Genomic DNA, 54,355 nt, shown 5'->3' with positions numbered 1-54,355 from the left:
CTCATCTGGAGTACCGCTGGAGTAAGGGTAGGTGCTTAGAAGAAGCAAGTAACACCAAAAGAGTTTCAGAGCATGGACATTCCAAGTCTCTCTCCAGCAGCCGGGCTGAGCTAGGTCAGCAGGGAGAGTCTGCTCCAGGGACCGCTCAGGGACGAACCTCCCTCCTATTTGCTGCTCTAAATTCCCTGGGGTGTCGCTGCCCTAGTCACCTGTGGAAGACGGGGTGCAGCCATTTCCAGGCTGCAGGGAGTCACACATCTCCCCTGAGTACACGCTGGTGGTTCCTAGGGCACGCCTGGCTGCGTGCAGCCTCTGGTTTGGGAAGGACAGGGACAGACCAGCTGGAGCCCCGAGAGCTGAGCCAAATCATTTCTGTTGTGACGGCCCAGATATGTCATGAGTGAATTTCTCTCTGACATGTGAACGTGAGGTGAGAGGAACTTTCTATCAGTAAATCAGTTCTCAACCTGCCAGACTACTTCCCGGTCAAGGGCAAAGAAGAGCTGAAATGAGGGCAAAAGGATATGCAAAGACTGGATTTCCGAGGCTTATATTTTTAGAACGCATTTTGAATAAGGAACATTTCAAACGCACACGGAAGTACAGATATCACACATCTCCGGGTGTTCACTGCTAGGCTCAGCCACTTTCAACTCACCCCGAGCACCTCACGCTCCCCTCACACCTGAGGGAGTCGAGTTTCTGCATCTCCCAAGCGTCCAGCCTACTGGGCGGACTTCATCACAGCAAGCAGGGGCCGGTGCTGCCAGCAGACACCATTGCGCGTCTCAGCCAAACCATTTAAGCTTCCCACACTACCATTCTGCGGGCGAGGGAAGCGGAGCATGGCGGTCAGGTGACAGTCCTGTCGCCCAGTGGGCTTGGCACCAGAGCTGGGGTTCAGACCCGGGCAGTGGGGCTGCAGAGGCCGTGCCCCCCACCATTGCACTGAGGTCTCCGGGCAGGGGTTGGCGCTTCCAGACTGAAACTGAACTGCTCACCCAGGCCTCCTCATTAAAACTGGTCCCGCCCTGTCCCTCCCCACCATCCATGAATACTTTTACACAGAGTTGGGGGTCCTCTCTGCCCCCAGAAAGATTTACTCCAAGACGTGCTCCACGTGTGTAATTGGGGAAGGTGAGGCTTTTCCCCCTTCACTCTCCTCGTGCTTTATAACAAAACGACTATCAGTCGTCATGGTTTCTGCGTCTTCCCTGCAGCTCACGGTTACAATGACTTACTTGAAAGTGCAGTAAACAAGGTTATAACGTCTGAAGGGGTAGTATTACTTCTCCAATTTTGTCTAATTAAACAAAGTATCTGAAATGTCCAATATGGTGCCTAGCAGAAGTTGCTGTAAATGTTAATTTCTACATTTACTCTGATAACCACACAGAGCAGGCTGGACGGGCCCCGTAATCAGATCTGGCAAGCGGACAAACCGAAATGCAGAAAGATCATGTTCCCTCAGCTGTTTGGTGACATAAATGGCAATAAAACCTGAACCTCCTGCCTCTAGAACTTGGCTTGTTTTTATCTGAAAAATAGGATCTACTAATCATCTGGCTGGAAGAATAAAGCCACAGTCGATGAGGAAAAATAAAGGCATCGGAGTGGTATGCTGGGTGGAAGAGAGATGTCATCCAACTTAAGAAATGGCATTTCATGGGCCTGGAGAGAAAAACTGTTGGCAGGGAATAGTGTCCTGTTCGGCCATCCCTAGGGGAGGACCACCGGCAACGAGGGGCGTTCCGCAGGCAGGCCACTGCGCCGGCACAACCTCGTGATTTCTGCTCCCCACTTGCAAGTGTGCGTGGACATCTCTGCAGGAAGAAGCAGGGATGTTTTGCATTTTGCTTTTGCTCTGTGTGATTATATCTGCTATTATATTTAATAGCCCCCAACTACTAACATCTAACCCCTTAGAGTTTACTGATGAAAGCTTTCAACTTGCCTTTGATCTTCCAAATTACATTGTAAGATACTGAAAGACAATGAACCCATTTAAAAAAGGGGATTGAGGTTCAAACAGAGTCAATAATCTGCCTAAGCCCTAATAATTTTGGAGAAATTATATATAAATTAAATATGCACGTATGTATATATATTTATGTTATACAATATGTATACATATCTAATACGTACACATATATTCCAATGTGATATGTACATCTATATATACACACAATATATATATTCAAGTCAGTGAACTGGAAACTCAATAAGGTTTGAAATCAAAGTCTTTTTTAAAGATTGATTGATTTATTTATACAAGCACTGGGTACAGTCAGAAGCGCGGGAGGGTGAGAAAATCCACCAGAGCCAGAGTGGGGAGCAGAGCAGGCAGACTGACGAAGTACACTGCTGAGGAGAGCAGCGGGTGGCAGGAGAGGTCTGCGCGCCATGTGGGACCCTCCTCCGGTGGCCGGGGATTGAACCGGCACTGCAGAGGCTGCGGGCAGCTTTGCAGCCCGGCATTCAACCGCTGCACCACGGGGGAGGCCCCAGGATAAGCATTTCTTAAGATTAGATGACAGAGCTTTTGGAGAGTAAATCTTCACTCGTGTTCTCACTGGAGGATGTAGTGGAAAGGGTAGCTGGGGTCAGGAATTCAGGATTTCATTCAAATCCCCTGCTATGAATTCACTGTGTGACTATGGAAAGTCAAAAGTCTATTTTCCTGTTCCCTGCTGTAAACCGAAGATGAAAGGAGATGTTGCAAAGTCTTTGTCAGCACCTAAATTAGTATTCAAATGTAAATTGTCTTTAATCTAATCTGGGCACTGATTAGATTACAGAGGGGGGACGGACGGGGCTGCTCATTTTTCCCACAGAGAGAAGGAAAAGCTAGGAAATGAACACCTCAGGGCACTTTGCTTCCTGTGAGACATTTATCTCTGAGCACAAGTCCCTTACTGCATGGTCCTCGCTGGAACACAGTACAACTGTGGGAAAGATGGACTTTGTGTTCTGTGACAATTATCTGGGAGAAGTAAGGTGCCCGCGAGGCGACAAGGAAGCAGTAGCTTCAATATTACCTAAGTTACTTGGAAACCCGTGTTTACAATAAAACAACACATGCGAGGGGACAAGGCCTCTGGGCCTTCCACCCCACGTGCAGCTCAGCCATCTCCAAGCACCTCAAGGTGAAACACTCTTCCTCTGAGCATGCTCTGCTATAAAAATGAAAAGCAGACAAAACAAAGTATCGCCAGCCTTCTTCCTACCAGCTTTCAAATTACCCCCAGTTAACCTCCCAGGAACACGGCAAAGAGAAGCATCCTTCAGCTGAAATTTCAGCTTCCACGTCTTGCAGGTTCCCAGCAGAGTTGTCATCCATAAGGCTTTTAAAGATTAATTATTAAAACCGTTTCCATTAGTGCTTTGCTTGGCCTCATGCAAACATTTTTCTTCTGCTGTTTAACAAGTGAAAAACCACCAGCAGCAGCATTAGCTATAAATACATGGCCCAGATCTGGGGAGAAGGCCTGACTCACGCCGCAGGGCCAGGGCTAACTCAGCAGGACTGTGTTCTGGGAAGTGACCTCGGTGGGTCCAGCCCCACTTCAGGCACATTGCACCCGTCAGGATGGTGTGTTTCTTTCTCCGTTCCTTCTGCTCTCCTTGGTTTGACGTATCGGAGCAGTATGTTCATGACGACTCTTGGTGAACACCTTCTGTCCACCCTTTTTCCATCCAGCCATTGATCTATCCAGCCAGTCATCACTGACAACCAGCCATGCGCCTCTCTCTGGACGCACAGTGTCAGCTAAAAAGGCTCTCGGCCCTTAAAACCACCCCGTTCGGTGCGGGAGACTGGGCAGTTAGAGCAGTGACTACTGAATGGTCTGGAAGCCCAGCACAGCAATCAGAGATGTTTAGGCAGAGACCCTCTTGGGAACAATTAAATGCTGGCTAAGTAAGGGGTCAGGAGCTCGGCGAGCTCCCTAAAGAGCCACGAGGGCACAGCAGCCCAAGCGCGAGACCCCTGAGCACTGAGATGCAGAGTTCCCTTAGGCCGGGTCACAGAGGAGTATGAAAAGATGGGGTACTCCAGCACCCCCAAACTACACCCCTCATATGCTCAGGGGTCCAGGAGCTGCTTAGCCCTTGGCTGACACAGGCCTTATGTCCTGGGATTTGGTCAAAGCTTCCTTTTTAAACAATAGTTTCACTATAAAAAGTAATGCGAACCGCTGAGCATTATTAGAATAATTGAGTCTGTCTTCACTGGAGGATGAGCATGACCCCCACCAGTGAGCCACAGGAAGACTGAGAGCCCTGGTCTCCTGGGGAAGCAGGGGAGGTGAGAGTTTAGATCCAGTAAAACCAGAATTCTGATTTAAAAACACAAAGTACAGGAAATGAAATCAGACGAGTCAGGCCGCTGGGATGTGGGTGAAAATGCTGCATAAGCACAGCAGCGGGTCAGCCTGGCGCGGGACCCCAGGGGGTAGGGCCACACACATTTGGTGGGTCTTGTGCCCTCCACTGTGCCCAGTAGCAAATACACAAGGATTGGGGGGGGCAGGGTGGGTTGGGGTGAGGAACCAGCTCTGCCTTTAAAATTCTTGTTATTAAAAACACAGAGACGCCCCTATGTCTGCAGGAGGCTGTTCTTGGCTCTGGTGCCTCTTCTGTTTGGAGATTCTGGCTACAAAGACGTGATTTAGTTCCTTTAGAAATCGTTGCCAACAGAAAATGAGAAATAGATAAGCACGTATCTTACAGGCCTTTTAAAGTGGGGAGAGCCTTTAAAGCCACACTGCAGCGTGCGCTGAGATCAAGCCTCTGATCCTCTCTGCAGTGCGATGGGGTCCGCGCTGCTGGCAAGTAAGATGTGTCATTGACACCGGTCTTTAATGTTTTTCCAAGCATTTTCATATTTATGTGATCATTTTATACCCACAGCCCAAGAGGTAGACAAATGTGATGGAGGCTCAACATTTTCCCACAAACACCTGTGACCAGTGATGGTGCAAAGGGAACAGGCGCAGATGTGGGCCCCTGGATCTCACCCCCATGTTTCCAAACCCTAACTCCACCCAGTCCACCCCCTCAACATCTACTTTAAAAAGGATTTTCACAAAATCAGTTGCTATCCACAAAATATTTAAAAAGTCCTCTGGTGTGGTATGTTGGCAAAAACAGTTTCCGTTATAGGTTTTATGCTGACCTTGGGGCTGGGAGTTGGGTCCGGGACATTAGAATCTTCCAGCATTTCCAGGTTTCTTCTTTTATTCTCCACTCATCTGCTTCCCTTTCTTGCCTTGGAACCAAAGGCAGCGAAGCCTGTGAACATCACCTGCAGTCTGGCCTGGCTGCCGGGACCTGGCAAATGGTACCTAGTGACCATGGTCCATCTCACTCACCTACCGGACGACTTGATGATCTCAGGGGTGCGTAGATTGTGCTGCTCTTAAAATCTCCATGGGGGGAGTGGCTGCTAAACTTGGGATGGCTTCTATGACTGCCACAAAGAGCGGAAATTCCTAATAAGAAATGCAAAGTAGGTCTACCGCCCCACTGTCAACCCCGAATGGATTTAGGGGCTTGTCTCCAGCACTGAGGAAGTAGATCCGTAAGATGACGCTTCAGTATTTGTAAAAGAGCTGGCTGTATGAGTTCCTGGAAAGTAACTTTCCCCTTTTCCTTACTCACCTATCCATTCTCAGCTCCATCGATAAACTGGAGCGCTGAGAGAGGGCTTGCTGCCACCACAATGCGTACATCTTATCTTTATGGCCCAAGAATCAATTTTCAGGTTTCCAGAATTCAAAATGACTAAACTTGCTAACACCAACTCCCTTCCCACAGGATGGCTCTCTCAAATACACAGGATCGGCATGGCCTTGGGCAAGGTGCCCTCCCAGGCTGGTCTCCTAAGACACGCGGAACCGCCTGAAGCAGCCGAGGCCAGGGCACTGCCACCTCATGGTTCTAAGCTAATGGGATAATGAAAAAATGTGAGCAAAATAAAACCACCTTCTCATTTGTCTACAAGTTCTGATTTTCCCCTGAATGGCTCTTCATTTTTTTCCTTAAATTGAGGTCATGCTGGCTTACCTTATTGCTGGCATTCTGGACGTGCAGGGCCCCTCCCATCAGGTACCACCACAGTAGTGCACCCACCATGAAGTCACCCATCACCCACCCCCATGGGCCACTGGACTCCCTTCCTCGTCTTTCCAAGAAAGGAAAAAGCCTGCCATTCCACTTTCCAAAGCACACCGCTACCCTAAGTTCACCCACCGGGTGCCCAAGACCACTCTTGAGTTCACTCGCAGAACTTAGGAAGTAGTTATGCTGAGTTACAATTTATTGCAGCAAGAAGATAATTTAAAATCAGCGAAAGTAAGAGGCACTAGGGAAGCATCCAGAAGACCAGGTGCGCGGTCCCAGCTGTCCTCTCTGAGGAGGTGCATGGACTGCATTTTAATTCTTCCAAAATGTGAGTAAAGCCATGTGTAGATTATCGCCGAGCAGGGAAACTGGCCTGTGATTTCACGTCCAGGGTTTTGATTGGGGGTGTTTCGTGGGTAGGTGTACTACACCCACATGGCCGACCTGGCTGTGTGAGGTGCAAGCCCCGTACCCTAACTGCTGTGTGCACCTGGTGTGGCTCAAGGACCACGTAAAACATGGCTCTCACATGATGCAGGATATCCCAAGAGTTTCAAGGTTACCTTCTAGGAGCTCGTCAGGGCCAGACTTCTTTGGAATGTGCAGAGCTTGAAGGAGCCAGACAGCTGAATTGGTCCTTCATGGCACCCACATTCTGGATGGGAGCTGACTGGACACTCCTGTGCTGGGATCACATGGGTTCTGTTCCCTGTTACTTATTCTCAGCTGTAAGAAACATCCATGTATATGAATTATACACGCACACTCTCCTGTGGGAACACAGGCACCGCATGGTATCATAAATATGTAAAATATGTCTCTTTAAAAGAAAACTCAAACTACAATGTCAATCACTAGAACTTAAAAACTGATTATTGAGATGCAGGACTATGCAATCCCAGGCTTTCTTAACAAGGAAACAATGTACAATCCAGCGAACTAAATATAAAATCTGCCTTAGAGTCTAACAGATTAAAGTAAAGGTCAGTAAATAGTCGAGTAGCAGATATATTTGAAATAAGCAATGAATTGCTGTTTTGTTTTTCTATTACATACAAAGAGAGAGGAACTATTTTGTCAAATTGTTTTATTACACATTTTCTCCCAGTCTGAACTGTAACCTTTGTTTGAATGAATGTCAAGGTTATGAAGTAAGTCTTAGTAAACGATTATGGAAAGTCAAAATCTGTCCAAAATAAGCCAGTGGTAGCTCATAAACTGTATTTATTGCTAATATCCTCAAATGAATTTAAAACAAAATCACAGTGTGATTTTCCAGATTTTAGAAAAAGCAATTCAGTTTTCTATCCCCCTGCTACAAATGTCTATAAAAAATTTCAAGCATTCAACAACTTCTAAACCCAAGTATGACCTTTGTAAAAAGATTGAAATTTTGCCCCACGACTGTGGTCACACACAATGTGTAATTTCAGCTTTAGTGATGAGAAAATCCCAAGTTGTTTACTCAACATCTTTGCCGATTGCTGGGGCTGGGTATAAAATGGTATCAACTGTGCTGACTTGCACTGAACTACTTCGTGGCCTGAAATAGGTTTTTGTGTTAACTGACTCCTTAGTCCTCTTTCATAGGTATTGTCCCCCTTAATTAATCCTTTATGTAATCTGGACACTCCTTGGTCAGTTACTGGTAGACACATTGCATGTCTGTGGCAACCCATCTCATGTCTTTCATCATACAAGTTTTTAAATTTTCTATAGTCAGATGCATCCTTTCCTTTATGGTGCACTTTTTTGGTGTCACATTCAACTTCTTCCTTACACTGTCGTGATACTTTCCTATATGACCTTCTAAAATACTGTAAGTTGGTGTCTTTTATTCACACCTACTCAATACAAAACTTTTTGTATATGGTGAGAAAGGTCTGTAATTTTATTTTTTGCCACAAGGATATGCAATTATCCTAATGTTGCTTGTTGGAAAGTTCTTGTTCCCCCACTTTTTGTCTATCAACTTCTCATGTACCTGTTCCTGGACCTTTACCCTTGACCACAGACCAGGCCACCCCTCCCTGCCCTTCTAGCACTGTTCTATCACTGCAGCTGTGAGCGGGTTCTGCTGGGCGATTCTTTCATACTTTCCATCTCGTTTCTAACTTATTCCTTCTGTAGCTTCAGAAATTGCCTCCAAGTGTGCTTGATATACATGCAAGTCAATATCCTCCTGCAATGAGGAGGAGGCCTCCCCTCATTAGGAGAGGCCTTGAGGGTGCAGAAGCTTCTGTCTCATGCACACCTTTGCTACCAGCACCTGACATGCCTGGCCCATGAAGGTGGTCACAGTGAAGGTTAAGCTGAGAGTGAGGCTGTGCTGCAGCTTTTAACATGTTCTCATGGAATCCTTCCCTCCCCCAGTCGGGTCTGAGCCCCATGGCAGCTGTCACTCCTCTGGGCTGTGGCACAGTGCTCTGCTCTCCCCTTCCTGAGACTGCAGTACCCACCAAGGTCCCGGATTCTCACCCATGTAGTTTCAGGCCATTGGTTTTGCTGTTAAAGTTCCAAGCCCACTGGGAAGGCTCAGAGCCAAGATCATCACCCCACATCCCAGGAGCTTCCAGCTCCTGAGTTTACTGCTTTGGCTGTCTTCTCTTCACTCCTGGCAATTGGGACCCTTTCCTTTGCAACTGCAGCCGGTTAGTTGTGTGCACAACGTTTTATCTGGCATCTCCCTGAGTTTAGCGCTTTGGGATGGTGGTGGTGATAAGATTTGTTGGTCCAGTCGGCCGTGCCATCAGGCCCCTGGAAAACAATGCTACAGTGAGGGAAAAAAAGTGAACCACCATCTTGTTTAAGCTACTGTTTTGGAGTTTTGTTATGTGTAGTCGAATTCAATCACCAATAAATGGTGGCAAACAGATCAAGTGAATAAAATGCATAACTGTGAGCTGGGAGAATCTATCTAGTAAAAAGGCCACTAAGAAAATCAGTATTAACAGGGAGATGAGAAACCACAAGTGGGGGCTTCTGAAGGGCTGCTCGCAGACAGGTAACCAGGAGGAGGGGACCCTATTTAAAAATTAGATACTCTCTCAATAAAAATTTATCATTCCAGATACCAACCTTACGAAGATGAATAGCCTGCCTCTGTCCTCAAGGGGCTCATAATCTATGGGGAAAATTAGACACAGAGATCAATCAGTGATAAATTTAGCACTAGGGACAGAGCTAAATTAGAAGTGAGTACAGGACACATTTATGGCACAAAGAGAAGAATTATTTCACCAAGGAGGTCAAGATCCAAATACTCTCAAGACTTGACATCGGAACTTGGCCTTGGAGAAGGGGGCGCTTCCTGAGTCCTCAGCACGTGCTGCATGCGCTGCGTGAGTGATCTACCTAATTAGATCTGCAGGGCAACGTGGGGGCTGAGAAACCCCACTTTACAGATGAGGGAGTCCTAGTGGCTTCACCAAGAACTTGCTCTGCTAATACTGTGCTCCACTGACATCTCCCCAACTCCAGCGCAATAGAACAGATCACTAGAAGAAGCGGAGGGGCAGAGGGGCTTGGAAAGACTACGAAGTTCTTGTCTACATGCAAAGAACACGAGGTCAGAAGGCTGCAGAACTGGACAAAGCTCGTCTCACATGGCGATACCTTCCCTATCAAGGGACTGTTGCACACTTTTCCCTGAAAATGTTTCTCCCTGCTGTTCCCTTTCACTCCTTTAAAAGCTCTCAAATCCCAGGTCCACGTCCACGTCCCAGAGGGTGAAATGACTCCGGAACACAAGGACACAGGGGTGAATATGGCCAACCTCTATTTAAAATCTGAGGTTTACTATAAATATCGGTGTTTTATAAACATAGTTCTGAAGAGTGAAAATCAAGTAACACAGGTTTGCCACCTTTCATCAATACTGCTTTCTCAGCTACTCAATCTAGTGAATATATTACAGAAATAAACCCAAGCCAGGAATTCCAATCCCAGGGCAATCACGGCAACTTTAAAGACAATGCGCGCCCTGGCCCAGCCAGCACCATCTCCAGTCCTGCGCTGAGGCCCTTCTCTCCCGGAGCCACGGCACTGGGGCGAGGCCTGGCCACACTTAAGTTTTCCAAGTGCTCTGACTCGTTTTTCTAACGTCAGTCCTTAGGAATCTTCTACCTGCCTTGTCTGAGCTGCAGTTAAATTTTAATACATAACCAAACAGGATAAACAATTTTTTTTTAAAGATTTATTTATTTATAAATACAAGCACTGGGTACAGTCAGAAGCGCAGGAGGGTGAGAGAATTCACCAGAGCCAGAGCGGGGAGCAGAGCAGGCAGAAGGACCGAAGGACACTGCTGAGGGGAGCAGCGGGCGGCAGGAGAGGTCTGCGCGCCATGTGGGACCCTCTTCCGGTGGCCGGGGAGCAGCCGGGGATCGAACCGGCGCTGCAGAGGCCGCGGGCAGCTTCGCAACCCGGCGCTCAACCGCTGCGCCACCGGGGAGGCCCAGGATAAACAATTTATCCTTTGTTCAGCTTGAAGCTGTAAGTTTGAGTGCTTATATGGAAATTAAAACATCTGAATGTTTTAATTAAACATTAAATAATAAAATTAAAACATCCTTCAGGTCAGAATAAAAACACTATTGCATATGCCTTTAAAAAATTTGAACTAACGGTTTACAGCACTATATGATTTAGAGGGGTAGGATCACACCCTTTAGGGTGCCATCACCATGCACACCTACCACCAAGGCACCCAGAGTTCTGCACCACAGCCCACTGTACCCCCTTCCCACTTTGCTCTTCCCTTCCCCTCCCCCTCTAGTAGTCTCAATTGTACAATTTTGGAGGTTTATTATTGAGTTTTATCTGACCCTTTGTTTTGCTCCATCACACAGGTGACACCATCTGGCATTTGTCTTTCTCCTCTGACTCATCTCCAGTTCCATCCACGTTGTCGTAAACTGCAAGCGTTGCTCTCCTCAGAGCCGAGCTGTCCTCCCTCGCATATACAGACCACATCTTCCCGGTCTGCTCATCTTTGGCCACTTGGGTCGTTTCCATGGCTTTCCTACTGTCATGTCCACGTCCTTTTAAAAACATACACTGAAGGCTCAAGGCGGACAATCTGGGACACTCATGTAGGCAACTTTACTCACGGCAAGTGCGCAACTACAATCTCTACTTCTGGTTTACGTTTAACATACAAGTACAGAGAATGGTGATGCAATTTGGGGGGGACTACTGCATTTATTTCCCACCCAGTAGTGAAATCCCAATTAGAACTCCTACTGACTCTAGAACTGTAACAACAGAAACATTTACAGGAGTCAAAAAGAATCAGCAAACTGATGAGGACAAAGCAAACTTCTGTTAGCGCAGTGAACTTTTCACAGTAGACAGAACAGACAAATCAGAATCACCCAGCAGAGGTCTAAGAAAGCCCAGATGGACTGAGTGGAGGGCAGACCTCTTCCATGTATGTGTCCATACAATCTCCACAAATGACTGGATCTACTGCCTGAAGATGAACTTCTGAAGGTGTCGGGGCACCCCTGAAGGTGACCCTCCGAAGTCAGTGTCCTCCACCACTTTAAAAGCGCTGATTACAAGCAACTTTACTCTTATGAGTTCCTGCTTCCTCACCTGTAGAGCACACTCACAGCAGTAACTCTCAAGGGCCAGCAAGGGCCAGATGAGAACGCAGGTCAGAGTAGCTAGATATTTCTAGACCATGACGGGCACTCCACGCGCACTGTGGCAAGTATGATCACTCAGGGGCATGACAATGAAAGACGGACTTAAACAAGTGACAAATCAGGGCAAGGGGTTAAGATGCAACCTATGAAGCTATCCGCAGCCATTGCAGTGCGAGTTCGATTCCCAGCCAGGAAGCTACCCACGACACAGCAGACCTCTAGTGACTTGCCTGCTGCTCCCCTCAGCAGTGTATTTCAGTAGATCTGCCTGTTCTCCCCACTCTGTCCCTGGTGAATCCTCTCACCCCCCGACACCTCTGGCCTACACCCGTTCTTGTATGCATAAATAAATCTTTAAAAAAATAAAAATAAGTGACAGATCAGAGGCACACCTGAGGGCTAAGGATCACTGTTGCAAAGATGAAGAACTACTCCTAACAGAATAGTTTCCTTTAAATGTAAGTTTCAGAATTTTAAAAGTTGTTCTGAAAAAAATGTCTGCAAGAGTTTAAATAGAAAAGAAAATTCGAGGGCCTCCCCGGTGGCGCAGCGGGTTGAGTGCCGCGCTTCGAAGCTGTCTACAGCCTCTTCAGTACTGGTTCAATTCCGGGCCAGCCAGGGAGATTCCCACATGGCGCAGCAGACCTCTCCTGTCTCACCCGCTGCTCCCCTCAGCAGTATCTTTGGTCCGTCTGCATGTTCTGCTCCCTGCTCTGTCTCTGGTGAATTCTCTCACCCTCCCACGCCTCTGACCTGTACCCCAGTTCTTCTATAAACAAACAAAAAAAAAAATTGAAAAGAAAAAAAATTGAAAAAAAAAATTCAAAATGACAAGAAAGCACTCTTTCGCAAAGTTTCAAGTTTAAAGATTTTTTTGTCTTTAATAAATATCGGCGTCTTTTAATCAGTGACAGTTTTTGGACACTGTGATGGAACACAGATTTAAGAGATTAAAAGAATGTATTTAGGATAATGTATTCACAATACCAAAGGTGGGAAGGGCTTTTCTAAGATGACAAACCCAGCAGCCACAAAAGGTTATGTAAGTTTCTAGTTAAAAAACATGTGACTGATTAGAAGCACATGCAACATATAATACAGAACTAAACACCCCAAATCTAGAAAGTCCCCATGAAGCTGTTAAGAATGAACAGACCCAAAGAAATATGGGCTAAAAATATGAACACAAATCAAAAAAATGGTCAATAAAGATAGGAAACGATGTTAAGCTCATGTGATCATGTGCAGAGAATAACGGCGCCCATACACTTCACCCTTTGCTGCCAGAAAGCTGTCTTGAGAGCATCTATCAGGCTTCAGTAACTATGCTCCGTGCTTATCCACTTGTTTGGACCCTATGTCCTGTAGTTGGTCCCATGGAACCGTGTGACGCGAGGTCAGGGTGCAAGCAGTGTTTCGGGCAGTGTCTTGCAGGCCCAGGCTGTCAGGGCCCGCAGCCAAGTGCTGCTCTCTCAATTCCCCTCATTCACACATTCTGCCCTCCACTCCCACAGCTGCCCTTTGCCTGCTTCCATAGAAAGCAACAGGGAAGGCTCTGAAGCTTTCCCATTGAGCATCACTCACAGCAGGCGGTTACTGGGTGGGGAGGCCTGGGTCCTGAAGACACCACACCTGAGGCCTCCCCCACTGGCTGCCTCAGTGCCAAAGGCTGAACACACGGTGCGGGACAGGTATGTGGCACCTGCCTCCTGCAGGCCAGCTATCAATTTAGGGCCCCAAATTATGTTCGGAGATGCAGGTTGTATTTTTCCTTAATTATGGACGGCAGCAGACAGTGCATCACACTGCAAGGACCCACCACATGATTTGGGTTTGACGTGAGGGTGCTTGCAGGAGCTCGGGAGCCAAAGAAAGCCAAGCAGCCCCCCACAGAATGCATCTATACTGCAGCGCTGCGCGGGAGCTTCCACAGTTCTCCCATCACTGCAAAGGGATGTGGCTGTTATTTTTCCTTTTTTTTTTTTTTTTTTTTAACAGAGAATGTTCAGAGAAGATGAGCAACTTGTTCAGACACAAAGTGAGTGAGCGCAAGCCCAGGGATAGCTGACGCTTAATGCCTCCCACTGCTGGAAGGGCCTACTCAGGAGGCCTGGGGAGGGAGATAGGACTGCTCTAATATGAGCTGCTTGTGACCACTATAAAAAAAACATTTGAAATTTAGTTGGGACATTTAGATGAACAGTAGCTAATCATTCTTGATAGCTGCTTCTACATTTCGTTTAATTACGATGACGCACAGGTTCCAAATATATCACTAACACACATCTCTGTGAGAACACGTATCAGCTTTAACGTCTCACCTTACGTGGACAGCACTCCATGCCTGAGTGTTGTTCACTTATTATCCGTGTAACATGTTCCTCTGGGCATCTACTCACAAATTATTATTGGGTTTGCAGATAGTTTGATCACTGTATTTAAACAAAAGATGTTGACTTGGAGATTTTGCAAGTGGGAAAATTTAATATTTCAGAATAAACAATCAAAACATTTAGACAGTTAGCTGAAATTTTTTACCAGTGTCTGGTTCACAACCTCTGTCTCTCACTCATTAATACCTTTACTTGGAAGTAACTCAATACTCTGGTTAATACAGAACCTTCGTGCTACTGGCTACACCCACGAGATAACTTAAGCAAGTCACTGTTAAATATAAACAGGATACCCCAACAGACATTTTCACAGAAAACCTATAAAATAAGGGCAAGTTATAATGTCAAAATGGTTGGGTTGTTTAAAGACAACTGGATACCTATTAGGGTTCTTTTATACCCTTTTAAGCAGAGACTCCTTACAAATATCCTATCCCCCCACCCCCTGGAGAATTTAAGCTCTTGTAAAATTTACATGGAGACTAAGTAACAAAGAAACTTTCTCAAATTACTTTAAAAAATAGCCTATACCCTGTTTTTAAATATTTCTAGGCAGTAGGACAAATACCAAACATAGCTTAATAGTCTTTAAAGAATCACCTTGAAATAAGCAAGGAAAAGGTCACAACTTTTAAACCAGTTATAATTGCATCTGGTTAGTCCCCAGACAGACAGTTAAGTAGCTGAACAGGTTCCATTGCAAAGATTTTGATTCATGGAACAGTTTTACTTAGCCTCTCAGGAATAAGGTATATTAAATTATAAAAATACTCTCAGGACAAGTTCTTTCCATAAAATTAAAGGTAGGTTTAGGCTAATATAAAAAAGGAATCCATTACACACACACATGAGTATACACACACACACACACACACACACACGTAATTCAATCCTACATGTGAAACTGCTGTTGGGTCTCATAATGCACTTGGAGCTTTGTGAAGAATTAAAAGTTAAAAAGAAACACCTTTCATTTTGAAGGTGTTTTTGAGGCTAGTATATTTCTAATTACAAAAAATAAACTCAAGATGACACCACTTACAATGAAAGAGGTTACAGAGTTGCCTATTTTAATTTGGCATATTTTGCACTGAATAACATTATAACCTTTATCAAAAAGCAGACTCACTTTAAAAAAAAACTAAATATAACTAAAAGGTAAACTCTCACCTATCACAGAATCCCTGTTTTACATGACATTTTTAGATTACTTAAGTTGATAGCAGATAAATATCTGGAAACAGAATTCTATTGGGAACTAATGAGATGAAAAAGATAAGGGAACTGAGAGAAGTTAAATAATTTACACAAAATGGAATAAATCATGAAAAATCAAGTCTTCAAACTTGAAAGAAAATAATGAATTTAATTTCAGAACATATTTCTAAGTACACAGTTTTTGAAGAAATCGAAGCACGTATTTTCCTTTCAGGGTGGGGACAACAAGAATGTTTCACAGTATTAATTTAAGCAGCATATTCAAATGTTCACTTAACTATAACTCAACTTTCATGTAGAGCTTTTTTTCTAAGTGACAAATGAGGCAAAGCTGGCAGCCCACATGAGCACGGTTTCTTACATAATCAGCAGAGCAAAGAAGATAGACATAAACAAAGACCATTAAACCAAAGAAAAACGAACAATGAATTAAAAACACTAGAATTAGGACTTAATCTATAGGTTATTTGATAGCCTATTCCATAGGATATCCTAAATTTTTCATATCTGAGCATATGAAAAAAATTCTTTTATTCCTTGAGGTTCAAAAGTGAGTTGATGGGAAGCTCCCAAATATGCTTAATTTGAAAGATGCACTTCATATTAAAACTATGTTTAAAGTATATGATGCCTCCATAAAACACTGCAATATTTATCTTGAAGTCCTATAACTTATAAAGTAATTTACGCATTTGACAAGTTTCCAATGAACACAGGCAACTCACAGAGAAGCATTCTGCATCCAAGTACATAATAGCTCCTCTTAATATCAAAGAATAAAAAAAGTTTATTGAACAAAATACAATTAGATAAACAGCACTCACCTTTTCCAGAACAAGTCTCCACTATGCCTTTATTTCACATTTTTATTTTACTGCGAATTTTTTTAAAATTATCTTCCAGAGAAGCACAAATGTGAATTCTAATTGATTGTAGGGATAGAAAAGTTTATAGACACTTGCCAATCTGCTAGAGTAATGTGTATTCTTAAGTGAGTTTGGCTTTACGGGTTGTTTGGTTACAAAATAAGGTGGATGTGTTACCCAAAAATGAGAAGTAAAGCTCATTTCATGGAACTGGAAAGCTGAACTACAGGAAGTCTTAAATATTTTTTCTTAAACTAACTTTGAAATACTGACGTACCATGTGAACCAAACGATATATCTGAAACTATCAGGTGTTAGCTTACCTTTATTTAGAAATGTATGGTACAACTAAACCCTAGGAAAACGTAACAGATGGTAAACATGTTTGAAAAATATTAAGAGCTACCATTGATCAAGAGCTTAGTATATACCAAGAATTATTCTAATATTTATTGGCATTAAATCATAATATATCTAGTCTCATAATATTGCCTTATTACCCCAATTTAGCTTATCAAAGAAACTGAAGCACAGGGAGAATCATAATTTCCCCAAAGTAACAGCTACTGGCTGGCAGAAGCAGGACAGGGGCTTAAGAACATGGGCTTCAAAACTCTTTACTACTGAATTACAGTAATAGCAAAAATTGAAATTATTTCCATTAAACCAGAAAGTTGGCATCTTTATTGCTAAAGTAAAAATCACCCCAAAAGTTTACAGCATTAAAAAAAACCTTTCATGTTCCTAAGCTCCCCGTTTACACATGCATTAACGTAGTAAACGTCCACGGTGCAGGCCTGCAATGCTGCCTCGGGCGCGCAGCACTGGGGCTCTGCAGCCCCACCCACGCTGTGGCGGAGCAGGATCTGTGCTCACAGCAGGCCAAGCCCCAGCACCAGCGCTGTCCTAATGGTCTCCCGGCAAGCACTGCCTAGGCCGATCCTGACAATCCGCTGCAAAGTAGGTTCCACACCTATTTCAGTTCCACAACTGAAAAGATGGGCTAGTAATCTGGACTCACAGTAATGACCTTAGAGAGGCCGGCTCCTGGGTGTTATTCTCGCCGACTTCGCCATCAGTATTAAAGGCTGCTCTTCCAAGTCAGCTGAAGCAAACACCCACCTCCCAGCCATGCAGGTATTACAGCTGAGTGTAGGATGTTTACATGAACTGAAGCTTGGTTCGAAGTAGGATGTGCAAAACCATCAAATGTACATTAAGGTACAAGAGATGAATTACTATTTTTAAGCAAGGCAGAATCTGCTGAGGGAAGAACAGGTACAGTGACGTACACCAATGAGGCGAGGGTCAGCCTGAAAGGCGCGGTGACACAGCTTAGAATCTAAGGAAAAAGGCAGAAGTGACCTCCTTTTTTACTGAAATAACTGGTGGCAATTTATGCAGAAATCCTGTACCTAAAACTCCAAGCTGACTTATCCATATGGGGCTGGTTTTACAGCCTCTCACTGCCCCATGTCCTTCTCTTCAGAACAACTGAAATTCCACCAAGCCGCTCCATGGCCAGTGCGCCGCCTCATCACCCACTCAGGAAGATGCTGGCATGGGCAGTCACTAGGACACCTCTGAGGCGCTCAGGGCCTAGCCCAGACTTTTCTTTCCCTGGCTTCTCACCCCTCACCCCCAAAATTCATAATTCAAATAACTTCACCTCAGGAACATCTTTCCCACAGGCTGGCATCTTCTTCCACCTCTACTGTCCCAGAGCTGCTGTCTCTCAGATTTCCCTGCTTCTCGCCCCGCCCGCCTGTAATTAAGAACACATTACCACGAACACCTCCGCTAGGCATGAGTGGTGGCCCCAGAAATACTCCTGCCTCAAAGAAGAGGAAACCTTCAAATGTGGAAGTGAAGTTAGCTGTAAGAACTGCTGCCATCAAAGTCACCACCTCTGGCATTTCAGAGGTGCCAGGAACGTGGATGTCGGGGCTCTTGTTGGCTCTGGGCCCCTTTCCCTGAGCCCTTCCATGCCCTGCTTCTCCCTTTCCACTCCTACTGCTGTGATAGTTTTCTTCTGCTCTTTGCAAATGTACTCCAGGGCATTTTTGTGTGGGTTAAATAATTTTCACAGTACTTTCTCTGGTAGAAAATTGGGTCCAGGTTTCCAAAAAACCTTTTAAAAATCAAACTTTTGGATCACATGATTTTAAATTAGGGATTTTACATATTTTTCTTCAGTTACTAATTGGCCATGATACCAAACAGCGCAAAGAGTGTAAGAGGAGCTCTGTGGTCCTGGAATCATGGGCCCGAAATGGCAGCATCATAAGCACTTAGTAACTCAGGAAAAAAGTGCCCAGTTCTCAGGCCCCACCCTGGCCACTGGGTCAGAAACCTACCGGGTCCAGCACTCTGTGTTTCAATTAGTAAATCCTCTGAGGAATTCTGAAATGAATTGTTTCACCAAAGCAGAAGACAGTGGTGAATGCCAAATTATCAGGATGTTTGTAATAAGACACAGATTTTTTAAAAAGGCAACATTAAAACAGGAATCCACCCATAATCAAGCAGGCTGGGCTGAGGGCTTCTGAAACTGCATCACTCTGAAACATAATTCAGTTCAGACTGATATTTGAACTTACATTTTTTTTTCCCTCCCAAACATGCACAGCAAATAAAAACATGTTCATTCAACAAATGAAGTGATGTTTTGGCCAGAGGAGTGACAGTGACACGTCCTAAAGCAACGAAGGAGGCGCGTGGAGTGGGAAGCTCGCTGACCACTCACCTCTGCCCCCCACGCCCCCCAGCCTGATTGTAGAAGGGTCTCAGGTGTTGAGCTACGAGGACCCGTCTAAGAATTAAATTTAACCGAGGACATCTGCACATAAGCATATTTAATTGCAAATGAACTTGAGGACACTTTTGTAATTGCTTAAAAAAGTAACCTCTAAGTAATTTCAAAGCAAATACTAAAGAAAAACCTTATTTTCAGAATGGTAGTGCCTAAAAATGTTTTTACTTTTAATATTAATCATATCAAAAAATCTTTAGTGAAAAATGTCTAAGCTTTCTAAGACCTATTAATAAAGACACACACTTCTCCCTAAATATTACTGGCAAACTTGATAATTTAACACTCAAAGGCATTTGTTTGAATTAACCCTAAATTTTTAGGTCACTGGGAAGTTTTTGGTTCTTCAAAACTACAGCATGAAGTCCTCGCAAACAACTGAAAGACTCTAATCAAGTGCCTGACTGAAGCAAGGGTGTCAAAATCAGAGCTGGTGTGGTCTCTGGTCTACCTTACTAGGCCAGAGCAAACGTCACACAGCACCGGCGGCACAGTATCCTGCGGCCCCGGGGTGGGGGTGGGGGAAGGGGGTGAGCCAGGTAGAGTATGACATAGTAGAATTGGTCTGTATTCTGTATTTCGAAAAACCTTTCACATTCAGCGATGTATTAAATGAGGCAGCTTTTATGCATCTTAACAAATTTTACAGTATATAGCAAATTTTTTCATAGGAAATAAACAATGTCACTACTTAATAACCCCACTACCAGGGAATTCCCTCTACCTTTGCCAAGGGAACAATTCTTGGCTTCACAGAAATGGCTCCACCCACTTGCTGTGGTCTGGAATCTACACCCCCATGTGCTAAAACAGAGGAGCCAGAGCAGCCCGGGATATCCAGTGAATCTGCTCTACTAAGGGGTCAGCGGGGAGGATGCTTGACACATGCTAACCATCAACTTGAAGATTATACTTACAAGTTGCAAAGTTACCTGTGTCTGAAGCAATTAGGTATTCCCCCTCCCTCTACTCCTGGTCAGATAAATCCTATAAACTACCACTCGAACAAAGGCATGTTTGAAAACCAATGCTGGTGTACAGAGGCGTCTGGGGAGTCTGTGACCCACACTGTCACCTGCTCCTCTGGATAAGAGACACTGCCGAGTGGAAGTGAGCCTGCCTAGAGGCCTGCACATGAAGGTGCTTTACTTGATGTTGACGGTTTACTCAAAGCTGATTTATAAAGATTTCATGCTCTGCCCTCAGAAAGCCTGCAATTCATCCAAGGTACAGTCATAGATTAGATTAGCGTGAACGCTATCTCCTGGTTTAATTAGGCTCTGAACCTAAACACAGTATGAAATTTACCAGTTCAGTAATAAAAAGTGATAAACACTCTAATGTATTCTTAAAGAGAAAATTTCAATTAAATAGAAGTTTTCCAGAGTCTAAAAGACAAATAAAAGTAGGAAAACACATTTTTAAAACTCAGGAAAAATGCTCATACCGTATAAAGTCATATATCCCCTGTGAATCCACACCGAATGCCTCCTGTAACAAAAACCCTGTGCTCTCAAGGTTCATAGGCAAACACAAGAAATGGAACAGCACACCTGCTCCCAGGGTGCCCTGACCCCAGCATGGAAGAGGAAAGGCGAGCGGTGACTGGGCAATCCACTGCCATGGAGACGAGTCACTCAATGTGAATGTTGTAAAAGGCTCACTGGTTTGAGGTTGAGCAAGTTTTTAGACAGGAGAGTTCTGAATAGGAGCCCCAATGTCACTTGGGGAAGGTGAACAGGAAGTGAGGCACTGAGAGGAGGAAGCCCAAGTTTATACACAGATCTCCTCGCTGCAGGGAACACCGGAACTTCCAGGTTGCACAGTGCTGGGCGGTGGTGGTGAACTTATCCTTTAGAACGGCTGTCATTTCTAAAGTTGAAAATCAGTCCACTGAGCTACAGGGAGTTAAAACTATAGCCGACTCAGAAGGGCAAGAAAGAAGTTCACTGACAGGGCAAAAACAGAAATAAGAACCCACTGTGGAAAAAATGTGAGTAGATCCTCCCAGGCCCAGCAGCAGGGCAACAGCTCAGAGTGGGAGGCAGTCACCGGGGGCCGCCTGGGACAGGGTGCATCGGAATGCCCCCATCAGTGTGCGTGCACACTCACACCCAGCAGCCCAGGCAGGAATCCAAAGGCTGCTGGGGTGTCCCGCAATTACGCAGCCCCCCCACTTTCACCTCTTAGATATAATTATACCAAAATGATGTATGTGAATAGCCGGTAGCAGCAAACATCTGACTGAAAGCTTAGCTATGTCTTACAGCTTCCAGTCGGGGATGTTTACAACAACAGACCTTCTACACGAGTAATTAACAGAAGGGGCAGTCACAAGCCCTGCCATCACCACAAGCCCTGCCATCACCACCTTTGTCTCATGACTTACAGACTCTAGTGCTGAATGATGTGTGTGACATCTTGGAACAAAAATGGTAAGGTTAATGCTATTAGTGAGCAAGAGGCTAAGTGGTTCATCAGATGCAATTCTTCCCTAAGAAACTAATTTACTAATTTAAAAAGAAGATATGAATGGCAGACTTACCTTGGAAAACAGGCCCCATTAAAGATATTACCCAGTTATCCTACATGAAGACATGTATTTCTATGTAATACACACAAAACTGAATGTTTCTCTCCCCAAATCTAGTGTCAAAACTAATAATAACCCAAATAATGAGACTGGCCCTGCATCTGCCAAAAAAGGCCCAATTTATGCTCTTTCCCTCATATTATTAAAATTGACTTCTCTCATTAACAAAAGCACCTGGGTGTACACTACTGACGCAGTGGATTTTACTGGCCATGGACCTATACTGAGTTAAGAGTCGAGTATTTTTTTCTCACATCCCCAGTTGATTTAGGTTTGGGACATACAGAACATGGAAATGAACAAAGCAGATAACCAGAGGAACAAATCCATGACCTTGGCTGTGTTTCACAAAGCAATAGCACTGAAACCATTTTGTTTCCCACACCGCTTTCCTGAAAGAGAAAAAAAAAACATCAAGCAAAAGATAGAAAATCTGCACTTGACTGAAACCAAGATTTGCTTTAATCTGAAACATGTAAAATAACTAGCTTAAAAATCTAAAACAATAAGAGCTTACAATTAAGTTACAGCGATTTCCAAGAAAGAAACACAGATGAATACGTGATCATGCCAATGCACACACCTTCTACATAACAACTACTAAAGCACTAATTTTGAAAGACTACTAATTTTCTAATATCTGCTTTTTGGAGAAACTATGGACTAAGGGATTTTAGTCACTGGTATTTACCCTGTGATAATATTTAAAGGTTGCTTTCTGAAATACATATTTTTAAATGTTGTAAATAAAGTCTCCCATTATTCAGGTCACGCTGGCACTAATGAAGACAGGGATGCGGTCCCTATGGATGCAAGGCGGCCTTCGCTGTTTCTGAAGACACATACTGGGGGAAAAAAAATCCAGTGGCTATTTACGAGGATTCATCAAGCTATTCTACAATTGAAGAATTCCAGATTTAAATTAGGAAAAAAACAGCCATTTCATGCCCAGGTAGGCACACAATACTCAACTAATTAGGACGCTGCGCATTAAGTGCAGTGAACCAGTTACTCCAACTCTCTCCTCCAATTTCCGTCTGTTCTAAATGCTTTTAAAAGGTGATCAAAAGAAAAGTTGTATCAAAGCTACTATATCCAGCACATACGTAACACATGGAATCTTTTCTTCAGGGTTATCAGGGAATTTTGTCAAATGCCATATGTGATTTATTTTTGAAGACCACTGAAAATTTATGTGCAGAAGTTGAATAATTGTAAGAAAATCAATTACAAAATACTTCTATAATCACAAAATACCCGGTAGACACAATCTTTCATTATAATATACAGGTTATAATTTATAAACACTGAACTCTGTTTTTACCCATAAGCAGCACTCAGGACTCAGGTCTAGGCTTGTGAGCATGCCGCTGAGGCTGAAGGCTCACCCCATCACCCCTGGGCGCGCTGACCCCATCTTCTTCAAGAAGGTCTTACAGGTCTGAGAGTCACTGTTCTTAGTAGGGGGTCAGCACCTTTACACTTTCCACTTACAAAATTTTTATGATAATGGACAAAACGTACATCACATACATAAGATCTGCTGGCCAGACAGGCGGCTCCTGGACCTGCTGGCTGGCACCGGGCTGCTGTGCGGAGACTGGAGCTGGCTGCCACACCGACCTGTCCACGGAGGTGGCGAGTGCCTGAGTCTGACCTGCGCCAGAGCACGTTTTGCCACGGATTCTGTGGTAGCACCAACCTCAAGTACAGTGTTGAAAACAAGTCAGAAACCTAAATACATCTATCACTGTGACAACCCCCACAGGTGTTACTAGATGGGAGTTTCACTGGGCTTAGAAGTTTTATTGGAACACATAACAAAAATCAAGTTTAAGTTATCTTGTAACTTAAAAGATAAACATACTGAAAACAACAACAAATGAAGTAAAATTCTCAATTGGCTCAGATTTTGCATCCTCCAAAATAAAGCAAGTTTTTCATTTGTTGAAATCCGGGGGTGCGGAGGAAACCCCCCCAGAAGTGGTATGCCGCAATGCTGACGCTGCACTTTCAAATGAGTAGGGCGGGGTGGGGGGGTGGCCAGGAGCACAGGCAAGAGAGGCCAGTCTTCGGGGAGACATGGCGGGGACAGGAAGAAAACTTGGTGGGAGGCATGAGTTTGCCAGTAAGTGGAACACAAGTAATGGAGCAGAAAATACTGAGGGGAAAATAAACCAACCCATAGATATCCCCCCAAAATATCCCATCCTTGTTTTCAATCCATTCGATATTTACCATGCTCTAGATACTCACGTTTAAAAAAACAAAACAAAAAACCAGCAGAGGCCAGAAAGGGGAAAGAAATAGGAAGAGGAACTGATACCTAAATCAATACGGTCAATTCACTTGCAAATCTGATTAAGTAGCAAGGTGCTTAGGAAGGAAAGATCAGAGAACAAGTTTCCTGTGGTCCAGGCTGACCAGTCAGGCCCCTGACTGCTACCTGCTCTGTGAGGAAGGTTCCTGACAGTTCTCCTTGTCCTCCAGGCCTCACCACAAGCTTTGGCTGGGTGGGAGGGCAGGTGACGGATGCATAGGCATGGCTGCTGTGCCCTGGCTTCCCTCAGTCACTGCGAGCTGGGAGGGTCTCCAGGAGCCACTAGCTAGTGACCTCATCTGATGGCAACTAAGCCTGGCAACTGCAGTGAGACTGGACAAAAGTCACAGGGAATAATTATGACATGACCCTAATAACAAAGGAAAAATAATGTAGCCCCACCTGCTTTCCTAGATTCTGAAAACAACCAAGGAGAAAATGATGAAAGATGTCAAAATGGATCAAACCTCAAATGGAAGTCATGTTTCTTGCTACTTACCTAATTTCAGAATGGCTTTTATCTTTATAAACTCATTTATACCTGTTTAGTTTGAAATATTGTTTTCAAGCTTTCTAATAAGGAAACTACTTAGGGGTATACTTGAGAAGGAGAATCTTCTTCTCCAGCCAAGAGGTATAAATGACTCTCCTACTAATTTATCGTTCATAAAGCCTATTAACCTTGGTTCCTTAAGAGATCACATCTGTTCAATCAAATCCTTGCATTTCCACTGACACACAAGCTGTGACCTTGAGTATATAAATCAATTGCACAGAATCAGTTTCCCAATCTATAAAATAAGAAAACCCTATAACATGGAATTAAAAACACTCTCTCTGAGTGGCTGTGAAGATTAAATAGATAAAATTATAAAATATAGCAGCACTGTTGAAACAACAGAGCGCTCCACAGCTGGGATGGTGCTTCTAGGTCTGTACTTTCCTGAAAAACCTCACCCCAGGAGTCGGAAGACCTGACAACCACGTGGGTAGGTCTGTGTGGAGACAGCGCAAGCACACAGATCTCCACTCCACCACCACGACGCTGGCGTCACCTGACCAGAGGCTGACCGGGCCACCTCCAAATGATGCTGCAATATCGATGTTAGAAACGCTGCTGTTTTCACTAAACGCTGCTTACTTCTCAGTTAAGATCTTTAAAACACACAGTTATAAAAGATAAACTTGGTTTCAATTATTTTTATTTATAACATACAGCTGAGTTCCTGTAAATACGTTCCTCCAATGAATTTTAAAAATGTTGGCATTAAAATGTTAACTTAAATAGCATTTTAAGAATAAACTATTGTACAAATTAAGCTGTATCCAGTCTTATAATTTATTTGCCCAAGTGAAAAAAAGTCATTTCTTTTAGTCATTCAAACAGCTACAGTAGTTTAAATTAACTTAAAATCCCAGAACATTTTCTTTTTCATTGATAAACACTGTCCAAATCCTGAGGATAATATGAAGAGGTCCTGAAGTAATGTGAGCATCTTCATGAATGTGTATCAACATGCAAATTCAGAAGCAAAGTGCAGATGGACACCATGTCCCATGGGGCCGCTGGAGCCTGAAGCCACTCCAGGGCACTAGCAGCCACCACGTGCCACCGGATCAACCTGTGGAGGCAGGTCGGAGGGCGACTGCTCCCCAGCCACACTCCTGACTGGTAGCTCCTCTGGCTGTGCTAGGGCCCTGGCCCCACCACACAAAGCAGCCCCAGAGGCGCCGGGTCGCAGTGGGCCACGGGGGCCTTGGGAAGATTCTACGGCACTCCACCACACCACTTTCCCAGAGTCCCAGCTAGAGGATTTTTAGATTTGGGTCCAAATCTCTAGTACTTGTTTCCATGTCACTTTCTAGTTTCTTAAAAGCAGAGGGAAGGGAGCTAAGGAAAGATCCTAGTTAAGAAGACTGGTTCATTTAAGTCTGACTTTAGTTTTATGAAGGCTTGCCTGAGTTGTTGGCTGTATCTTCTGGAAAGGGGAGTTTCAGATGTAAACAAAAGGGATTAAAAATACAGAGGGGAAAGCCCACCACCAGTTAGTTAATGGAAGGAAGTAATACGTGGTGACAGATCAACTTAAAATTCAACTCAGGCCAATGAGCTACTAGAGAGGAAAAAGTGTGAGGACGGACTCTCGGCTCCTGTCCAGGTTCAGAAGAAAGGTGGGGCCGCAGGCGCGGGGAAGGAAGGACGGGTGGTGACAGAGTCAGTGTCACCCACGGTGTCACCCAGCACGCTGGACTAGGGCCTACACAGGGCCTATGTGCTGAGGCCTAGCAGGCAGACGCTGCCCTGTGGTGGGGCTGGAAAGCGTGCTCCAATGGCAGCCAACGCTGGGCATCCACAACCTGGAGACAGACATCCATGGTGCCCATGGGGGTCCACTGAGGACATCTGTACAATTTCTAATAACAAAACGGATGAAAACTTCAACCAAACGCTGTCATTCTTATGTTCAAAACTACCAAGGCCCCCATGCGGCGGGTGGGGCGGGAAACAATACCACACTCACACTCGGCTGTCCCCTCCGCAGCCTCTGGAACTGACTAGAGGCAGAGTCCAGTCTCTCACTGCGACCCTGTGAGCAGAGCGCCCTGACTACAGAAATTCTGTTAATGTTCAGACGCCAACTGTGGCGCATTCACCGTTTTTCTAATCATGTTCTGATAGTCTAACCTGAGGAAGGCAGAATTAGATGACAATTAAGAACCTGACAGTCAGACAGAATTAGGCCAGCATCTAACTGTGACTTAGGGAAAGGGACTTTACTTTTCTGTGGCTACTTTCCCAACTGTAAAACGAGAATTTAAAAGACTTATCCACCTGGTAGGGTTATTGTGAGACTGAGTAAGATAGGGAATGTCCACCAAATGCTGACCCCAGCACAGACACAGAGTTAATATGCAAAAATGGAAGGAGAAAAGGGAAAAGACTGTTTATCTTCTCTGCAAGTTTGTCCACATACCTTTTCCCACTTTCAATTATGTTTCATTTTTATAAATCCAATTTATCCTTCAAGGTCCAGTTCAAATGTTAGTTCTCCATGAAAATTTCACTAATAAAACCAGTCACTGAAAACATATCACAGACAGACCCTTAAGAGTAGCCAACACTTGCATCAGGTACTAGTATTTTTGCAGACGAGGACCGCGACGTAGAAAGCAGTCAGCCCAGAGTCTCCCAGCAGCTGGTGCAGGTGGGCACCTCCACAGCCAGTCTGGAGCCCGCCCTCACGACTGGGCCACATGTCTCCGCTGTCAACTGAGAAGGATGAGTAGTTACTGCGAGGCCTGACAGTTTTATATTTAGTGCAGCTGGAGACGCTTTCTCTACAAGCTAATATCATTCACAATGGGTAGCTTATTCACCTTTCATAGACAATCCTTCTATAGTTCAGCTCCTCAATCTGCACAAAATAAATGCAGTGGGGAAACAGTTATTCACACAGAATTTGGTTTTATCACTTATCGAGGCTAACTTGAGTCCGACTTTCGCAGTTCACACTTCTAAGATTCGAGCTCTCTCCCTTCTAAGGCCCAGGAGATGGATAATTTTATCCTCATACGACCCACGAGATGGAGACTGTCAAAGCCCGTTGTCATCTAAAGCTCTGTGCTAACAGTACCAGCAACGGCTCACCGAGTCGTCTGGACAATGTCTGCTGCACTCTGGGCTCACACAGGCTCGGGAATACGGAATTGAGTCCTACAAGAAAAAATACAAATATACATAGTCTTCGTGTGGAGACAGAAAGTACCTCCCCTTTGTCAGCACAGAAGGGCACGACTCAGACCCACCTATCCAAAGGACACTGTTTAGGTTTCACAGAAAACATAAGCTCCTGAGAGTGAAAGACTTGCAAGGAAAGTACAGTCCCCCTCCCTGGAGCAGGGCCCCTGCACGCACCTGTCCTCTGAGTGCAAGCTGGTGCTCCTAAGATTCGGAACGTGTGTTAACATCCACAATGAAAGTCACGTGCTGGTTTTCTTAGGAGTGGCCAATCCCCCCAAATAAAATATGGTAAAAAGGCAAGGAAGCCAAAATACATAAACAAAAAAAATTGTTTCTCAGTTTCCTTTGAGAATTTTTCAAAAATTAAAATGAGTAAGATCTACATGAGTTGGGAGGAGGAAGACATAAATATCAACAATTCTTAAATTAGTCTCTAAGTGGCTTTCTAGCTAATCTAAGACTCGCTGCCATTTTAGAGGCTTACAGTGGGTCAAGAGCACAGAGGCCTTCAGGCTCCCCAGCGTCAGGAGCAGAACAAGGCCATCCAGACAAATCTTACTGGTCAGATATGTATGGCCTGGCCCCTGGTGTTTAACCTGGCCCGCTGTTAGCTCAGGACTATGGCTGGGAGGAGTTAAAAAAAAAAAAAAAACACAGGGAAGGGCGAACAGCTGCGGCGACAGGATGCAGGCCACACAAGGGAGCGGGACATGCAACCTGCAGCTGAGTGGACTCTGAACGCAGAGCCGCGCCAGACACGCCTACCACGGACCTAGGCGCTTGCCTGCAACATGGCATTTAACTTACATGCCAACTGTTTACTTGTGTGTCTACATGAAAGGAGGGACTGTCTGATTCATCCCAACATTCTCAAACCACGGGTAAGTGCTAAACAGCCTGAGTGTAAAATAAATGAGCAGCAGAGAAGAACGCAGCAGATCTAAAGCAAACTGATGTCACCATCTTTTCCATGAGTCAATGTTTTGCCTCAAGAACTTCTCATCCTACAATGGGGAAGAGAACAAAAACCAGGCTCACTTTATTTTTAATGTTTATATACTGTGAGCCATTTGACCTCTTTGGATCTAAGCAGGCTCTTCTATAAAAGGAAAAAATTAGGACTAAATACTACTAAACGTCACTCAGCGCAACCTTCGTGGGATTCTAAGGGGGTGCCCATCTTGGCAGTCGGAGGCGCTACTGATCCCGGAGCCCCGCGATCACCAGCCTACTGCAGCTCAAGTCACGCTCGTGGCTGCTACACTAGCAACTGCCGCCTGGCTTACTTATTAAAGGGGAAAAATCCACAAAACAGAATTTTTGAAAATAGATACAAGTGCATAACGAGTCTTAGTAAAATTTAAAGGATAGGAAACTGATTTTGATCATCTGGCAAGGATTTTTATAGCACGGAAAACAAGTCGTCTCACGTCTCTTGGGCAACATAAACTCCCATCACTAAAGGACACCGCTCGCCGCTGTTGCAGAGTGAGGGGCACATGCAAAGGGCCATGGCAATGTTTCCCTCCAATGACCCTGTCCCTCCTCTCTTGACCCTCAAATGGCTGCCACTGCTCTCAGATGCCACCCTCTCCTGTGCCTGTGAGGCGCTGGCCCCCCAGACTGCTCCATGTGTCCCCTCTAAGACCTCCTGGCTTCTGTTTCGCCAATCTGCTAAATCGCCCCTACTGTGGAGGGTCTGCGTGCTCTCTCCTGCCAAACAGTTTCACAAAGATCTTCATATGCCTGGTCCCTTCAAATTCTTTTGGGGTCTCTTCCTCAAAAAAGTCCCACCTGCTGAACCACTCTGCAGTGGGCCCCCCACCCAGAAGTTCTTTACCACATCTCCCTCTTCAATTTTCTTCACAGTACTTACTTACCACAACCTGAAATCATCTCATTAATTTATTCCTTTATTTGCTTCCTATCTGCCTCTCCTATTATAACCCGCCAGGATGGAAGCTCCATGAGAGCAGGAGTCTGGCTTATCTTTTCCACTCCTGTAATTCTGCAGCTGGGGAGAGTGTCTGCAGGCTTTTATGGTGAAACTGACAAACATTCTAAAATTCATAAAGAAAAGCAAACAGTCAGTGCTAAACACCGCTTTATGAAATAACAGTGGGAGCTACTCTTTTTGAAAGGACTGTGTCCATCTCACTGAACTTCACAGTGGCTGCGTCAAGTGGGCAGTATCATTGTAATTAACGGACTGGGGCAGAGGAATAACCTGATTAAAGAAAGGCATAAAGGCGATGCCTAAAATATAAATTTGGATCTTTTCTTCCAAACTTTGTTTCCTTGATGGCACATCCGTTCTGCTAATTATCTAGATTCTACATAATTTTCAATCTCTGAACATTTAAGAACTGTAAGGATCCAAAAAAAAGGGAAAGCTGTCTCAAATGAAGTTAAGACAAGATTCTTAAAATGAAATTGTCATTTCTGTCAAATGATTTCAACAAACGAGTGAGATATTAACTAATTACACTAGGAAGTGTCTAAAATAATTCATACTTTTAAAGGATATGCCTAAAATGATCAAAGGTAATCTTAACCCCGAATGGAAAGGGTCATCCATCTGTTTAAGTTAGTGAGGCTAGAGTGAAAACCCGTAGTGAAGGAGCAACAATTAACTGGATGAACTTGATAATATATATCATTTATAACAGCACAGAAACATGTGCAATGTTTAGGGGTGGTGATGTCCACTTCTGCGTATCAACTTGGTTATTAGACCTTGCACCCAACTGTTGGGTCAGACAAGTAGACACTGCTGTGAGAGTATTTTGTAATGTGATTAACACTTGTAATTGGGAAGTAAAGGAGATGGCTCTCTGGAATGTGTTGGGCCCTATTCGATCAGTTGAAGGGAGATTTCTGCAGAAGGAATTCAGCCTCCAGACTGCAAAAGAAATCCTGCTGAGTTTCTCACCTGCCAGCCAGCCCTACACACCTTGGACTCAGGACTGCGGCACCAACTCTCTGGCCTGAGATCCCAGCCTGCTGACCTGTCCTATGGATTTCAAACTTGCCAACCCTCACAAGCATGTCAGTCAGTCTCAATCCCCAATATGTAGCTACCTGTCAGTCTGTCTTGCAGATGAAACACAGTCTCCCATATCCCGACACAGGGCTATGTATGTGGCCACAATATAGAAGATCTATACCTAAAAACCACCAAATCTCGCTAAGAAAAGTGAAAGCACTCAGATAAGCAATACCATATTCATAGACCAGGAGACTCAGTATTCTTAACATGTCAAGAATACTGACAATACACTCCTTATCAAAGTCAGGAGTTTATTTTTTTAAGAGGTTGACAAATTTATTCAAAATTCATAAGGAAATGCAAAGGACCTAGACTTGTCAAAACAACTTTAGAAAAGAGTAAGACCAGAGGAGTGACACCATCCAACCTCAGCACTCAGTATGCAGGTCCGGTAGGCAGAGGGCGGCGCTAGTGTCACAACTGACCAACACCCCAACCAATAGAATGGCAGCCAACAGAGAAGCACACATGTATGACCAGCTGGTTTCTGATAAAGATGCAAACTCAATTCAGTGGAAAAAGGGTTATTTTTCAACAAAGTGATGCTGCAACAATATCCCACACAATTTTTTGATCCATGCCTTAAAACAAATGCAGAATTTAACTCAAAGTGGGTCACTGACCTAAATAAAAGTAAAGTCTAAAACTATATAATTTATGAGAAAACACAGAAGAAAGACTTTATGAACTTGGACTTGCAAAGATACGTCTATGCAATAGCAAAAGCATACATAATCCATAAGAGAACAAATTGATGAATTAGATTTCATTAAAATTAAAAACTTCTGTTCTCCAAAGACATTGCTGAGAACAAAGAGACAAACCACAGACTAAGATAAAATATTTGCAAATCATAAATCTGATGAAGAACTTTTATCCAGAATACAAAGGACTTTGAAACTCAGTAAGAAAATAACCAAATTTTTAAAAATGGACAAATGTTTGAACAGATGCTTCACCAAAGGAGGAGATGGTAATTGAGGACATAAATAGATGAGAAACACTAGTCATTAATGAGATACAATGAAAACCATGCCATACTACTGCACACCAACTAGAATGACAATTAGAAAGATGAACCAAACCAAGTATTGGCAAAATGCTGTTAAGAAAGTTAAATGGTAGAACCACTTTGGAAAAAGTTTGGTTTCTAAGGCGCTATTACCTAGCATGCGTTTCAGCCACTCCACTGCTCAGTATTCACCCAAGAGGAACAGAGGCATACGCCCACACAGAGATGTGGGTACTGTGTGGGAGAGCACAGTAGCCTTCTTTGTAGAAACCGAAAACTGGAATCCACCCAAGTGTGTACTCACAGGTGAATGGCCACACTAAACGAGCCAGACAACGGAATGCTACTTAGTGATAAAAAGGTATAAATTGTGGATAAATGCTACAACATGGATAGATCTCAAAATAATCGTGCTAGGTAAAGAAGGCAGCCCCCAAAAGGGCATCCTAGGTGATGCCAATGAATGGAACATGAGAGAAAACAAACAGCGGTTGCCTGGGCAGAGACAGGGGATTACCAGGAGGAACAGAGGACTTTAGGAGCTGATGGATGCCCAGGGCCTCTGGCAGTGATAATGGCGCTGTGGGCACATCCGCGTCAAAGCTCACCTCACTGTCTATTTCCAACACATGCACTTCACTGTACAATTAAATCTCAATGAAATTGTTTAAAATAAAGACTTGTCAAAAATGTGAAGTAAAAAAAAAAAAATAGCTTTCTCAGCAAAAAGAATAAAGGCTAGCCTAGCCTTTGTTGGGATGTTGCACGTCTATCCTGAGCCAGTGTTTTTAAACAAGAACAGTGATCTTTAATCTGGGAAGGGTAAATACAGATAAAGGAAAAAAAAAAAAAAGAAAAAGAAAAAGAAATTGAGCACAAAATAAGAGACAGTAAATAAAAAGTAATTGCTTTAAATTCATATTTATAGATAAGAAAAGTCCTATCTTAAGATACTAAATGTGTCTTCAAATTTAGTAATTTCCACGGAATCACAGTGTAGCATCATGAGAATAGATACAGTCTCCATGCACAATTTAGAACAGATTTTTCAATAAGGAACAGGCTTCTGTAGGTAACACATTTGCTCCTGGTTCTCAACCATTTTCTCAAGATCCCTTGTCAGAATCATTTCTGGTTCTTGTTCCAACTGTCCCTTAACGGATGGGTGCTTTCCAGAGCCTCACTGTACAACAGGGAGTCACAATTCATTCCCTCTGATGAAAGGGCCTGAAACAGTGCACAGTGACACACAATTTTAGAGGTAATTACTTCAAAGGTTTTGTGAGCTCCCCTGAACCCTATCCATGTAGGCCTTAGCTTCTCAGTGTACGAAAATGCATCTAGCGCCCCAGCAAATACCCCATATCAAAGCAAGGTGCATACATGACTATGGCAATAAGGAATTTGAGGCTCAAAAATAAAATTCACATGGACCTGATGGCCTCAAGATACTTTTTTTTGGATGTGCTGGAGAAACAGTTCCACCAAGCAGATTCAGAGGTGACCTAGGGTGTGCTGGTTATAGACTTATGAAGAACACTTCTGATAACCATTCCATAGAAGCCCATCTTTTTAAAACATTTGTTTTACAAAAGGTAATTGAAACGAGGATGTAGAAAACATGCCTGTCAATTTTCATGCTAGGAAACTGATAGTGGTCAGCTGGAGCACAGACCCAGGATTTAATACACACTGACTAATTCAGTCTAGGGGTGAGGTGAAGGTCAGGAAGAATCCTCATACATCTTTGCTCTTAATCCCCAGCTACTAATAACCCATGGGAATTAAGTGCATCCACCATGCTGCATGCGCCTTGAGGACAGGTCTACGTTCTGTCTTCACACAGCACCTTGGGGGATGACGGGATCACAGCCTACTAGGACTATGTTATGCCATGCTAACAAATGGTACCAAAATCACAGTGCCTTACAGCACCAGGATTTATTCCTCACTCACATTAAGTGTCTATAAAAGATGGGCTTCAGCTCTGCTCCATCTTTTGGGACCTAGTCTGAAGGTTCAAGGTCCACACTCGAGGCCCAATCCCACTGAGGCAGGCTGGTTCCCCAGCTGGAAAAGAGGCGCTGGCAGAAGCCCAAGTTGGAATCGAAAGCATCTGCTCAGACATGCCAACCCTCACTCCCTTCAACATTTTACTGGTCAAGGAAAGCCACATGCCCAAAGCTGAAGTCAACAGGTGGGAAATGTAACCCTCCTGGGCAAAGGACATGAGTGAAGAAAAGGCAATACATATTCTGAGCAATAATAAAACCTAGCACAGTGCGTTCCCCATAGAAAGTGCTCCGTAACTGGCAGGAGCTGTTTCTATACCAGCCATGAATACTGTAGGCAGAGAAATCATCTGTTCAGCCACGGTGCTGGCCACTTGGCAAGGACACGCTAGGTGCTTACTAAGTCTACGGCGCTCAGATGAGCATGGCAGCTGGAGTCTTAAGACCTGTGACGAAGTGCTGCATCTGCCAACTCTAGACACAGAGTAAAGTCGTTTTTCTCCGTTGATTCTTGTGTGGTGGTTGTAGAGATTAAATAAAAATATATGTGAAAGAATCACACTGTTTTATACAAATGTTAGTTCATGTCTCCAGATAGTTGAATGGGATGAAATTTGATAAGCTCACTTAAACTTTTATAGCGATGTAATGTATCATAGCCCACGTTTACTTCAAAGCATCAACTAGCAAATATAGGAGGAGAAAGATTAGACTTAAAGCTGTTCACATGAAAGAGACAAGGCTTTGGTTGACCATAAGCTCAATATGATCAAAGGGGAATGTGGCTGCCAGAAAATGTAATGCAAATTTCAGGCAGCGTTAACAGAAGTACAGTGTCCAGATAATAGCGTCATTGTGTTTGGCGGGGGTCAGAAGGCATCTGGTGTCCTCAGCTCAGTTCGGGCAGCGTATTTGAAGGGTGGACTGACAGGCAGACTTTGTCATGAGTTTAGCGATGTGCATGGAGAAAGATCTGTATGCGAAGTCATGTACATATGGTTTGAGAATTACGGCTTTTCCCCCTAAGTATAGCAAAAAGAAGACGCAACTAGGATTTCATGGTCTTGTCCAAACACTTTAAGAGTTATGGTGTGTAAGAAGAGTAAGTTTCACATGGCAGCCCTAGACTGGCAACAAGCAGCGAGTGAAAATCAGAGGGGAAATAGATCTAGCTCAATTAGAGGTTCACTTCTAACGATTAGAAACCATCTAAAGCGAGGAGAGGTGGATGACACCATGGCTAGAGATGGTATCGAGGAGACGGAACTGGGTATGAGTCATCTAAATCTCACTCGCTCCTCTGTGAGACCAACCATTTTTGAGGTCTCTGAAAACACCCAAACAGTATTTCTCCTTTCTGATTAAATAATACTATTTCATAGTAACAACAAGGAACAAGAACTGAGGTAAGGAGAAAAACAAGAAGTCGTGGGGCCTAACAAACAAAGAAAGGCATGTTGCTGAAGGGAAATGAAATTTCAAGACTCGACAACATTCAACACAGTCATCACCATGTCTTGGCTTTTACAGAGGAAACAGGTTTAGTCAAAATTGTATTTATTTTAGAAATGGTTTTTGCCACTATGCCCTAACTTCTGTAATTTTCTGGGAGGTACAAAATTATTTGAAAAATTCCAATGATGGCACTTGAGCAAATATTTGCTACATTAAACTACTGTTCTAATTACCAGATAATATTAGTGTATCGATCGACTTGTATAAGCTTTGCAATTTCCCATGCCAGGCCACCACCGGCACGTCTCTGGCATTTAAAAACGCTCCCTCGCTAATGTCTCATTTTGTTTCCTTGCTCTGTTCAAAATCCAGCACTTTCCCCGTCTCATCCCCAGCTTTCGATTTCCTCGTATTCCCACATACCTTGTTGTCCCAGTAGGACTCAGCAGAAAAGATAAATAAATGCCTCGCTTATCTTTTATCCCAGGCCCTCATCTGAGAATCACTCAGAGTTAGCATAAACACACAAAACTGTTTGCTAAATTCCTTTCTTTAATGAAATATTTTGAAGAGTTACCAGCTAGCCTTGTGTTTTAACTGTTACACAAGAGAAAGACAAGCCAGGGCCTGGGCACACTGGGTATCATCTGTTAGAAGCAGAAATGGATGGCCACGCTTCACAAATACCTTGGGACGCAATTCTTCTGCCCTTAAATTTGGCTTTGCATCCTAAATGGACATATTTAACAGGATTTTCAGTTACATTGTACTGACACAAACTATGATGCCCTATTTACCTCCCTCCCTGCAGATACCTATGTCAAAAAATGAGCTAAAGAAACAGGTTCACTGACTTATTAAAGTAAATCTATATGTGGAACAAATGTCAATTCAGATTTTAAACTCTCTATTCTTTCAAGCCAAAAAAAAAAAAAAAAAAAAAAAAACCAACAAAGGAAAATGTAAAAAGGGAAAAAGCTGAATACCTGCGCTCCAAGGCACAGGAGAGGACAGCGGTGATTTGGTGCAGGTAAAGGCTTGTTTAAGAACTTGTCACTGGATTCCTACACTTGCTATTTGCTCCTCTCCCTCCTCTTTTGTGGGCACTACCAAGAATTGCACAGGTCATGGGAACACAATGCTGGGCTGGAGAAATCAGGAGAACAAGTTTTAAATCTGCTATGTCAACCAAGTGCACTGAAACAGCCCATAATCCCCTGGAGAAGGGGAAACAAGCCAGTCAGGAGACAAACAGTTGCCAGTTTAAAGATACAGTAACTACCCCAAAATGTTAAGTTTCTTTAATTTAGATTCTCATGTGTTAAAGCAATTTTTTTTAAAGATTTAAAAAAAACGTTTATGCATATAAGAACTGGGGTACAGGTCAGAGTTGTGTTGGGGAGTGGAGGAGAGGATTCACCAGAGACAGAGTGGGGGACAGAACAGGCGGATCTACTGAATTACACTGCTGAGGGGAGCAGCGGGGAGACGGGTGAGGTCTGCCGCACCATGTGGGTAGCTCCCTGGCGGGGAATCAAACTCATGCAACTCATGCTGCAGTGATGGACGGTCAGCTTGACAGCGCTGAGACTTCAACCCCTATGCCACCAAGGAGGCCCCTTAAAGCAATTATTTTTAAACAATAGGAAAGAGTCACCACAAACACTGATTTCAAGAAGACACTAACAATTAATTATTGCTGCCCAGTACAGTTTTCTGTGTGGTGGGCATTCTTTTAAGTGCTCAACATACACTAGCTCATAGTCTTCATCACAGCCATAAATGCAGCAGTATTGGTAATCTCATTTTACTGCTGAGCACAGAATCATTAAGCAATTTGTATAGGATCACACAGCTACTGACAAGCAGGCAAGGGATATAAATTCAGGAATTTATATTCTGAGTCCATTCTTTTTACCTTTCTGGGCGGGTATCGCTATTTTATACATGTTAACATTTGAAGGTCTTCTTGAGTCTATGAGCTTTCATCACATAAGGGAAATTTTTTTCCCATGGGTGGTCAGGCAGTAAATAATTATTAATAAATGCTTTCATAACCAGCTTTTAGGAGTGAATCCAATACATCACTTCGTTAAGCCGCTAGTCCAATTTTCCCATATACTTTATCTTTTGCCTTTACTGTACTTCATGATAAACACAACTGGGTACCTTTTACATACTTAGCATCATACCTGACACTATGTCGCCACAACTACTTTGCACAGGCAAGAGCTGTGATGTCTTAGTCCAATGAGTGGGCAAGTAATCTACCACCTCTCAAATCTGAAGTGCAATTATTCAACAGGCATCTGAATACTTAACGCACACCAAGCAGTGTGGATGCACAGGCAGATGGCCTCTGCTCTTTAGAAAGGTCACAGTCACAAAACAACGGGGTGGTGCTTCCATGGAGCTCTGACCATGGTTGCCGAGCACAACAAGGATGGCAGTTCCATGGACAGAGGCATGGAAATGCAAAAGGACATTTTCCTTTCAGGGACTAGCAAGCAATTTCAGGACTAGAAGGCAAGATTTACATGGAAAGCCAGGGATACAGTGGTAAGAAGGAAACTGGAACTAGCTTAAAAAAAAGGCCTTATACGTCCTAATAAAAAGACTCAACCAATACAGAGATTTAAGTAGGATGGTTAAAAGATCCAACATGCTAACAAAAGAGATGATCACACCTTTAATTTTAAATATCAGAACTCTGCTTTTAAATAAAATCTTACGCAGACTCCCACACTTAATATGGGATCAAAGCAAACCTGCGCCAGTTGAAATCGGAACAGACCTGCTTGGCTCCCGCCAGCATCCCTGACAGAATAGTTGAAAAGGCCCGCTTCTGAAAGAGAGGGGACTGCATCCACACAAACGCATGCTACTGACTTCACGTCTCCCTCCATAGAAATCTAACTTCTTAGCGGAAGGAGTCATTCTAAGTAGTTCCTCTTCACTTAAAGAACTAGGAATGCTTCAAGCCAAGCATGCTAACACTAGGCCTTCAATGTTAAGGATGAAAGTGTATAATACAGAAAACGGAAGATAAAGGTTAATTATCAGCTTTCTTACTCTTGAATGAGGCTTTAACTTAAGTGACCTTTTCTACCCAGCAAATCAAGATTTATGGTAGGGCAGACCCACCAATCTAACTGTTTCCAAGATTGGTGTACCTGGAATTTCTTAACAATGACTGTATACCTGAAAACCCTCTCCCCACACAGCTGGAGCCATCTGTTCTCCCCCCTTGTAGAGCTTGGGGTTCTCAATGTGATCACTGGAAATGATCATCAGTGTGAAATTGCTTCTTATCTTGCTCAGTCATCTAATACATCCCGAGCCACAGCACGTAAAAGTGGTTAAAGATGTGCAAATGCCTCTCCTGGCAAGACCACTCACTAGGCATGATCTTTACAGTGAGAGGAGCTAATAAGCCAGGACTCGGGCCCTGGTGGTGGGTGTGCCATGGTGACAAACATCTGAAGGGTGTGATCATACCTCTCAATCATACACAGTGCTGTACACCAATGTTACGTCAATAAAATAAATATGCATTTAAAAGCAAGGTTACAATCCTAGTAAAAAGGTATATAATTAATTGAACAAGTCTTACCTCTATATAATTATAATCACTTTATATACAATCTAATTGAATCCCTACAACCCTTCTCTCTACCTTTATCCTGTCCTCTCCTCCCACTAACATTCGTGGAAACAGAACCACTTAGATAGCCTCAAGAATTTTAAGTGTCATTCTCTCTCTAAATAGTAGACTGATTAAAACAAATGTTCAAAACTGTTAAACCCACTATTAACAACCTCACTTTCTCCATGAGGTAAAATAACAGGAAAAAACCCACAACCATCCTGGGTCTCTATCATGCACTGAAAGTTCCCGTAGTTTGAGGCTGAGGGCCAACTTCCCACAACAGGAGGAGGAAGAGGGGAGAGAAGTACAGGATATAAACTAAATCCTGAGCACACTGTATGACCAAAAGGTATTCAAAGTAGGGTTTAAGAGGAGAGGCTTAAACAGAAATGACACAAACATAAGGAAACACCACTTCACATGACACGGAAACCAGCCCAACACTTAGCAGCGAACAGGTCATTTCTGGGCATACTCAACACTCCCCGAATTTGCAAAACCAGCCAATTAGTTGGCTATAAAATTGTCTGGGATAAAGATAACTCTCTGCATTGAGTAAAAATGAGTTATATCACATGCTCTCATGAAATTAATGACTTATGGAATCAACTTAATTACTCTTTTCCACGTCTTTCAAATGTAAAAGTCGGAGGACTATCAAATAATCATTAAAAACAGAGACATTGTTTTAGGAAAAACTTCTTATAAAAAAAAAATAGTATTTCCACGAAAACATACCCAAAAACCTCAGTGTAAAATAACAATCAAAATACTAGTATTAAGCATTTGACTGTATACATTTTACCATATAAGGTTCTAGAGTGAAATTTCATCTCTTAAGGGTTATTTGAAAAATATTCCACAAACAGATATTCTTTTTTTTTTTACAAACAGATATTCTTAAGAGACTCTAGGGCCTCCCTGGTGGCGCAGCGGTTGAGCGCTGGGTTCCAAAGCTGCCCGCAGCCTCTGCAGCGCCGGTTCGATCCCCGGCTGCTCCCCGGCCACCGGAGGAGGGTCCCACATGGCGCACAGACCTCTCCTGCCACCCGCTGCTCCCCTCAGCAGTGTACCTCGGTCCTTCTGCCTGCTCTGCTCCCTGCTCTGGCTCTGGTGAATTCTCTCACCCTCCCGCGCTTCTGGCTGTACCCAGTGCTTGTATAAATAAATAAATTAATTAAAAAAAAAAAGAGAGACTCTATACCTACTGTATTAATTTTTATAATATATCAAATAAAGTTAACTTAGAACAAATACTAACAATAGTTAGAAATATTAACTTACATACTCTGTGTTTTAATTATCCCTCCAATAATGCAAAAATGTTAAGATTATCTTAAACTACATTTAAATTTCCCCTAGGTTGAGAAAATTACAATAATCTTTCTATTTAGGATAACATCTGATTAAACTACATTCAATAACTGAAATTCAAACAATCTCCCAGATGGAACAGCTGGGAGAAAATTAAAAATGATACTTTTTACAAATGTACTTACTAGTGCTGTTATAGATAAGGTAATCCCACACCAAAATGTAGGGTGACCAGTCTGAAAACTACAAACATATAAAAGTGAAGGAAAGTACTTTGAGGAGAAAGAGGAAAATGCAGTGTCATAGGATCTTCAATGACTTCAAACTCTGAACTCAGCCTCTCTTAATTTTAAAGACTTTGCCCAAATTTCTGCAGATTACAAGGTCTAAACTGTTCTATGCACCGCATAGTAGACTTCCACATAGGTATCAGTATGAAGTAATGTTGTATCCTTAAGAAGCTTATCAAATATTTATTTAAAAATCCTACTTTACATAAAGTAAAACTATAGTTGCATGACTGATTGCATGTTATAGCTAAGAAAGCTGGGAACAGAAAATAATCAAATGACATTTGAAAGTGACATTGGGTTAAATAAAGAAATTGAGAACAAAAATTAGCCTTAAGTTCCAATTACAATTTCTAATCATTACCTCTATTCTACATCTTGGCACAAATATGTTTAAAATGCAGGCATCTACTTTTCCTTTGCATGTATTAAAATTTTTAAATTACATGTCCTCATCAAGAATTAATTCAGTAATGAACTTTTTCACCACAATATTCTGTATCCCAGTCCCTAGGGGTATAAAACACAGTAACTGAAAACATTTCTTTTACATCACGTCTTCAATCCTCACTTTTACTCACTTGTTCAAATATAAAAGAGCCTGAACTAAAAAAATCAATAGCATCACTCAAGCTGTTCCTTCAATTTTTATAATATTCAAGCCTTAGCAAAAGGCATAAAACTATTAGTCCCAAGTTAGGCTATTAACCTACTTTCAACATGAAAGTAATTTTGTGCTCTGTTTAATGTACAAAACAAAACAAAAAACTATTCATCACTTAAAAGATACTTGCAACATTACATACCCCAAGTCTTGGCTCTTATCCTTTAAACCCCTTAGCTAAGACTAATGCTTCTCTAAACCTGGGGAGGAGAGGGAGGTGTTACTCTTTTGAAGACGGGCATGAACACTGGAAAGCAAAGTAAATTTGATGAATTAATCCTTAATGTCCTTCGTGGGCAGTTCTTCCCTTTCCCTGATCCCAACAGAAAGTCTGAGTTAACCATGAATAACTGCTACTCATATCAACCCAAATTCTTGTTTCTAAACATCAGCAAAGCAAAATGATTTCATAATTAAAATTCCCCAAATAGTTCTTTCATGATCTCCTGCCATTTCAATAAGCTACTAACAACAAAAAGTCCCTTGAAAGTTTCAAGATTTTGCAGTTATTCTTTTATCAAAATAGAGTTTTCCACAAATGACCCAAATAGGATTACAGCTTAGAAAAATCAAGCCTTTAATTCTGAAGAATAATTCGCACCGAGAGAAAATTTCAAGGTAATGATTTTTACTGCTTGTGCACCTTAGACCACCTCCATTCATTTCAATTTCACGGGCAATCTGGGTACAACTTCTTGGTCTCTGCTGCAGGGCCACTGTCCTGGGGGAGGGTCCCAGAGCATCTGTAACCAAGGGGCTTTCGCCACCCCTGTCACTAAGCTACACCGGACGGCCCTGCAGGTAAACCTGACCATTCCATTTTGGCATGTTAATTAGGTTTCAAAATATTCCTTAAATGCACAAATCAAATGACTCTTTTCCCCTTCAGTTAAGCCATTTTAAAGAGGCAGCATGTAAGTGGCAAAACCCTGAATTTAAGAAATTAAGTGGGCACAGAGGTTAACTTTGCCCTCAAATGCTTTTGAGAAAGGGATGATCTGAGGAACACACCAACAAATCTTACATTCTGCCACAAATGTCCCTAACTTGCATTCCAGTTGATATTTCAAAATTCAAATCGCATGAGAAGTTTCCTATAAAAGGGATCAATGGCACGAAGGCACCTTTTAGTGGAGCCTTTTTGTAAAATACAATTCTCATCTAATGACGGCTCATTTGTTTTGTAATGCTATCCTTTTAAATATCAAATTTCTTAAAGTAGCGCACAGCTGCTCTCATAGGCCCAGCTCATCCCAGCATTCCTGCCCTTCTCCCTGTCTCCCAAATTTTAAAAATGTCACCCAGAAAGCCAGCTGTTCATCTGCAGAATATACATGCAATACTTGAAATGTTGAGAAAAGAAGTTATTCTTTCAATGTAAAACAGAAATATAAGTATTCCCCAAAAAGGCCAATGAATTATTTTAGGAAATGATTACAATAATGTCCAATATAATTAAAAAAAAAAGGCATATCTCAAATCACTTCCCCATGCCTCTTAATCACTTGGAGGAAACTGTTCAAGAACTCTATCTCTACAAACACATGACCTCCAGGATGCCACCAAGGTCAACGAGAATCTACAAGAAAGGGATATGCTGAGTAAGTGCTGATTTGCCAAATTCTACGATTCCCTTGAAACAGAGAACAGGAAGGCAGAAACATAAACATGAAAGCTTCTTACATATTACAGGAAATGATGTTTCAGGATGTAACATTCAAGAACCCCATTACAGGGCTGTAGACAGACATATGTCAGCAACGGCCAATAGGAGCAAGATCTGCAAGGGGCGTCACAGCACAGAACCAGATACAAAAAAAAAAAAAAAAAAAAGATTACGGCACAGAAGGAATGACCAAGATCCCACACAGATTCGGCCTCCCCAGCATTTTGTAATGCAAACCCTGCACACCCTGGCCACATGCCACAGCAGCTCGATTTCAAAGTGAGGGCTCTGTGTTGAAAGAACTTTTTGAACATGATAACCCAAGATCCACCCACAGTGAACACAGGCAGCGCCCACCTATCAGAAGCCGGCAGGTAAGGCGCAAGTTTGCAGAGCTCAGCCTGACAGTTAACACCCACCCCCCCACCCCGGAGTCCTGCTTGTGCTCTTACCCTCGGCGGCTCCTGCAGACATTTTCTGCCATCCCAGCCCTGCACCTTGCACAGACCAGGAGGTTTCTCTTGCATGAGATTTAAACACTCAAACACCTTCCCCACTTGGCATAACCGCTGAAAGCCAGACCTACGTTCAAAAAAAAAAAAAAAATCCCTATCAAGTCACAACTGCTACCCCTGGCCTGTCCACGCAACTTCCAAACACGGCAAGAAAAAAAAAAAGGAAGAGAGCGCGAGTGAGCGAGCTGTGCGCACAGTTTAAAAGTGCCTGACACACGGGGAGCAGCTCCAGGGTGGGAAATTCATTCTAGTGTTTTCCGAGCAGCACCGGGCTCGGAGCGGAGGATGAGGGGGGCCAGCAAGGCTCGGGGGGCCGCAGCCAAGTACTCACGGGCTGGGGGCGGCTCCGGGCCGCTCCCCGCCGGGGTGCCGGGGTCGGGGCCTCGGCCCGGGAGGCGCCCGCGCGGCGGGTCCCCGCCCCGGGGCCGGAGCTCACGGGACACGCCGCCTCGGGGCTCCGCGTCCGGCGTCCTCGCTCTCCAGTCCGGGGCTCGGTCCGGGCGTCGGGGCGCGGGGTCGCCCGGCCCGCGGGGCAGAGCCCCGGCGCCCCGCAGCTCCTCTCTCCAAGTAACTTTTTGCGGAAAAAAAAAAAAATCACTTAGTCCTAAAATAAGCACAGCCGCGACGCCCGCCCCGCTCGGGCCCGGCCCGGCCCGGCCCGACGGGCCCCCGCCCGGCTCGCGCGCGCGGCTGGGGGGCCCCGGGCGGGCGGGCGGCGGCGCCCCGGGCCGCGCCCCCGCGGCCCCGCCCGCCTGCCCCCCGCGCACCTGGCGCCCCGCCCGCCGCCCACCTGCCGCGCCCCGCCCCCCGCCCGGCCCCGGCCCCGGCCCCGACGGCCCGGCCGCGCGCGACGCCCCCAGAGGCGGGGCCCGGCCCTGTCAGCGCCCGCGGGGGCCCCGGGGCGCGCTCGCCGGGCCGCGGCCCCGACCCGGCCGCGCCGCGCTCCCCGGCGGGGCTCGCGGGCCGGGCGCGGGCCGGGCGCGGGGGGCCGGGCGCCGCCGCCGCCCCCCACCCTCGGCGGCCCGGCCGCGCGCCCGCGGCGGGGGAGGGGCGCGGGGGCGCGCGGGCGCGGGGAGGGGGCGCGGCGGGAGCGGCCGCTCGCCCGGCGGCGACGGCGGCGAGAGTCGCTCGGCCGCGTCCGTCATGGCGCGCGCGCCGCGGCGCCCGCTGCGGCCTCCCCGCGCCCTCGCCTTGAGTTTGACCTTTCCCTCAGGGTGGCGGCGCGGAGCGGCGAGCGCGCGCGTGAGCCTGTCGCGGGATGTGCGCGCGCGCGCGTGGGGAAGGGGCCGGGTTCGCTCCCCGACGCCTGACGTCACTGCCATGGCAACGGCAGCCCCGCCCCTCGCCTCCCATTTCCTGCACCCCCCGCCCCGGCCCTCTGGGCACGTTCCGGGGTCTCACGTGCTCACTCACACGCACGCACGCACGCACGCACGCACGGAACGCGCGCGCCCAGAGAGCTGGGGGAGGGGGGAGGTCATCGGTGCCGCCTCGTCGCCTCCCTGAGTTTCCACCAATCCGGTGAGGAGGAGCTGTGGGCGGGGCGGCGCCTGGCAGAGCCGCGTGAAAAATTTCCCCAGGCCGCGCGAAAAGTCTCCCCTAGCAACTGAGCATGCCCGGTCGTGGGAGGGGCGCGTGGCTCGGGAAGTTGGGGAGCAGGGGCCCGAGGGTTGGGACCCCGCGGCCGCAGTTCAGGGGCGGCGAAGCGGAGTCGATCTGAGGTTACAAGGCAGCTTTGTGTCTTTGGACACGTTGGCTGGTGTGGCCCCCGCCCTCGCCACTGCTGTGTGATCCGCACGTGGTGCCCAGGCTCTGAGCTGAGGGTCTGGGGGGGCTGGCGGTGAATCCACGCGGGCTTGCCAGGACTGACAGCGCGTGGAAAGCGCCTTATCCCGCACGGGGTAGACCCTGAACACTTAATTGTTAGTATTAGTCCACACAACCTTCTTATTTTACAAGTGGGCACACAGGACGCAGAGAGATTAAAAGATTAAATAACTTGCTCAGGGTCAGGTAGGGGCAGAGGCCCAGGCTTCACGTTCCGCAGGACGCTTGTCCTGGTGACCTTCCCCAGAGGGGGGCTGTCCAGACACCCCTCCGACTTACTTCCTTTGCTATCTGTGGATCCCTTTTCACTTCCCATCCACCTCCCGTCCCTGAGAGGTTTAGAGGTCTGGGCTGAAGGACTGGACAGTTTTTTGTTGTTTTTTTAAGATTTATTTATTTATGCATGCAAGAGCTGGGGTACAGGCCAGAGATGTGGGGGGAGGGGTTGAGAGGATTCACCAGAAACAGAGTGGGGTGCAGAACAGGCTGACTGACAAATACACTGCTGAGGGGAGCAGGGGAAGACAGGAGAGGTCTGCTGCTGCCATGAGGGTAGCTCCCTGGCGGGGGATGGAACTCGCTTTGCAGAGGCTGTGGACTGCTTCATTGTGCGGTGCTTAACCCCTTGCGCCACCAGGGAGGTCCAGGACTGGACAGCTTTGGTGCAGCTTTGGGGGTTCCTGAATGACACCTGAACAAGCACTGCCTTGGGGACACCTGAATTTCTCAAGTGTTGGTTAGAGTGTAAACACAGTGGTGAGGAGCTCCAGGTCTGCCAAAATGTCTAGCTGGCTGAGCAAAGATTCGCGCAGCTAACCAGCCTTTACCCAGCCTCCACGAGTAGGAGAGCGTGTTCACAGCCCGCAAGGTGCCTGTGGCCTCCGCTGTCCCAGACAAGCTGGTGCCCTCATCATTTCTCAAACTTGTGTGCAGAGCCCTTTCCTCTAACTTAGAGGAAAACTAATTTAGCTCTTAATTAGCTACTGCCTTCTGGTGTTTCCTGAGTGCTGTAGAACTATTTAAATCTAGATTTGCAGTTAGCTTTTTAAAAGCTCTGTGTCTGTCTCCCTCTCTGTCTTATTAGCTCAAATCTAAACCTGATTTTGGTAAGGGACATCACCAAGGTTCCTCAAACATATGCACTATCTTTCCAGGAACTAATTCACTTTCTAAGTTCTAACTAAAATGTAGTCTCTTTCAAAAAGTCTTGCTGAACCTACTCAGAATGAATGAGCCCATTTCCAAAGCACTTGGTATTTATCTTGCTTTGGACCGTCTTTGCAGAAGACTATGTGTTCTGAGATTTGTGCACATGCCACCTAAGAAAACTTCCTGAACATCCACACAAGGGTTGGCTTTTGCTATTCCTTTCTCCCATAGCACCTGATGATCTAACGTATCAGTTATTACCCATTCCGCTAAGGCTTGATTTATCTGCCTTTTCCATCATACTGACACTCCTTAATGGTAGGAATCAGGTCTAGTTCCACTTTGCATGTCCATCTTCCTTTCTACTGCAACACTTCTAAACCGCTATCTACTGTATAGCTAAGTGGGATCTCTGCCTATTTCATAAAGTTCTTAGGGGAGGACTTTGCCTTGCTTATATCTCAGAACCAGAGTTCCAAGAAAGTTATGAGTTCTCGGTAAAGTACAGACTACTCTAAAATCCACCAGAAATTATCTGGTCACACACCCATGCAATGATAGAAGACTTTGGCAATTGCACAAGAGGCTTAAGCAGAGCAAGACCTAGGAAATCCAGGAAACAAAAGGTCATAATTTCTTAATAGCTGCTGCTGTGCACCTAGAATCAGAGATATTCCAATGTAATGGTGAATAAAAGACAAATTACTCAAGGTGTATTGGATGTTGCTCCCTGAAAAGGAGGTAAATAATGCAAAGGGGAATCTTGAGAAAGAGACCAAATATTGTTTGACTCATCTGAACTGATAGCATGTGTCTCTGTCTGCTTTGGCGCTATAATCTAAAGTCCAGTGGTATTTTTCTAAATAGTTTATTATTTTTTTTAAGATTTATTTATTTATTTATACAAGCACCAGGGTACAGGCCAGATGTGCAGGAGAGTAAGAGGATTCACCAGAGACAGAGCAGGGAACAGAACAGGCAGACTGACAAAATACAGACTGCTGAGGGGAGCAGCGGGCGCGATGGGAGAGGTCTGCGTTGCCATCTGGGACCCTTGCCAGCCGGCCAGGATTGAACTGGCGCTGCAGAGGCCGTGGACAGCTTCACAGGGCGGCGCTCAACCGCCTGTGCCACCAGGGGAGGCCCTAAATCATTTATTCTTGATAAGCTACTTAACTCCCTGTATCATCTTCCCCAAATGGGATCTTTTTAGTGCACAGCAAACCCCCAGCAGATGAATCATTGTCAGTTGATCTCATCCCCATTCTGTCTGTCCTATAGTTCCACAAGGCCTTTCTCTTACATGGCAGTGGTAACCACAAACTGTCCCACCCGCTCTGCCATTGTTTTGGCGTGAGCCCACAAAGCCCTCATCTGGACCAAACAACCCCCTCTCCCCAAACTGATCTTTTCCTCTGGTCATTGAAACAGAAGCCCGGTGGCTGCTGTTACTGCAGGGCCTTTGCACTGTTTTATCTTGGATCCACCCAATTCAATGTCCACCATACCCCAGACTCCAGAAAGACTTTTCTGAAAGGCATAAACTTGATCTAATCTGCAAACAGCTTAAAAGTCTTCTGTGGCTTAACACTTTAAGAAACCGAACTTCGGGCCTCCCCGGTGGCGCAGCGGTTGAGCGCTGGGTTGCGAAGCTGCCCGCAGCCTCTGCAGCGCCGGTTCAATCCCTGGCTGCTCCCCGGCCACCAGAGGAGGGTCCCACATGGCGCGCAGACCTCTCCTGCCGCCCGCTGCTCCTCTCAGCAGTGTACTTCGGTCCTTCTGCCTGCTCTGCTCCCCGCTCTGGCTCTGGTGAATTCTCTCACCCTCCTGCACTTCTGACTATGCCCAGTGCTTGTATAAATAAATAAATAAATCTTTAAAAAAAAAAAAAACAACAAAAACTACTTATTAAAAAAAAAAAGAAAGAAACCAAACTTCTTCAGTGAATTTTTATGCTTCATTTTCAACCAGTTTCTTTAGCCCTGTCTCCTATTCCTTCTGCAAGAAATGCTTTGCTCCATGCGTACTGACAACTTATAGTTTCTCAAACATACCTTCTTTGTGCACACGGCTCATCTACCTGTGCGGCTTTGCTCACTCCCCTCTACCAGGTTAATCTCATCCATGCTTCCTAAGTCTGTGAGTACAGCCACACTGCTCACCACTGCTATAGCTCTTCATTTTATGTTGTAAATATTCTGTGTATTTTCATGGCTTCTTGTCACTAGAATGTGGACCACTTGAGGGCAAGGGCGTGACTTCTCTTTTTCATGTTCTGAACTGTGGACTGCTAGTCCAGGTGAAGTCATAGACTCAGTGAGCACTTGAGCTGAAAGCCCAAAGGGTGGTGGGGGATCTTGCTTATAAAGGCAAAAGGGGCAGGACTAGGGCCACTTCTTGCTGATTAGGTTTATAGTCAGTGCAGTGCTGATTGGTGGAAAGTTTGTCTAGTGGCAATTGCTTGGATTTCCATCCTGGGTGTGGCCAGCCAGTGTGGTTTCATTTCCTCTACCCTGTGAACTTGTTTGACCTTGGCTGGGAATCCATCCTCAACAGCTCCTGGCTCAGTCTGGTTGTTTTGCAGACTCAGTTGGCTCCAAGTTCGTTTCTTCTTTTACTTATCATAACTCTTAACACCTACCTGGGGGCCTGCCACTTAACAAACAGAATTGTTTATTGAATGGGTGACTATATTATGAGCTCCATGAAGGATAAAAGCTATTACGTCTTTGTGATTGTTCATGTCATGTCTAGTATTATGCAAGTACTACACAGAGGCTAGAAATAACAAATCAAAGGGTAATAATGAAGTATTAAAAATCTACCATGTATCAGGGATTAAATTTACTATTTTCCATTCACTAACTCAGCTAATCTCCCAAAAATCCTACACAGCAGGTATTGTTATCTACATTCTGCAGATGAGGAAATCAAAGCTTAAGGAAGGGAAATGACTGGGTCACAGTCACAAGGTTAGTTGTTGGCTAAAGCCAGGATTTGATGATCAGTTCACCTAATTTGGAAACAGACTATTCGGGAAGATGGTCCCTGCTGCTGCTGGTGGGATGGCGGTGCTTCCCTTCGTTCAGCTGTTTGTCATCACCAGAGACTCCTCGTACTCCAACAGGAAGAGATGGGACTGCATCACAGGTGTTGAGTATCCACAAGTCAGGCTAAATGGAAAGATGGCGTTTTTCTTTTTTTGCAGTGCATTTCCCCCATAACTGAAACCAAAACTACTTAGTTTTGGTATGCACAACTCCGGCTAAATGGAAGGATAGTGTTTCTCTCTTTTTGCAGTGCTTTTCCCCCATAACTGAAACCAAAACTACTTAGTTTTAGAATGCAAGTGTTGAGCATATAACAATAGAAGGACCCAGCTGAGGCCTACAAAATGAAAAGTAAGTTTTCATTTGAATTTGTGACATTGCCAGTTCATGAAGTGCTAAGGCAAGCCATAAAAACTTGGTTAAAAAACAAAAGCCAAGGGCCTCCCTGGTGGCGCAGGCAGTTGAACGCAGCACTGTGAAGCTCTTTAGCCCAGGTTCAATCCCAGCCAGCCGTCGAGGGTCCCACATGGCGCAGCAGACCTCTCCTGCCACGCCCGCTGCTCCCCTCAGCAGTGTATTTCGTCAGTCTGCCTGTTCTGTTCCCTGCTCTGTCTCTGGTGAATCCTCTCACCCTCCAGCATCTGACCTGTACCCCAGTTCTTGTATAAATAAAATAAATCTTTTAAAAACAAGCAAACAACAACAAAAGAACAAAAGCCAAGTGTGAGTAGTCACTTAAGCACCTCATTGCGAAGAGGGAAAGGACATCCAGTTCCTAACTTGAGGGACATTCTGGCTCCAAGACTGCTGAGAGGGGCTCAGGAGAATGACAAGCACACCCTTGACTGGAGGGTACTCATCCCTATCTGGGAAGGTCAACATCCCTGGCCAGAACAGAAACTTGCAGGGGGAGGTGATGCATGAGGAAGAAGTGCAGAAGTGAGAAATCACATTAATCCACTTAACCAGACCAGCTCAACCAGTTCTGGTGATGAGCAAAGTGAATCAGCTGTTCTCCCTCAGCGCCTTTTAAGAGTATTGAAATTAGTGACCGGTGTGCATGCGCTACCCTGCAAAATATCAGAGGGCGCTACTTACATGGGAGTTTATATAAATGACATTTTGGGCCTGTATCATACTCATTGTGTGTAAAAACATAGGTAGCAGTTGAGTTATAGGTACAAGGCCCTCTCTGTCCACTTTGACAGTTTAAATTATTCTGATTATACAAATAAATATATGTTTATTGAATGCCTACCAGTTAAGGGTTTTATTGTCAAAAAAACCCTTGTAAATCTAAGGATTTGTAAATATTGCAAAGTGCTTGTTAGACTAATATCACAATCACTCATTTATTGTAATATACAACATTGAGCATCTAAGTTCCAGGCTGGAATCCAAAGCCTGGATTCAACACATGTATTGGACACTAACTACAAACCTTAGAAAAACTATTAATTAGTTCCTTCAGAAGTAAAAGCGTATGCTTTGTTCAGCTTATTTATAATATTTTACATATGAAACTGTTCTCCGAATCCTCTCTATTTCATATACACTCCTTCACTGAAACCTGGAGATGACATCTGTTTCATTTCAAACAATCCAATCTATTCGGATTCCACAGTTAATATAAAGATTTTGTGTCCTTTTTCCCCCTTTTCTCTTTACTCCCAGCTATATCTGAAGAGGTACAGAAAGTTAAATTGGTGTTTAAGGATCTTCTGGAAGTACTAGGGAAACCACCTTTAGAAGAGTAAGTTCTTGTTTCCATTTTATAACCAGGCATGGATCCCTAAGTCACTCTATGGAGGGGAAAGCTGATGTCCACTGAAAAACATTTCATTTGGACTATTACACGAGCAAGAAATTACTGAAAATTTGGGGGTTTGATATAGCAGCAAGTTTTATTCAATGGATTTGTTGGAAAGTAATATAAAATTTACACCTAAAATTTGTGGAATTGCTCATGCAAGTAGCATGAAATTCTTACCATTGGAAAATCTAATTCAGTGAGCCTCTGTCTCCAGTAGTCTTTTTATAGTGCGTCCAAGTCTTTGATGGCCTTACCACATGTGACTGTCACTACTGGAAAGTTGTCCCATGTACTTTCAGAAACTGATAATTAATTTTTTAAAAGTCCACCTAGTAGGAATCAATATGGGTACACATTCATAGATTCACACATGTGCATACTACAGTAGAGTATAATGCAAAGACTCAGGAGACTTTCTTCATTTTTACTATTATCATTGATATCAGTGTTTTTGCTTCCTCACCATTTTAAGTCAAGAGACTTAAAGAATTCTAAAATAATGACCTAGACTATTTGTGGTAACTAAGGAAGAATGAATGAGCTGCCTCCAGGAAGGTGGTGGGCTGTCCTTTCTGTGACTCTGACTCATGTGGCATGCGGTCTTGTGGAAGGCGTCTGTATATGAAGGGCCCTCCAGCTCCTCCAGAACTACTGTGGAATTGGAGGTGGAATTTTCTTTTGATATTTTATGTCAGAATTGGTATGAAAGTCTGCAGCATGGTTGAGTGAGCTCTCCCTTCGCCTCGAGAGTCGGGTTCATGATCCACCCCCTGCAACCCAAGATTTTGCCTTGGGGGAACCATTCAGTCTTCTGTTGGACCGACAATTTGGGTCAAGCTAGAGGCTAATAGACATAATGAACTAACAGCTAGAGATGTGGGTTTTGTTAAGTTACAGTAACACTCAAGCTTCCAGGAGAGCTGCAAAAGCTGTGCTTGTCAGATGCACTCAAAATCAGCAGCCAAATTATTCCTTCCAGATGCTCTAAGGTTACTGAATAGAACCTTGCACTATTTTGAAGAGTAATTCAAATCCTCTAGACCTATGCCTCAACAGTAATCATGAAAAAGTGTAATCAGTAACCCCAGCAATGTATGGGGATGATTATTTATTGAGTCATTACCATGTGCAAGGTACTCTTGTAGGTGCTTTATGTATACCAGCTATTTAAAGCTTCATAACGACCTTGTCAGGTAAGAGTCGTTATCCTATCTCAAAGACAGGGAAAAAGAAATCCAGAGCAGGTAAGTAACTTAATATTATCGCAATGTTGATGTCACTGTACTTAAACAGTAGCTTCTGCAAAGAATAGCTTAAGACTGATGTATGTTAAAGCTAATTCCAAGCCCAGGGACATTTAAAACAAATGTTTTACTGGAAAATTGTAAACAGAGACAAAAATAGAGAGGTGTACTCATCAAATAGCTCCTAGCAGGAATACTTTGGAATGAAAGGATTTTGAATGCTTTCTGTCTTATTTTTCTTGGAGGAGTGCCAACTCCTTAATAAGATTTCTGTAAAATAGAAACTGGAGCTTTATTTTCTTTATAGAGGCAAAAGATTTTTAAAATTTCAATCTTACACTGTTACTCTCCACTTGAATCTGCCAGTGAATACAGGAATAGCAAATAATGTGAAGACTTAATTTTGAGGTGTGCCAATCCTCTTCATCCCTCTTGCAAATCTTTAGTTGAGGTTTAAGGCAGGTTTGTGTTGAGTCCTCTGATACCCTCTTTCCTTGCCTCCCTTTCTCTACTCTGCAGCTAATTCCATATACATGTTGGAAAATACCTTGTCCTCACTGTGGATGTCTTTGTTGTTCTTCCTGTGAGAAGAGAACATTGTTCCCCCATTGAAGTCAGACACACCCATGGCACTTTGTGAGTAGAACCCTCAATACTATTTCCTCTGAGGAACAGGTACCATTTTTGCCTTTTGCTCCATCACAAGTGCAGGCGATGCCATGTTTCCCATCCTAGTCCTGGATGGAATAGAGGATATGGAATAAAATCTCAGCCAACTCCCGAAGGCCAAGGACTTAAGCAAGGGATAAATCTTTCGATTCGAGGCTTGTTGTCATTATTCCAGCATTACTTAAGCTAAGCTGATGGGTACAACAATTGGAATTTAAATTTGAGGTGCAACAGCAGCAAAAAATCGAAATTATGGGGCAATAACTCTGGGATTGAGGAGCAGGAAGCAAAACAATGGTATTGCAGGATGGAAAAGTGGTGCCATGTTATTTAGAGACAATGCGTTTGGCAAAACTGTCACCTGAGATCACTGGGAAGACTGATACGTTCCTGGATGAATTTGTGGCTTTAGGCAAAAAGGGTTACTCCCAGGCCGGGTTGCAGCTGTGAAGGGCCTCATCTAATGAGGTATTAGAAATGGATGTTGAGCTTAGAAGACAATTGTCCATCTTGGAGAAATCAAAGGGAGATCTGTCCAGAAATTTGAGGACTCAGAGTACTGCGGGGTATAATTGATTCTGATTTCCAAAAAAAAAAAAAAAAAAAAAATAAAAGATAAAACTGAACTGCTTTTTAATGACAAAGTCTGATTAAAATTCAGCCTTGTGGCAAGGAAGCTATGGTCCCTCTATGAAAAAACCTCTGAATTGAGATGGCACCAATCAAATCTTTTCATTTGGGCCAAATGACTTGGAGCAATGACATCATACATGTGGTTCTCCTATTGAAGCCAGATAAATTCCAGATACCTGCAATGAAGTATAAAGAGAGTTATACCTAGAAAGGAATTGTGGATGTGGTGATTGGTACATGATGCTGTTTACAGTCAAACAGGTAAGAATGTGGGAAAGTTATGTCACCAAAAGAGTCAGCAGTCCATGCTAACATCGGGTATACCTGTGGGCAGGAAGGAGGCAGACATAGCTGCTTGGTCCCCAAGAAAGGACATGTCTCCAACGTCTATGTATGAAGGTGTCCCAGGCAGATCTTGGAAAAGGAACGACTTCCAAGAGGCAGAACCAAGAGCTCTGCAGGGCAATAGGTTGGGTGTTATTGTTGGGTCTCAAGCCAGGTGTTAACAAGGAACATTCCCCACTCCCCCCTGGGTAGTCCTTGTGACCTCTGCTCAGAGGACTTGCAGGAGAGAAGGGACTTCTCGTGCCTCTGACTCTTCTGCTTTCTGGGTGGAGTATTTGTTT

The 54,355-nt window shown here is 44.4% G+C and overlaps 1 long non-coding RNA gene across 12 annotated transcripts; it reads right to left on the bottom strand.

Moving 5' to 3' along the window:
• Positions 1-6,148: 6,148 nt before the first annotated feature.
• LOC119237121 (uncharacterized) lies at positions 6,149-43,649 on the bottom strand. Of its 12 annotated transcripts, none has more exons than XR_008550507.1 (7): positions 43,282-43,649; positions 24,103-42,943; positions 21,990-22,048; positions 14,096-14,206; positions 9,202-9,247; positions 8,602-8,880; positions 6,149-6,849 (listed from the first exon to the last, which is right to left on the bottom strand). It is a non-coding gene; the product is annotated as an uncharacterized LOC119237121 (long non-coding RNA). The 12 variants fall into 12 exon arrangements; XR_008550506.1 differs by lacking the exon at positions 43,282-43,649 and adding an exon at positions 23,181-23,358 and having other exon boundaries at positions 24,103-43,226; XR_005123211.2 differs by lacking the exon at positions 43,282-43,649 and adding an exon at positions 23,190-23,358 and having other exon boundaries at positions 24,103-43,226.
• Between the last annotated feature and the right edge of the window lie 10,706 nt (positions 43,650-54,355).

This window comes from Talpa occidentalis, unplaced genomic scaffold, assembly GCF_014898055.3.
Source record: "Talpa occidentalis isolate TD23 unplaced genomic scaffold, MPIMG_talOcc4v2.1, whole genome shotgun sequence".
Lineage (NCBI taxonomy): Eukaryota > Metazoa > Chordata > Mammalia > Eulipotyphla > Talpidae > Talpa > Talpa occidentalis.
Note: the sequence above shows the minus strand (reverse complement) of the source record. Positions and strands in the feature narration are given on the sequence as shown.